This window comes from Pistacia vera, unplaced genomic scaffold (genome assembly GCF_008641045.1).
Source record: "Pistacia vera cultivar Batoury unplaced genomic scaffold, PisVer_v2 Contig1004, whole genome shotgun sequence".
NCBI classification, from domain to species: Eukaryota; Viridiplantae; Streptophyta; class Magnoliopsida; order Sapindales; family Anacardiaceae; genus Pistacia; species Pistacia vera.
The window spans coordinates 49,556-121,644 of NW_022195033.1; the positions used below are offsets into that span (position 1 = coordinate 49,556).

A 72,089-nucleotide genomic window follows, 5' to 3' on the forward strand; every position below is an offset into this window, starting at 1 on the left:
CAAATTAAACACATTGAAGGGCTCATGCCAGGATTCTCGAGCATACTTTTCTTGTTCATTTCGAGAATTCCCTACTATATGAGGTCCCCCAAAGATGGTTCCTACCAGGTAGAGACCTTTGCGACATCTGCACCTTTCCCTACCGTCTTCTTGATCTTTCTCCCTCATAGGAGATGGACCATTAACATACTCCTTGAAGTGACCTTTTTGGATAAGGTATTCAATTGCTTGCCTAAGAGTTTGACACTCATCGGTGTGATGCCCATTGTTTTGGTGGTAACAACAATATTTCTTCCCATTCCTTTTAAATGTGGGCTTTTTCATGGGTTCTAGTTCTCCAAGCAGATTAGCTTAGATTGATTTATCCAGAATAGCTGAAACCGATACATTGAGTGGAGTGAAGTTATCACGATCGCGGTCACGACGAGGATCTAGTGCATAAGATTTCTTGGGCTCAAATCTTTGTTTCTTTCCCTTTCTCTAATTGTCATTAGTCCAATTACAATTAGTTTCTCTACTACTCTCTCCCCGGAACTCATCCCTTTGACTGGGAGCACTGGTCGAAGGCCCGGGGTCATGGTGATTTAAGACTGCCATTGAGTTTTCTATCTTTTAATATTTCTCTGTTAGATTGTAGAAACGAGTAAGGGAAATATCATCCTCTGACTGCAGTTTCTTCCACAGGTCGGTTTGCGGGCGAACTTTGGCAATTATCAAAGTTTGAACTAAATCTTCACGTGTATTAGCCACCTTGTTTTGTTCCCTGTGGAACCTGTCAATACAGGACTGGAGAGACTCATTCTTCTCTTGCTATATGTTGCTGAGATAGCTTAACGACATTGAGAACTTCTGAGTGGCCTGGAAGTGTCTCAAGAACAACGAGCTCATTTGCTGCCACGAGTTGATAGACCTTGGTGGAAGTGATTTGAACCAATGCGTGGGCAGTCAAAGTCACTGCTAAGCAGCGACGCTTCACCAAGTTTAAAACTTGGTGAAGCTCCATGAGGTTGTTAAACTCATAGAGATGATCTTAAGGATCAGAATTCGCATCGAATGCCTTCATGTCAGACATTCTCAATCTCAATGGGAGAGGAGCAGTCAGAATTGTTGGAGAAAAGGGAGACGCCTCAATTATAAGGAATCGATCTACCCAATGCAACGGAAAAATAGAAATTGAAGGATAGATCAATTGCTTATTTGTCAAGATCTGAGTATCGATTATATTGTTTACATGTTAAAAAGAAAAAAAATTTGTACAAAAATAAAATTAATCCATTCAAGGATTAGAAATCTTACGCACTTTTGGAGGCTTCTTAAAGTGTCTCTGATTTTATTTCACTATCGATTCAATATAGAATTGCAAGAACGTTAATCCACACGAAGACAATATGAAGAACCAACCGTTGTTTTGCTAGAACAACAAGATGGTTTCCAGAATCAATTTTTTTTTTTTTTAAAGAATCAAGAAGAGAAAAAATTGTATTCTCTTCAATCAATGAGAAAAACGTGAGAGAGAGTGTGGGGTAGGTGGCTATGTTTTTTTTCTTTTTATTGAATAATGTTATATTTGTTTTAATTTTATGTTGCACTTATATAGTGCTACAATTAAAACCATATTTCACTTACGAATAGCCATGGGTTCCACCCCTAATCCACCCTTGCAACCAAACACCCCATTAATGGTATTTTAAATTTAATTAATTATTATTATAATTAAAATCAATTAATATATAAAAATATATTAACATTTAATTAATAATAATAATCCATTTAAATATATGTGCACATATATTTAAATATAATCTCACTAATTTTAATTTTAATATTAAAATTAATTATAGGCAACAACCTTAGCAAATTTATTTACATTGTGAGATTACCAAAATACCCTTTCGTTCTAAAAGAGAAAAATACCCCTTTCATAAACTGATTCTTAAATTATCTTCTAAGTGTGTGACTTGTAGGCTCCTTATCATATCAACAGTGAGTAGTATCACAATTAACACCAATTAGTCATCTCACTATACATATACCAAGATTGGCCCCTAGCAATGCATCATGGCCACCCGATAGATTCGGATCTAGCGAAATAGCTGCATATCAACGATATGGTTACCGTGTAATCAAATCATTTCATCATATGTTATCTCATAGAGGTTGAAGTACAGAAATAGTGTCAACCACAGTTATTCTCAATATCTTTGTATTTAATACTAGACCAATGACTGAATTAATAAATTGGATTCAGCAACAACTCGATCCCACCGTGGCCACAGATTTAGTGTTATTGCCATTTACTGAATTGCGTAGTGAGATAACTTCTTCCGTACCTAGGAGTGATGAATCCTTTGTGGATCCACTATAGTCTTAATACATTCCTCGATGCAACCAATCACTACTATATTGATAGATCTAAATAGAACTACGTTGGGCTAGTATCAAACTACAACAATCGATGCACAAGGCACTTTGATGATCTCAAGTCTAAGGATCACATGCACCACCATTCGTTAGAGGATTTATTCCATAGACACTGGGGTTACCATCCATATGGAATCCTCTAGTGGGTCTTTCCAGTGAACTTGCCTCCAGCAAGCACCCATGCGTTGTTCCAGGTTATCGGCAAACAACCTTGACAAGTGAGATCAATTATTATCTTTCGACAGGGTTGTTCAACACTATGATAGTCTTACTGTATTATCTTTGGTTAGAATAATACTAGGGCTACAGACATTTCTAGAATAGCCATCATATGTGATCATAGGGTTCTCACTATCAAGATTTGAAACACTTGATACCCTTGTCACGATTCTACTGTCCTAAGGATATATATCAATACACACAATAATGATTTACATAATATAGAAGAATATGCATTTTATTGATATATAAACATTATTACAAAGAGTCCATTCTACAATAATTGATTGGCTCTAGGGCACCTACTCTAACATCAGTAACTGGCCTCTGCTTATTTTGCTGAGCTCTAAGTTGATCCAGAGCTCATTATAACTTCTCTTTTTGAGGAAGCGAAGCCTTTTGAGGATCACTTTCTGTAATGTACATATGCTCCCTACGATTGCGATTGATGAAAGACCGTTAGTCAGTATTTTCTTTACCTTGGCCGGAGCCTTAAGCCTTGACATTTGCTGGCCTAAGCCTTGTGAAGGCGTTGAGTGGTTCCGGGAGTTTTCCCTACCTCTATGATGGTCAGAACTGACTCACTGATGGTGGTACGTCCCTTGCTGTGATGGTCAGAACCATCATATGGGCGATAGTAGGAATCTCCTTGTCGAGCACTCTTGTGGGCGTGCCCTTACGACATGACATGGATCTGCTCTTGGTGTGACATAATGCCAAGTCATTAAGCCACAGGTTTTCTCCCTTGCTCGCGACCAGTATTCGCTTGCCCCTTTGAGCCTTTCTACCCATGCTCAACCACTTGCTTACCCTTGTTCTTTTGCATTGTAGTGCGCGTGGTATCAGCTTTTGCTCGTTGCCATGCTTTAGAGCAACCCATAGGTGTTTTCGGGGGCAATACCACCTTATCAGAGTTTGGTGGCACGACCTAGTCCAAACGATCCAACCTCTGGCTCGTTGTTTGGAAAGTGTTATTGAACTTCTCCAAGTAGTCGATCAAAGCAGGATCTGCCTGGGAAGTCAAGGGGATGTCCCCCATAGTACTTTGGGGAGGTGGAACTATTTCAGGACGAGCAGTTTCCTGACCATTGGGAATCTTCTTGTTATTGGTGGTAGTACGCTTAGTTTCAAGACCACAAGCCATGAGTTTTGTGGTTAGTTTTGAAGGTGAAATTGACTAATCAGTTGAGGATACCAGATAGAGAGCTGATGTGAATTTAGGCCCTCTTGTTTATGTTTGGTTTTGACACCAACGACATTGCACGTGCAAAGTGCTAAGAAGGTCTTAGAAGTTATATGTGATTAATTATGAGAGTTGATTAAGGGTCATTGTTTTCACAATAGCATACAAAGACTTAAAAGTAAATAAGACGATGGGAATTTTATCATGGTTCGGATGCTTAAAGTGATTCCTACATCCACTGTTTTCTTTTATAAGAGTGTTCTTGGTGATTAGCCAAGTTACAAGAGGTTGCGAACAACAAACTGAATTACAAATGCTTGGTATTCAGAGAGAATATTAAGCCAGTCTCTTTCTCGTGGTGTGTCTTTGATATTTGCTTTGTTGAATTCAGAGAGTATGATCCCGATTTTGTGAGGGGGAGTTGCCTATTTATCCCTGCTGAGTTCAAAGTAATGATTACAAGTCTGCAGGTGGGTAGGTGTCGTGTAAATCCTTCCTTGCGTCCTATTGGTTGATAACTTAGGAAATATCCTTAAATTAAATGGGATTTGGACAGGTGTGCGAACCAAATTCATTCACAGACAAAACTTTGAGTCGGTTGGGTTAATGACAACTATATTCTTTCTGTCTTGGAGCGAAGTGGTAGATTCTAGAAGGCGTAAAGCCTTCCTGAACTCTGATTGGTGCTCGCTGACATCAACTTACGTCAGCCCTGATTTTTTAGGCATAACAGATTATATACAAGAGAGAGATCTAGAGATATGCTCTATAGAGGCTAAGTTTCCTATTTTGTCTTATATTACAAAAAGAAAGAATCAATTATATACACAAAGTTAAGGATCAATTACTCCTAGGATCCCATTTTTTCCTTAACAAAATAGGTGTTGAGATTAAGCTAAAATGAACTCCTATCTTTTGGGTAAAAACAAAGTTCATTTTGTTTTCTTTTTCTTTGCCCTTATTTTCTTTCTTGTAATAATATATTCATCACTCTAGGTTCTTTCAATTTCAAGATATCTTCATTTCTCCTGTATAGCTCTTCTTCCTCATCTTCATTATGCTTAATTAATTTTGATTTGTTAGGGTTAAAGGGTGAAGCTCTTGATATGAGAATAAGGTTAGTCTAAAACTCATAAAGGGACTCTTAACATTCATATTCTTCATCTGTTATAAATATAAGTGCTGTATTTATTTTTCTTAATCTATTTAGAAACCCTCCTTGTAAAGTGGGAGTCTTGATTCATTGTGGACTATCATTAGCACAACAAATACCTAGTCCCATTTAGACGTTTCCATAGAGAACCAGCTATTCTATAATGGGAATCTTGATTTGTTGTAGACAAAGATTGGCACATTGAATATTTGAAGCTATTTGCAAGTGTTTTCATTAAAAGATAATTAAAGAGAATTTATACAATTATTTATATAACTTAAAATAAATTTTTGTTAGTAAATTCTCCATTCGGAACCAACTCCGTGAGTGGATTCCAACTGAGTTATTAAAGAATTAAACTTGTCCTTATTTGATATACCAAGAGTGGTTTCCTTAACCTTAGCTACCTTTCTAACTTGAAAACTGTAAAATAATGGCAAAGTGCAAGTTTTTCTATTTCACCATATGTCTTCATATACACTATACATTGATGAAATTTAGGAGAGAAATCAGCAGAAAAATAAGCTAATCTAGCTTAGAAAGAAATACAGCTAATGTTTATCAAATAAAAGATTCAACAGCTAATGTTTATCTCCAATACAGATAATGTATATCTCCAATATCCCCCCTCAAGTTGGAGCATGAAGATTACAAATGCCTAACTTGTGTAGTAGGAGTAGAAATCAATCACGTTCGAGGGCCTTGGTGAAAATGTCTGCGAGTTGAAGTTGTGTAGGAACATATCGGGTGCGAATGTCATGAGACTGCAAGCGTTCATGAACAAAATGACAATCAATTTAATGTGTTTCATCCGCTCATGAAAAATAGGGTTAGCTGCGATATGAAGGGCAGCTTGATTGTCACAATGTAAGTCTATAGGTTGCAGATGAGAGAGAGTGAGATCAGCAAGTAACTGTCGTAACCAGACAAGTTCACTAGTGGTAGATACCATGGAGAGATATTCAACTTCAGCAGAGGATCTAGAAATAGTTTGTTGCTTTTTAGATTTCCAAGTGATAGAGGAGGAACCAAAGAAGATAAAATAACCAGTAATTGATCTTCTAGACATTGGGCAGTTGGCCCAATCAGCATCACAATAGCCTTTAAGACAAAAATTAGAACTGGAGCTAAAGAAAATTCCTTGACCAGGGGAGGCTTTGAGATATCGAAGAACATATGTAGCTGCATCATGATCAGATTGACAAGGTTTTTGCATGAATTGAGCCAGAATCTGAACAACATAAGCGATGTCGGGATGAGTAATCGTAAGATAAATTAGACGACCAACCAAGCAATGGTATTGTCCTAGATCCTTCAAAGGTACCCCACAATTGGAAGATAAATGATGTTGTTGTGGAAGAGGAAAAAATGCAGGTTTACAATCGATCATGCTCGTTTCTGTCAAGATATCAAGGGTATATTTTCGTTGGCAAAGAAGAATCCCTTCAAGAGAGCGTGCAACCTCTAAGCCAAGAAAGTATTTAAGATGACCAAGATCCTTAATAAAAAAAAAAATCATTGAGATAGCGCTTGAATTCTTGAATATGTGAAGCATCATTCCCAGCGATAACCATATCATCCACGTAAACTAAGAGGGCAAGGAAGGATTTTCCCTTAGTCAAGGTAAACAATGAGGAATCATTCTTAGACTGTATGAAACCAAATTTCTACAATGAGGAAGAAAATTTATCAAACTATTAGCAAGAAGCTTGCTTCAAACCATATAGAGACTTATGGAGCCGACACACATGAGTATCCCCTGGTGTTGTAAAACTAGGAGATGGAGACATGTAAACCTCTTCATGTAAATCACCATGAAGAAATGCATTGTTGACATCTAATTAGTGAAGTTCATATTAGTGTATGCTCTAGGAACCAATCGTGTTGTCGGTTTCAGGACATTATATCTTGTAAATGTATTATGAATAAAAGAAAGTGTTCTTATTTCACATGTTGATTTTCTGCTTCATTTATATTATATTTATTTAATATTGCATGTGAAATGTCCGGATGACATGGATCTTCAAAAGATCAAATCATCAAAGAATTCCTTACGCAAGTAATGTTAATTGGGCAATAACATTGCATAGTAGGGATGTTGAATGTCTCCATTGAATATTATGTGATGTTATTAGTGTGGGTGATTATAAGAGGTATGTTACTAAGGCATTAACATTGAATATTATGTGATGTTATTAGTGTGGGTGATTATAAGAGGTATGTCACTAAGGCATTAACATGGATAAACGGTTAGTGAATTGTTTATCGAATACGACCGATTACGATGAATCACATGGATGTGGTCAATGATGCATCGTAGGATCGTGCTAGTATACCACTGATCCTTAGACCTGAGACATCATGGTTGGATTCAACATAGGATGCATATGGTTCATATGGTGTATAAGCACGAGACTAGTCATGTCTTATGTAATAAGCCGGTTTGATCATATGTTATTCATGTGCGAGGACAAGTGATGGTCAAGATGGGATCTGTTAACTCAAAATAGTCCAATCTCGAGTTCCTAGACGAATGTCAATAAACATTGGAAAAGGGAAATCTCTGGCCAGAGTGTAATGAATGTCAGATGAAAAGTAGTTTCATGTTGACGAGTTCTATTGTATCGATTGACAATTTGATTAAAGATTAAGTTAAAGGTTTTGACATACCATGAACCATTCTTAATCGGGATTAGATAATAGAGAGATTTGACTACACGGTACGTACGATTAGAATAGGTTCATTGGAGTTTACACTTCATTGTGGTTTAGAGGTTATGGAACATTGCTAGACGTCTACCATAATCAGTGGGAGTTTCGATTATAAAGAGTTATAACGAAACATATCAAATCTGATATTGGGCCCACGGCTAGATCACAGTGAACCAAAATGGTCACACATAAAACCAAGCTCAAGGAGAGAGAGTAATACATATCATTAATCAGATTAATGATGTTTGGACGTAAACGGTTGCATTCGAATTAATGTATTAGTGAGAAATGTTATCCATGGATAGATAGCACTAACCAAGGGTAATATGATTTATTAAGTATTATTATTGAATTGGATTCAATGATGGGGGCAAAAGTGCATTGGTTTTATTTTAAAGGGTTAGAATATTTAATGGAATTAAAATTTGGTCTAATTATGAATTAACCATAAAACCAAGGACTTGACATAAATGTTTATTCTCAAGTTAATTTTAAATAGTTTGAGGCCTTCCCAAAACAATTTAAAATTACATTTTGTGCCCATGGTATATAAATTAAGTATTATACCATTTTAATGCAATTGCAACAATTGAAAACAAAAGGCATTCTCTCATTTTCTCTCTCACTCTCTTGGCTCTCTCTCATGTTTGGCTTGGGTGGATTTCATTTTGAGTTTCTTCATTCTCTTTTGAAGAATCTAGACTCCAAGTTTCAACATCAAACTTTTAATAGCAAAAGGAGTTGGTAATTTTCTATCATTTTCTTACATTAATAAGTTAATGTTTTAATTGTTTGTTTTCTACCTTATGTCTATCATATTGATCATCACTTTCTCTCCATTTTCATGTCCAAAATGCATGAATCCCAACAGTTCCCATTTCTTAGCAGCGGTGACAGCCAACAAGCATCTAAAAGTGGTCAACTTTACTATTGGCGTAAACGTTTATGTGTTGTCTAGACCTTCAATCTGTGCATACCCTTTTGCTAGCAGCCTGGCTTTGTACTGTTCCATAGAATCATCAGAGTTGTATTTAATTTTAAACACCCACCGAGAGCCAATTGGGTTCTTTCCTTGAGGGAGATGTTCTAAGCTCCAAGTATTATTTTTCTCTAAAGCATAGATTTATTGTGTCATGGCCTCATGCCATCTCGAATCCTTAACAGCCTGCGAATAAGATTTGGGCTCACTATGAACAGAAATGTTAACAAGGAAGGCTTGATGCGACAAAGCAAAATGAGAATAGGATAAATGACAAGAAATAGGATAAGGTTTACTTTAAGATACTGTATTGGACGTAGGTGGTGATGATTTTTTGCTTCAGGGAGCTGACATACATAATCCTTAAAATGAGTAGGTGGACGTCTTACTTGTTGTGGCCGCATAGGAATAGAAGGAGGAGATTGCTCCTCAGTCAGTGGTGGGGGAGACTTGTTTGACTCGAGTGGAACAAGATCAATATGAGATGTCAAGTTGTCTATTTCACGTGGTACATGAGTAGCACTTGATTGATCAGAAAATTCCTTTGTGGGACACATCGAGTGGAGGTGATCTGATTGTGAATATGAATCATGTATTGGTAAAGGGATGACTAGATTTGGAGGATTAGTATTGTTACAAAATGCAAAAGGAAATTTATCTTCATAAAAAAGTACATCTCGTGCAACAAAAACCTTGTGTGACTCCATATCGTGAACCCGATAACCTTTTTGATCTATAGGATAACCTATTAAAACACATGACCTTGAACGAGATGAAAAATTATCTTTTGACATATTTTAATCATGAACATAACAAATACACCCAAAAACTCGTAAATGTGAGTAGGATGGAAGTTTAGAAAACAACATTTCATAAGGACTCTTGCCTGACAATTGTGGTGTAGGAGTATAATTAATAAGATAAGTGGCTGTTAACACACATTCACCCCAAAATTTAATGGGTAGATTAGCTTGAAATTGTAAGGCAGGAGCTACTTCTAAAAGGTGATGATGCTTACGCTCTATGACCCCATTTTGTTGGGGTGTATTAACACATGATGTCTCATGAAAAATTCCATCAAGTTGAAAAAATGTTGACATGGGACCAGCTGTGAATTCTAAAGCATTATCACTTTTAACTTTTCTGATTTTGCGGTCAAATTGAGTTGAAATCATGGCATAAAATTGAATGAAATATTTAGATGCATCTGATTTATTTTTCAACAGGAAAACCCATGTACATCTAGTGTAGTCATCAACAATTGTAAGAAAATAATATGCACCAGAAAAAGATTGAGTTCTATAAGATCCCCAAACATCACAATGCACTAAATCAAAAGGCGATTGACTGTTACTAAAACTTAAAAGGAAAAACATTTTGAGTTTGTTTAACACAATGACAAACATCACAACATTTATTTGAATCCTTAAAAGATAAATCAGAAAATTGAGTGATTTAAAGGCAAACGATTAAAGGAAGGGTAGCCTAAACGTTTGTGCCATAGATCTGGTGAGGAAGAACAGGAAGTACAGGCAACAAAAGGTATGCGAAGCCCACTGACATAGTATAAGCCATCACACAATTCACCCATTCCAATTAGCTTCTTCGAGGTGAGGTCCTACAGTATGCAAAATGTAGGAAAAAAGTCACAGAGCAATTAAGATCTCTTGTCAGTTTACTTATGGAAATAAGATTACACTTGAAAGAGGATACATAGAGAACATTGTTTAAATTGATGTTGGATAACATCGTTTTACCATGAGAATGTACAAGCAAGGTTGACCCATTGGGTAATCTAACAGGTAAGGAATAATATGAAGATGTTATATAAAAAAGAGAGGATTTATTGGAAGTGAAATGTTCCGAAGCACCAGAATCTAGAATCCAATCAAAAAGTTTTGTAAGGGGTTGAGATGTCTTACCAACATAATTTGCTATGTTAGGATTTCTATCAGAAGACAATAAAGACATGAGTTGACCATACTGTTCTTTCTTAAGAGTAAAGCTCCCATTCGAAGACTGTTCAGGACCCGAAATGATGTTGTTGGCAGAGGCTGAATCTATTCCCCCTTTGGTGAATTTCTTTTTGCTTTTCCATCTTGGTGGGTATCCAACAATTTTAAAACATGTCTCCTTTGTGTGACCCATGAAACCACAGTGCTCACACCTATTCTTGATAGCCCCTCGTGATTGCTCTTTCTAAATATCAGCCTTGGGATGACTTGTGTGTTTAGCGGCAAAGGCGGTTGCCTCCACTGTTTGTGTTCGAGTTGCAACAAGACTTTTCTACTTCTCCTCTTTTGTCACAAGTGCATAGGCTTTGTTGAGTGTAAGGAAAGGCTCCATGTTTAATATTTGGGAACAAATGAGTCCATATTGGTCATTTAGACCCATAAGGAATTGATGAGTCTTCTCTTTTTCCTTCTTTGCTAAAATCCCCTTTCTAGCCCCACAAGTGCAAGACGAAACCTCAGAATAAGTAGCCAACTCATCCCAAAATCCCTTTAATTTCATGTAGTAAAGTGCCACAGAGAGGTTCTTTTGTTGTGCAAGACATATTTGTCGCTTCAGTTCGTGAATACGTGGACATTTCCTTGATAGAAACGTTCTTCTAAATAGATCCACATCTCATAAGCCGTATCTACATATGCAACACTATTATTTAATTCTGGAATTAAAACATTAAAGATCCAAGAGATTACCATAGAATTGCACTTTTCCCATGTTTGTATCTCATGTTCTTCTACTTCTGACTTTGGTAGAGATCCATCAACAAAGCAGAGCTTGTTCTTGGGGTAATTGTCACCATTGAAAAGGCATGAGACCAAGACATTCCCAGGATTATCTGAGGAATTAAGGAAGAAAGGAGAGGAGAGGTCATGTCCGGGTATCAACTTTGATGACAAACTTTTTGTGGTTGCTAAACTTTCTAGTGAATGTTCTGATGTCTTTACACCATCCATGTCTCCAGGCTTTGGATCCGTGACTGAAGGTTTTTGGGAAATCAACATTGATTTCTTGTTTGCATTGATACCATGTAAAATAATGGCAAAGTGCAAGTTTTTCTATTTCACCATGTGTCTTCATAGACACAATACATTGATGAAATTTATGAGAGAAATCAGCAGAAAAATAAGCTAATTTAGCTAAGAAGGAAATACAGCTAATGTTTATCTCCAATACAACTAATGTGTATCTCCAATATAATGTGTATCTCCGATAAAAACTTCCCACAATAAATTGTGAACATTGTTTAGTTCTTTCCTTGTATTGTTTGTGGATTTGTACCCTTTAATTCGAGATTTTTAAGTGGGTTTTATGATATTTTGTAGGGGACTTTTGATAATTTTAGTGGATTATCTAATACTTTCTGAAAATATGGTGGCAAACGAAATCAACCACTTGATAATATAATCCGCTACTCATTTGATGTGCTTGTTGCAATGACATACTTCTGCCATTTGCCTCTATAAATTTGAAAATTTCAATCTCCGTAATGATCAGTTTTGACTTCTATAAAGTAATCTCGCATGAGTTTGTAAAAGTTAATATGAATAGTTTGTAGGGACAATATTATTCTTCTCAAAAATTAAAACATTGCAAAAGGTTTAGAGATGAGTGGCAGACCATATTTTTCCTCACTTTTGAGGTTTGAGTCTTTGGTTTGAAAGGAATTGGGGGTAAAAGCACAGAGAAAGTAGATTGAAATAAGGAGGAAAGACGAGACCTTAAATAAAGCATCTTTCCACTAATGAGAAATATCCACTTTTTCTTTCTTCTCAATTTATAAATCTCGTAATGTTTATTTTATTCACTTTAAGATATTCCAATTGTTATTATATTAGACCATCTCCAACCCATTACACCAAAATAGTGTGATTTTTTTATGTAAAACACTATTGCATCTCCAACCCATTACACCAAATATTACACTAAGGGGGCGTTTGGATCATATAATTTTTTTTATCTTAGTAATAAGATTACCGGAAAGAAAGATTACCTTGTAGATTACTAGGTTTAAATTATTATTATGCTTGGTTCAATTGGGATGTATTAATAATTAATGTGTTTGGTTGATAGTAATAACAGGTGTCCTGAAATACCTTTTACTAAAATGCCCTTTAGATGTTATTAGATATAAATAATTAAGGGCTTGTTTGTTTTATTATTTGAAACCTTATTCTTTATCCTATTCCCAGGATACTTATTTGTTTAATTATTTCGGGAAATACTATTCTATTTTTTTAATTACTTTTAAACCCCTTAAGTTTATTAACTTAATTAAACACCCCTAGAAAAGAAAAGTTTAAAAATTAACAAAAACAACCCTACCCACCCATAGTTGCCAGATTCTGACAACCACCGTCAGTGGTGGTCGGAATCTGTCACAACGGCCTAAAAAAAACCGAAAATAGTAGTTTATTCACCGATCTGGCCTTTTCCGGCCAGGGCGTCAGCGACGGCCAAAGAAATGGCCGTCATTGACGGTTAACGACGGCCAACTCTTGGCCATCGTTGACAGTCAACGACGGCCAACTCTTTGGTTGTATTTGACGGCCAAATCTGGCCTTTTTCTGCCGTCGATAGCCAGATCTAGCCTTAGATCTGACTTTTTTCAGCCAGATCCATGGTGGATCTGGCCGGAAAAGGCCAGATCGGTGAATAAACTGCCAGATTTGACCACTCTGAATGGTAATGGCAGATTCCGACCAGATTCCTGCGGTGGTGGCCGGAATCTGACACTGTAGTGGTAGGGGTGTTTTTGTCATTTTACAAATTGGGTGTTTTGTAATTATTAACCAAGCCAAGGATATTTTCGTCTGCATAATATACTGTTTAGGGGCAAGATTGGACATAAATTATGATTACCTGGTAATGTTTTAATAACAGCCCCCCATGAGGTACAAATATTTCCGACAATTTACCCCCCTTTGACCACTGTTTGTCATTTTTTTTTCCCGTAGAATTTTTTTACAAAAATGCCAAACACGGTAATTTATTAAATTAAACAAATATACCCTTGTTAAAAAATTTAAACCCGATCCAAACGGGCCCTAAAAGGAACATTTTTTAGAATATTCTCTTTCTTTTTCTTTTATTGTAATAACCAACAATTAATCTATTTCTCTCATTATATATATATATATTAATTAATTAAATATTAGGAATGATATTTTTATTAAATAATAATTACTTTGAAAATTATACTAATTTAATAAAATTAGCATTTATTTAATCAAATAAACATTACAATTAATATAGAAAAATACTACATCTAATATAAAATGATAAAAAAAAAAAAAAAAAAGACAATAACAACACAAAAGTAAAATTCCATATTGATAGTAATTTAATTTTCTGAATTAGTATATTCTTCCCACAAATGATCAATTAATGCATTTCGAAAAGCATGGTGAGCCTCTGTATCCTTGATTTGTCTATGTTGAGCAAGAAAATTTTGAAATCGGACATTTTCATCTACGACAATTTCAACTTGGGGAGTTGGCGCTTCTATCTGTTCTTTTAATTTTAGTGTTTTTAAATTAGTGTTAATTTTTATTATGAGTTATTGTAGTTTAATATTTGCATTGAAATAAAGTTTTGTTTTTAATTTTTCATCATTGTTATGAATTTATTATTATGAATATTAATATAAATAATAATCAAATTAACTTAAATATATAAATAATCAAATTTAATGTGATTTTTGATGTAAAATTTAATAATCAAATTAACTTAACAAAATTTAAAAAAAAAATTTAATGTGCTACAGTGCCATGCCAATTTGGTGTGGAGCTACCGTGCTGCACCAAATTTGGCGTGGTACTGTAGCTCTACACCAATTTGGCCCAGCAAATAGCGCTAGGTTAGACTTCAAATTTGCATCATTTTGGTGTTTTTACACCAAAATGACGCAGGGTTTGAGATGCCCTCATATGTCATTTTATATAAAGTTTAGAGTTTATGAACTGTTTATACGATCGTTTAATTCAAAGCGCGCTCAAACTTTCAAAACCTGTAAAAAAGCCTTCATGTAATTATTAAAAAAAGCTTGGACAAAAGGCTTTTTTTTTTTAAATGAGTTTAGGGGATTTTAATAATTATATGGGATTTTGATGGTTTTGAATAATTTGGGTACGCCTCAAATAACAAAATTTCATTTGTATATAAAATTAGGAGTAATGTTACATATATAAACTTTATATAGAGATTATTTCTTATAAATTGATGTGACAACTTTATTAATTTGACATGTAATCTTTTATAATTATTTAATTTATTTTTAATTTAAAATCATCTAATCATCTTAAGACATAACAGTTTATATAAAAGTTTGTAATAGAGAATTATCCTAAAATTAATACAAAAAATTTATGTGTCCATCTCAATAAATTTTCAATTTTTTTAGATTTTAGTTTGCTTAAAAGCTTATACTACTAAAATGGAATTACTTTCTTTAGTTAGTTCCACAGTATAGACTAGGACTAAGAACTAAAGTAAGATATAAAATGGGTGTTAGCCAGATTAGTATAAGTTGTAAAGTTGTTATCTAAAAACGAAAATAAATAAATAAAAATAAAAATAAATAAAAAAAAAAAAAAAACTCAAATTTAACTTGTCTCTAAAGCAGACAGACTTTTAAACCTTCTAGATTCTTGTCGTTTCACACGTTTTCCACAGGCCACAGTATAGTGCCCCATTCCTTGTATTCTAGAATAGTATTTTATTTTTTTTAATCATTTTTGCGAATTACTGTTAATATGTTTTAGTTATCGGGAGATTGTCACTAATCACCTGTTTAATAATAAATCAATGAGTAAACGACATTTTCCCACCCAAGGTTTGACAAATTTTTAAGTTCCCACCCTTGGTTTCGTAAATTGTAAATTCTCACCCTTAAATTAATGTCGTTACTTTTTTCTCAAGATAATCCTTATATCTCAAATTTCTCTCAAATAACCCCTAGAGGATCCCGGCCAGGCCAAGAATTCGGCCTGATTCTGACACCATTGGACCTCCCCGACATCACCATCAACATCCCCTTATCCTCCTCACCAAAACCCCTAACTTTTCCACCCGATTGCACCTCGGCGAGGTGTCGGAATTTAATGCCAAAGTCTAAGGGAGAGGTGACGGCAATTGGTGGGCAATTGCAGTCGGAAATGTTGGGGGTTTTGGTGAGGGGAAGTCGACGATGTTATTGGCGGTCTTGGGGGTGGTTTTCGGTGAGGGACTTGTCGGAATTTAGATGAAATACCGATTGACACTAAAAGCGACGACCGATGATTGGGGTGTTTAATGTAACACCCACATCAAGGTACGTAATTTTATTTATGTCATAATATCTTTAGTTGAATTTCTTTGAAGTTACCTTAGACAATTGTGAAGGAAAATTCCTTAAAACTTCATTAGAGGTAAAATGGTCTTTTCACTCATAATTAGTTGAAAAAGTGGAAAGTGAAAGGAAGCAAAATAATGTGAAGAAGATAATAAAAATGAGGGTATTTTGGTAATTGACTAAAGGATATAAATGAAATTTCATAGAAAGTGTAAGGGCAAAATGGGAATATAAATATATTTATTTAGATATAAGGTTTCATTGAAGAAACCCTAGACATATATATGCAGCCCTTGTTCACGCCACCTTCACCATATTTTCTCTCAATTTTCTTCACTAAATTTTAAAGGGAAATTATAGAATTTTGCTTGGATTTTTATAGATTTTCAATCCTAAAACATCCAAAGGTAAGATTCTAGCATAAGGAGTATGATTAAACTTTAAAGTTCTAGATTATTATGGTTTTTATATGATCTAGGTCCAAGAGGAAGAGACTTTTAGAAAGAGAAAGTTATATCACACATTCAAGATAAGTAAACCTAATTTTATGATTTTATCTTGATTTGAGCAAGACTCGTGTTGAATGAATTTTTACATGTTTGTATATGATGGTATGAGAGAATTATTTGCTGTTTTTTATGTTTAATGGTGCGTAATTTCTAGTCATGAGAGGTAGTGTATGAGTATATGATGAATTAGTGGAATTATGGAAGAATTAGTGATGAAATTTTGAAGTGTAGAAAATTGTTGAAATCGGCCAAGTTTGACACTAAAGTTAGTGAGTTTTTGGCTCACATTTTGGTGAAATTAGAGAGATGTGGAAGTGTAGCTAACATGGTAGTTGCATGTGCACATGAAGTGTTTGATGAAAATCCAAAGATAAAATACATGCATGAGTTGGCTAAATCCTATTGAAGAAAGGGTTAGAGAAAGGCAAGAATTGAAGTAGAAAGATTATATTGGGCTTAACCAAGTGTAAATGTTAGTATTCAAGGGTGTATATTGTTATGCCAAAATTTAGAATATCACTTGGTCATGTTAGTTTTATGAGAGAAATGGCCCTTAGTGTTTGGTTTTAGTTACTTGAACTTTTCCTACTTTTTGAATAGCACATGAAAGTGTTAGAAAGGAATTGCAAGTTAAAGTGATACTTTGATATCGAAATTGTGATAGTAGAGAATGATAGAATATGTCATAACATACCATTATGCCATAATGAATTTTCAAGTTTGTATATGTGAACTTGTAAAGCATATTAAAGAATGGGCTTGAACATGCATATATTGTGCACATGATTTATATATAGCCTTGATTTAGTAAATGAGAATATGAAATAATATGTTAGCAAAGAATGAGAAAAAGAAAGAAAAGCAAGTGGCTTATAGATTTCTTTTTAAGCTAACATACAAGTATGTATATTTTCTCATTTACTAAAGAATGCAAGTATGAAATTTTCATAGCTTGGAAATTTATTTAGAAATGTGTATATTATCTCTTTCTATTCTCTTTTTACAGCATGTTATGTTATAAGGTTATTGCAATGGGGAACACGTGAGTGTCAGAGATGCCCACATGCACACCGCCATCAGTGAGTGGCATCAGCAGAGAGATATAGTATTTGTACAGTCCGTCAGTAGTGTATATGGATGAGGATTGTATCCAGCAAAGCATACCTACATGCACGCCGCCATCAGTGAGCGACCTCAGCAGAGAGATACTACATTGGTACGGTCCGTCAGTAGTGCATGTAGATGAGGACTATACCTAGTATACACTCACACGGTCAAGGTTCCAAATCCATGCATCAACCTAGTCCGATCGGCAAACCAGAATATAAGAAAGAAAAGAAAGAGAAATAGAGAAGAAAAGAAAGAGATATAACATAAGAGACAGATAACAGAAAAGAAAAGAAAGTTCTTTTCTCAGAAAAGTTTATTATTCTGCATATGTATTATGCTACTGATATGATTTAGTATTTCTTATGTGCTCGACGATGTACAGTTTTATTCATTGTCTTTGCACGGTGATAAGTAGCAAATCAGAGTATCAGAGAAGAATGCAGAATATCAGAAAAGAATGAAGAATATTATCAAAGATTAAAGTGAGAAAAGGAAAATCAGAAAATGAGTAATGGAGGAAAAACAATAGTGTAGCTTGGTTTACTTACTGAGCAATTAGTGCTCACTCTATTATTGTACTATTTTGTAGGAACTTGATGATTTACGATCGGATGGAACGTCAAGAAGTGAAGGAGTTTGGCGGTACTATCCAAGACTACCTTGTACTATCAGTTATTTTGTGTATATGTTTATATGAATTAAAATTAAAATTTTCGGATTTTACATTATATACCTCTATGTATATATAATAAAACCTCTTTATAGTGATATTCTATATAAGAATAAACTCTACATAGTTATAACAAAATTCTATTCCCAACTTGGGATAGTTACAAATAAGAATAAACTCTACATTGTAGTAAGTTATAATTTTTATAATTCCCATCTTAAGAAAAGTTGCCTCCACATAGTAATAATTATGTGTATATTGCAAAAAAAATATATTATTTGTTACATTAAATGCTTAAGATGAAATAAAATATTTCTCTAAAGTTGTTTGGGAGAATGATTTATATTTTAGAGTTGTTACCACATCTTTTAACTTGCAGGTGTATTACTCACTAGCATGAAAATTTTCTTATTGAAGCCAAAATATTTATAACTTCTCAAGCATGTTTGGAGCTTATTACCACAAAACTTTTTGTATTTCCATACTATCATCCTCATGATCATTTCTTTTATCTTCTTGTGTAATTGTAACAATGATTTATTATTTAGCTAAAACATACATGATTTGTTGCTCATTTGAATGATTGAGGAAGACGTTAATATCCATTCGATTAGTATAGCGAAGTTGTCAAATCTGATCACTCAATTCTACAATGACTATTTGATTCTTCTCATTCACTTTATTTATAACTTGCAATTCATCGACATCGGGGATCTTAATTTTGTAATGCTTAAAACAAATGACAATTGTCTGTGACTTCACATCAATTTAACCATGTAGCAACTGTATTTACAATTCCATCAAGCACATTTATCTTTGCTAGTTCCAAGACACGATTTTCTATTCATTTAAAAAGTAGGTAATTGAAACGCTGAATTGAAATCTTATATTATTAAAATATGAATTGAAATTCTAATGCTGTACTACTAAAACATGACTTATAAAATAAGAAATTTTTGTAATTACACCTCTATTAAATTATAACCTCCTTATAGTAATAAAATCAATTAATCCCATCATTATAACTATAGGGAGGTTTTACTGTATATGTTTATAAAGTTATTTAGTGAATTTTATCATATATTTCTTAAAGAATTACTAGCTAGAGAGTATATTATATTTAATCAAGCAGGGAAGTTAGGGGTTTTGATGTGGAGGTTAAGGGGATTGTAATGGTGGTGTCAAGAGGGGTCGATTGTGTCGGAAACAGGTCGGAATTGCTTGAAATCGTCGGTGGGGTGAATTAGAGAAGGGAAGGGTTATTTTGGAATTTTTTGGTGGGGTGAATTTGAGAAATGAAGGGTTATTTTGAAAATTTTATCTTTGAAATGACCATTTTACCATTTTAACTGTTAGATTAAATAGTTATCCGTTAATTTAAGGGTGCGAATCTGTAATTTATGAAACTAGGGGTGGGAACTTTAGATTCGCCAAACCTTGGGAAGGAAAATGTCGTTTACTCTAAATCAATATATTTTACCGTGTATTAGAGATTAATTCTTTCGTTCTATGCAACCCCATGACGTCTGTAATGTAAGAAGGATTTAAAAAATAATTAATTAGGTTTTAAATTATATTAATACAAATATTTAGTAAACAGTTTTAAAATTAATTAAATTCGAAACCGATGATAAAATATTTAAATTTATAAAAGCATTATAAAAACAGCCTAAAATAACTTTTTATATTCAAAGGTGATTTTATATATTTAAATGAGAAATACTGTATATTCATATGTATTACAGTATTACTTTAAATTACAAGTTTACAACATAACATTTTATATTAAAAATTAGCTGATTAAATAAATAAATTTAATTAAATATTTTTCAAAAAGAAAAACCATTAGACAGCCTGCAGTCATTGAAATTGTCGCCGCCATCTGCAACTTTCGGCGACTTTTTCGGTAGCGCGTACGGAAACACCATTGGTGTCTCCGGACTCGGCATGATCCGCTCTATTAGGTAAAGTTGGAATGGAATCGCCAAAAAAAAAAAACTTGACGTTCAGCCGCAGAATTCCACCAATTTATTTCTAAGTTCTGCGGCTAAACCGGAGGTGGTTCCCAACAACCACCGCCTGCGGAGGTTTGTCGACGTTGCAGGCAGGCTGTTTTTTCTTTTATTTTCCTTTAGGAGAAATTGTTAATTTATTTTATGAGTTATATGCTTTTAAATATTTGTTAATATAATTTTGGGATAAATTTAATATTCATATTAAAAAGATTAAATTAAGTCCTCTATGGTAATTATACATACCACAAGGCCCACAACACTTTAAAAATCTCTTTCACCAAACGTAACTGTGAAAGTCAAAATAATTCCAAAATAATGTTTTTAGAAAACACATTTTCAAAACTGATTATTTTTAAAGTTAAGTAAAAAGTAATTAAATTTAAAGCTACAGAAATTCTAAACTAGCTCTTAGTTTTAGTATATTTAATCAAACAATATTCCTAGTCCTAGGTTTTATAAAAATTCATCACTAACATCCCTTCAAGCTAACTCTGTTTAACTTCATATTATCAACTAAGGTTAAACTGCCTTTTTCTCTTAAATATAAAACCATAAACTAAAAAAATTATAAATTAGTATAATCACAATATATAAGAAAATTTACTTAAAAATATAAATTTTAGCTAGATATTATTTATTAATCTATCAAATATAACATATACAATATCTGCTAATTAATGAAACTCTATTTAATTATTTATAAGAAAATTAAAATTCTAAATCAAAAGATTCCATCCTTCATAAATATATTTAAATAACTGAAAATATGCTAAATTAAACAAAATTTATAGCGGAAATGAATATATATTAAATTCTATAAATATTTTTTCCTCTTTCTTTCAATTTTTATTTTAGATATGAAAAATATTTTCCAAAATACATATTAAATAAAAAATTATTTCATTTTCATTGTGAAATTTTGAACTTGAGATAATAATAATAATTATTATTATAAATCTAGGACTTGACTTTTAATTTCCAATAGACAACTATTGGACCCCAGATAACCCCTCATTTTCTCTAAAACTTTCCCGGAAAAAAGAAACAAAGAAAAAAAATGAGACACGAGTCCGAGGAAGCACTCTTGCTTTCTCCCTAACCAAACACCCTCTCTCTTCCTCTTACTTCAGTCTCGCTTCAGCAGCACAATCATGACTTGACAAAACCAACGACACGACACACAACACACAAAGACAACCATAACAACCCCAACTTAAAGCTCCAATAACAACAACAAACAGAGACATCATGGGCGCGTCGCTATCGAACCTTACTGATAACGGTGCGACCATGGGTCCGGGACTGGGGGACATACCGGAGAGCTGCGTGGCGTGCGTGTTTTTGTACTTGACTCCACCAGAGATTTGTAATCTCGCCAGATTAAACCGCGCTTTTCGAGGTGCGGCGTCTTCCGACTCTGTTTGGGAAAAGAAGCTTCCGCCTAATTATCAAGATCTGCTCTGTTTTATGCCTCCTGAACGCTATCAAAATTTGTCTAAAAAAGACATTTTTGCCCTCCTCTCTCGTCCCGTTCCCTTTGAGGATGGAAATAAGGTTAGGAATTTTTCTTTTGGAACAGTTTCAGGGAAAATTTGGGGTTTTGAGTTTCTGGGTTTGTTAGTTCTGGCACTGTGATGAGCGGTTTTGTGAAAATGTTGTTCTTTTTGGTTTTCTTTTAATGGGTGAAGATTAGGGTTTTGTGAATTTAATTTGGTTCTATTTTTGCAGGAAGTGTGGATAGATAGAGTTACGGGAAGAGTTTGCATGTCAATATCGGCAAAAGCGATGGCCATAACGGGAATTGAAGATCGCAGATATTGGAATTGGATTGCTACTGAAGAATCTAGGTTATCCGTTTAAGCTTACAATTACAAGCTTTAGTTTATTGAATGTGTCCTAAGCTTAATGTGTCCTAAGCTTGATGTGGCAATGAAAACATTGTACAGCTGAAACCATGTTTACTAAATTATGAAGTGATTTAGTATCTAAACTACAAAAAAGCAAAAATGGCGTTAGTTTATATTGGTAAAGCTACAATCGAATTATGGAGTCAACTTTTAGATTTTATGTTGTTGACGGCTCTGAATTTGGTATAGATATAGTGCTCATTAAATATTCCTCTTCGGGTTTATTTACTTCTCTTCAAATTTTTGGAAAGTGGAAAAATCTGGAGGAGCTGTATTTCGTTGGTGTTTGAACTTGGGGAACTATTTCCATTCTTTTAGGTGAACCTGTTTAGTGCATTTTCTGTGCTTCTTAATGGAATTGACTTCTGAAAGATAGCGACGGTGGCTGCGAATTCTTAAGCTCTCTCTTTTTGTCCTCATTTTTTATCTTTTGGTGTCATTCATCATTTAAGTTATCTTCAACTTCTCCTTTTCTGACGAGTTTCATGAAATAGACTGTCTTTCTGTTGCTACAAAATTTTAGTGTAATATACGTTAAACTTTATTCTCAGCTATTTGCTTGGTTTCCCTTATTTACTCACAACTGCATTGACTCATCTACCCTTAGATTGTGTATATGCATGCTATAGAAATTTGAATATGAGAAAGCTGACTGAACGAGTGAGAATAATATCGGAGAGTATCCTATATGAAAGTTACCATATTGAAGGCCTGAAGCATATATTAGGCTTGAAACTGATTGAGAATCTTTTATTGTACTTATTTCTTCTCAAATTAGTGAGTTTATCTTATGCATTCTGGAGTAGAAAAGTGAACTATGTATTGTCAAATTCAGAATGTGACTTCAAGTGGTGTTTCCAAAATTTATTCATTTAGTCTGCTAAGTGGAACCCATTCCTTCTCCAGCTGGATTGGGTGTATNCTTAATGTGTCCTAAGCTTGATGTGGCAATGAAAACATTGTACAGCTGAAACCATGTTTACTAAATTATGAAGTGATTTGGCATCTAAACTACAAAAAAGCAAAAATGGCGTTAGTTTATATTGGTAAAGCTACAATCGAATTATGGAGTCAACTTTTAGATTTTATGTTGTTGACGGCTCTGAATTTGGTATAGATATAGTGCTCATTAAATATTCCTCTTCGGGTTTATTTACTTCTCTTCAAATTTTTGGAAAGTGGAAAAATCTGGAGGAGCTGTATTTCGTTGGTGTTTGAACTTGGGGAACTATTTCCATTCTTTTAGGTGAACCTGTTTAGTGCATTTTCTGTGCTTCTTAATGGAATTGACTTCTGAAAGATAGCGACGGTGGCTGCGAATTCTTAAGCTCTCTCTTTTTGTCCTCATTTTTTATCTTTTGGTGTCATTCATCATTTAAGTTATCTTCAACTTCTCCTTTTCTGACGAGTTTCATGAAATAGACTGTCTTTCTGTTGCTACAAAATTTTAGTGTAATATACGTTAAACTTTATTCTCAGCTATTTGCTTGGTTTCCCTTATTTACTCACAACTGCATTGACTCATCTACCCTTAGATTGTATATATGCATGCTATAGAAATTTGAATATGAGAAAGCTGACTGAATGAGTGAGAATAATATCGGAGAGTATCCTATTTGAAAGTTACCATATTGAAGGCCTGAAGCATATAGTAGGCTTGAAACTGATTGAGAATCTTTTATTGTACTTATTTCTTCTCAAATTAGTGAGTTTATCTTATGATTCTGGAGTAGAAAAGTGAACTATGTATGGTCAAATTCAGAATGTGACTTCAAGTGGTGTTTCCAAAATTTATTCATTTAGTCTGCTAAGTGGAACCCATTCCTTCTCCAGCTGGATTGGGTGTATAATACAAGGTAGTGACCCCTTTAGATACAGTATGACCTAGTTGAATCTTGCTCAACTCTTTCTAACCAGACCAAATGGCGTGTTAGCTGGTAATGACCTCAGGTCCCATTAAATTATGCTGACATGAACCTTTTAACATAGCCGAGTTTGGCCTAATCGTATGTAAACCCTTTGTTGTCCTTAATTCTGATTTTCTTCATTCTCTATGAAACTTTCTCTTAAGCAGTGTGGACTATGTGAGTGTCTAGTTTCATACCATTGTTCTTATTGTTCTTATTGTGATTTATCTATTTTTAGTTCCACTCCATCAACAGAATACTTAGCTTTTAGATTTCTTCTATTAGTGAATAAATTTTTTTGTATTACCAAGGAAGATATGTTGTCTTAGAAGACTTTCTGTCTTTAATTTGAGCTAAAAAGAAATAGATTTTATTTTATATCTTGATTTTCCAATACATATGAACTAAAGTGTTTTCATCATGTAAAAGTTGAATGCCTTTTCTTCGCTGGGAAAGTTTCTCAAATCTTACCTGAATTCATTTGTTTTCCTGTGCTGAGACTTTGTTAAGTCTTTAGTAGTGTATGATGTAGAAGAGAGCTATGACTTTGGAGCTTATTGCATAATGATTAAAATTTAATTGGTCATCCTCAGATCAAGAAACCTTGTTAATCGTTTTATCATTCAGGTCATGTTTATGGTGGATTCTAGGGTCCATTTTTGAGTCCCTTATGTGGGCTGAAATTGTGAAAATCTTATTTTTCTTGTTTTTTGGAATGTAGAGAATTGGAATTTAAGATTGAATTGTCTTTTGTGGTATTTTNTATGATACAGTATGACCTAGTTGAATCTTGCTCAACTCTTTCTAACCAGACCAAATGGCGCGTTAGTTGGTAATGACCTCAGGTCCCATTAAATTATGCTGACATGAACCTTTTAACATAGCCGAGTTTGGCCTAATCGTATGTAAACCCTTTGTTGTCCTTAATTCTGATTTTCTTCATTCTCTATGAAACTTTCTCTTAAGCAGTGTGGACTATGTGAGTGTCTAGTTTCATACCATTGTTCTTATTGTTCTTATTGTGATTTATCTATTTTTAGTTCCACTCCATCAACAGAATACTTAGCTTTTAGATTTCTTCTATTAGTGAATAAATTTTTTTGTATTACCAAGGAAGATATGTTGTCTTAGAAGACTTTCTGTCTTTAATTTGAGCTAAAAAGAAATAGATTTTATTTTATATCTTGATTTTCCAATACATATGAACTAAAGTGTTTTCATCATGTAAAAGTTGAATGCCTTTTCTTCGCTGGGAAAGTTTCTCAAATCTTACCTGAATTCATTTGTTTTCCTGTGCTGAGACTTTGTTAAGTCTTTAGTAGTGTATGATGTAGAAGAGAGCTATGACTTTGGAGCTTATTGCATAATGATTAAAATTTAATTGGTCATCCTCAGATCAAGAAACCTTGTTAATCGTTTTATCATTCAGGTCATGTTTATGGTGGATTCTAGGGTCCATTTTTGAGTCCCTTATGTGGGCTGAAATTGTGAAAATCTTATTTTTCTTGTTTTTTGGAATGTAGAGAATTGGAATTTAAGATTGAATTGTCTTTTGTGGTATTTTTATGCCATGTTATGTATATAGGCTAATGTTGTAGGGAAGAGCAGGACTAATTTGTGTGGAGGCGATTCCATTTCTAAATTTATTAACTAAGTCTTATATATTGTGCCTCTGTTTGCAGTGCAATAGCTGTGGCTACCCAAAACCATTGTGTTTGCTGATGACTCGTGTTCTTAGTTCACTTTACTCTTGGTTATTGGTGATGCTTTTGTTTTCTTCTTTCTCTTTATTGGATTTCATTGGATGCTTTAAAAATTTAAGGCTGTATAGTAGCTGCCTTTTGTGTCTATGTTCTACTTATAACTGTGAAAGATTGCATCCTTTTGTTTCTTTTACCTTGTAATTCTCTTTTTCATATTCTACAAATTCTCTACCTAGGTAATTGTTGCTTAAATTAAGATCGTCAACCAAAATCAACAGTTAAGCTATTCTTTTATGTCGATATCATATTAGGATATTCAATTCTTTAAAGTAGGAATATATCTGATTTTAACATGATTTTTTTTTTCCTTTTTCTTTGAGCAAGTGGGGGAGGGTTGGTGGTAGCATATAATTCTTGAAGGATGTTCCATGTTTCTTTCTAAGGGTATTAGTTATGTCAGCAACAGTGGCGATTGCACAATTGAAATGTCATTTTTTTTGGCTTGTCAAAATAAGTGCCAATAGTAATGTGCAATGATAGCACTTAAAAACTTTATGATCGTATTGTTAAATCCTTTTGGAAGGTCGTATTGTATTTATCTATTGTAAATTATAACCTCCCATCAATAGGCAACTTTGATTAATGAGGGGCATGGGAAGAAATTGTATATTTTTCTCATGTGTTGCCTACTTCCATTATAAATTTATTTATAAAGGTAGAAGCTATTAATCTCTTTCATTCAGTCTGTTTGACTTGACGGCTTTGAACTTCCTGATCTCAGTAGATATATCATGATAGGTGTCATGGTTTGTCTCCCAAGGATCCCTGCTAGTGTGGAATTCTTTTTATTTTTCGCACTCTGTAATTTGGGCCTCATGGTAGCATGTAAAATTAAGATTGTGGATATGTTCCATTTGCTTGGATTTTGACTGTCCTTTCTGGTTTATAATTACTCTTCTCAAAAGTAGAGAAGATATGGTCCAATTGCTCTTTTGCAATAATTTTATCACAAATTTTTAACTTAGTTTTGTACAAAACTTGCAAATACATTTGTCTGGATTCTTCTTGCTGTGGTGAAAGAAAAATAGGCTTGTATTCTCTCTCAGGCTATCTTCCATTAATCTGTCAATATTTGTGTTAACAAAGTTGTTCTACAGATTTTGATGGTGTGCCTGCAATTTGCTCTTTTTTTTTTTTTTTCAGATTTCATGTTGTGGCCTATTTGCAACAAATATGGTGGTTTGAGGTAGATGGTGTAGTGAAGTTCCATTTTCCTCCTGATGTCTATACTCTGTCGTTCAGGCTTCATCTTGGAAGATTTTCCAAAAGGTTGGGACGGCGAGTGTGTTATTTTGAGCACACCCACGGTTGGGATATAAAGCCTGTACGATTTGAGTTGTCTACTTCTGATGGTCAGCAAGCATCATGTGAGTGTTGTTTAGATGAGACTGAACAAGATGATGTAAATGGCAACCATAAGCGTGGATGCTGGATAGAGTATAAGGTTGGTGAATTTATCGTTACTGACTCAGAACCAGCAACTGAAGTTAGGTTTTCAATGAAACAGATTGATTGCACACACTCTAAAGGTGGGCTTTGTGTAGATTCCGTGTTTATCATACCCAGTCGTTTGAAAGAGCGGAAAAGGAAAGGTTTTTTAAAGTAGGTGACTCCTGTGTATTATGATTCAGTTTTGTTTCATTATACTTGTGCATTGGCTTTGGTTATATGCTCTTTTTTTTTCCCTTGGGGGGGTGGGGTAGGTGCTTCTGTTAAGCATTTTGTAACTTTGTTGTGATACAAATGAAACACTGTTCATTCTTAAATCTTTACTGGAAGCAGTATCATGTCACTTAATTTTCTTTTTGTTTAATGGTATACAGCAAGTTCTGTATTCTCTTTCTCTATCTCTCAAGTTTAAACTGCCGGGAGGTTAATCTTATGTATAATTTACTTGTGGCTGGTGTTGTAGATCAATTTCATGTATGACATTGAACCTGATCATAACTGATGGATGTTTATCTTACTTCATTGCTTTGAGGCTTTTGGGTTTGTACTTGATTTTTATGACATTTTACAGGTTATGCTATCAGCTGTTATCTTTTTGACAAAAATGTTATTATATTATTAACATATATGTTTGCAATATCACTTCTTTTAACCTCTGAAAATCAAGATAACACCGTAAGAGAGACTTGAGTGGTCAGTTTTACAAAATATGAAGAATGTTTTTTATAAGTTGAATATACATGTCATAGAATTTTTTAACTGGACTCATAAGGATGATTTGGGCTTGGATTCTCACATAATGTTGGTTCAGAAAAAGTTAAGAGGACTACTCTTGTCTCAATCTCAAACTTATTAAACATTTACCTTGAATTTTAATTCATCCTATTCATTCTTCTCTGGTTCAATCAACTTCCATCATTGAAATTATGATTCACAGAAGGACAGTTGTTAACTCATCTCTGCCTGCAATATTTGTAGTTTCTTTGCACACCACGTGTCCTCTTTAGTATTGTAGACTTATGCAATGTGTATCAGATGGGTATTGGATATATGGTGCAAGAACAAGCCAACAAGTTTTATAAAGAATGAATTATCTTCACATGAAAGAGGAAGAAAAATATTATATTAGCAGTTTCTACTTAAATAACTGAAGAAGTAATTAAATCACAAGGTTGTGATTTCTGTGTTGTGCGGGATAAAAATCCAGCTCGAGCACGGAGAAAGCACAGAAATTCCAGTTCGGGTACTGTGCAAAACAAGTCGAAAAAAACATACCGCTCAGGATAAGTGTCCACCTGGTAGGCCTATTTAGCTGTATGATCACCACGTGCAATACATGCAGCAACTTCCCCTAACCAAACGACTACTCACTGACAAACTCAAGTTAATTACAACTATGATCGTGATTAAGGGTAATGATGTTCCGATGCCCTCGATCACCCAAAATCTGTCAGACCAGACAACAATCATTTCGTTGATGTAACCCCCACTAACGACTGCCATCAGCTCCTATAAATACCTAGTTGAAACCCTGAAAAAAAGGGGGGAGAGAGAAAAACAAACGCAATATAGAAGAGGAAGAGGATAGAGAAAGCACTGTTTTTATTTTTAATTCTTTGTAATCACTCATCTCGAGAATACAACTAGTGGATGTAGAGGTTTGATTTCTTGCTCGGCCGAACTACATTAAAAAGTTCATCTCTTCATTGCCATTGTTAGCTAACGTTGCCATCAACTTCGACCTTGTCTTGATTACTCGTGCTCACCGTTGCTGATTCCCTGGAATCATGCTCTTGGAATCACGCACCTATCTTGCTCGATTCCTTACTAGGTCAAACAAGTATCTCTGGTTGATACGTGTTTATGATTTGACATTCTAGTCGATATAGAATTTATGATCAACATTTTGGTGCTAAAAGGAGGATAAGGCTTGGACACTCCGATCGAAGCCCACTCTAAACGCAACTAAAATCACGTTCACTAAACCAACCACCACATCTCGCTACAAATGGCGCGACGGACAAGGAAAACTAGGAGTCAGACCGGGTACCAATCAGGTTGACACTCTCAAAACCGAAGGCCTCGGGAACATTTAGGAAGTCGCTAACGGCCTTCCACTGGTCATTTCACTTCTTCAAGGAGAGAACCACCAGGATGCACATTCACTTGATTCAGAGAACCCATGGCTTGCTCAATGCTCTTTTAATTCCAGCCACCGCACCTCGAGTAGTTGTGCTCTCTCCTCTCTTGGCAAATCAGACAACCTTCCTTCTTTCCCCCTCAAGGCAAGACTTCGCTGAGCTTGGCGGGCCCTAAGATGACTTCCCTAATGACGGCTCACTAGAAGCCCTCGACCTTTGAGGTAAAAAGCCAGATGGTTTCTTCCCCTCTGGGTAATGGTTGGGCTTAGGAACGAAAATCTTTGAGGGGATGAACCCCTGTTAGAAAGTGAATGAGACTTTTGCTGAAAGACGAAAAAGAAGAATAGGAAAATACTCACTTGTTTTCTTCTTCAAAAAAAATGGTGGAAAACCGAGCATTTTGGGGGCAAAACCTAAACTCAATTAAATTCTTAAGAGTTATCAATTGCTTGATGTCCCAATCTGAATCCAATAGCTCGCAAAAATGCAAAACCCGTAGTTAGAGCTTCTCAAGTAGATAGGACTACTTGTGATCACCTGCACAATGGAAAAAAATGGAGGTAACAACTTGTTTGAAAGAACCTCTTTGGGAAAATTAACAAGAAAAAATTAACTGACACCTATGGGAGTCACCAAAATTGCTGCCCCTCTCACAAGCATACAAGAAGTAGTCGGAGTCCCAACCACCTTGTTTGTTAGAGATTTTGACCAACCCCTTAAGCTTAGAATGCTTTGCCTTAGAAAAATAATAAAGCCCCCCTTGACATTTCTTCAAGGGGTAAACATTTACGAGCTCATCAATAGTAGGCTTGTCGATACCACTCCTCTTATAGGCAATGTACATACCAATCATACATAGGTATGAATTCGCCGTTAATTGAAGAGGGACAATGCCAAAACGTTCCAACNCAGGCATACAAGAAGTAGTCGGAGTCCCAACCACCTTGTTTGTTAGAGATTTTGACCAACCCCTTAAGCTTAGAATGCTTTGCCTTAGAAAAATAATAAAGCCCCCCTTGACATTTCTTCAAGGGGTAAACATTTACGAGCTCATCAATAGTAGGCTTGTCGATACCACTCCTCTTATAGGCAATGTACATACCAATCATACATAGGTATGAATTCGCCGTTAATTGAAGAGGGACAATGCCAAAACGTTCCAACACAACCGAAATAAACCTATGCGGAGGTACCGATACCCTAAATAGAAGGATCTCCAAAGTCGCAACCCAACTGGCATGCAAGCTCTTGAGTGAACAATCCTTGGCATGACGGAGGGTACCGACCAAACCAAACTCTTCCTTTATACAACCAAGCTCATCACTAGGAAGAGGATGCGTTGAGTTATTGTGTGGTTTAACAACTGCCGCAAGAGCCACGCCATCATCCACCCGTAAAGGATCCACCTCCGCTCCGTTGGGCCAACTTCTAGCAAGCGTTTCAACCACTGAGGGAACAACGATGGTAACCCTTACAGCCTCGCCCCAGCTAATCGAGGCACCCCCAATTGGATGCATGTCAAACCCTTTACCACTAGTTACAACCATGCCATTTGGTTAAAAGCACTTGAAACGTAAAATCCAATGTTATTAGTAGTCTTTACTCCTAAAAAGATGACCTATTGACTCATTTGCCCCTAGTGTCCCTCACTCAAGATAAAGACAAGTCACTCAAATAAATAAAACGGCTAAAACTAGCCTTTAGTGGCACCTCTTAAGCGACCTTAGAATGGAATTTCTTAACCAAGCTTTAAGGTACTACTGGGTTAAGCCAACAGACGACAAAACATCATTAAATAAAAGGAAAAAGGGGCAGCTTACCAAAGAATTGTCCTAAAAGGCATTAGGAGTCCACTAAAAAGCCAGTGAAGACTATTGGAGAGTTAGGAGAATAGCCGAGAAGAAGCACACAAGAAATGGAAACTGCGAATAAGAAAGATCAGATCTAGGACATCCTTTATAAAGATCACCCGAAAGGGAAGACATCCGAATCGTCCATCCACTACATGTGGCGACATTTGGTGCTAGGGAAAGTAACTGTCTTTTAAGAAATTAAAGCAGTCATCTGTCAATGTGGGCCATCAATTAATTGGTGCACTATTCCACATGGCACCATGTTCAATGTGATTGACACGACTCTTCAGAAGTCCAAAACAGAATCTTATCTATTCCTCGACAAAATACCCTGAGCTTGTGAAAACAAAGTATGAACCTCGGGAAATCTCGAGCTCCCGAACAACGAAAGAAGGGATGCAAACCACGTTGCACGAACCTTCCTTCAAGCTCACAGCCAATGCTCCCCATCGATGACTTAGCAAAATGCGAACTTTTGGTAACTTGGGATTTGAGAGACAAGTAACGTCGAAAATAGGAAACTATTCTGACCAGACTAGTCAGCACGAGACAACGAACCTTTAAGAGGTAAGACAAGGTAAAGGTGTAGGAAACATATACGCATATTTGAATAAAGTTCATTCTTTTAATCCTCAAAATTGATACAAGACGTTTATTTACAAAAGGCCCAAAAAGTCGAGAGGCAGTAGTCAAAAAAATAAAAAAATAAAATAACAATTATTTACTCTTGCCACTACCTAATCTATAGTTGGGAACAACAAGTCCTAGGTCTCCGCCCTCTATAGTTGGGCGGCCTGCCACATGAGCTCCTCTTTTTCGCGGTGAAGGACATTATTCGCATCTTGCAACCACGACACCTCAAGGTGACTCATCGCCCTCTCATGAGAGGCGTCAGTGATCCTTTACTCCCTCGTATCAATCCCTCGGATCAATTCGTGGTGTTCTCTAGTGAACTCAACTTGGGATGTAGCAAGGCACTCCTTCAACTCCTGGTCTCCCTCTCGGCCGTTTGGAGCCGAATCTGAACTGCCCCTTATTCTGAAAAGATGGAATAAGCCTCTTGATGAAGCAATATCATCAAAGAGAAAAGAGAAACACGTCTAGCCCACTCATTATGGACTCCAGGGGGAGCTCTTGTATAATTAAGGCCCGAAGTGCGGCGACCCTATGCGCCATGCGAAGGGATAATGCCTTCCAAGAAACCCACTCTGGCTAGCATGCCACGCATTGAACCTGTTAGACGATGACAAGTTAGAAGATATCTACCAAAATAAAGAAAGACAAGCGGAAAGTTAAGATAAAGGAACAACAATTAAAAACATAATTAAAGAAGGAAGGAAAAAAAATTGATAAGAGCAAAAACGATAACGAAAAAGGTAAACCGACGAAAAAGGCAAGAAATTCCCTGAACAATGAAAAGAAAGCAAGTAACAATAAGCCATGAGATAAAGAAACCAGATGAAAAAAGAAGTAATTTATAGGTCCAAAGGAAGGCACCTCAACAGTCTCCTAAACAGCCATTTATAGTTCCCAAAGCATACATGGGGAAAAGAGACTAGCATTAAATGCACCATCGAAGTGTTTAGCGAAGATCGCTTGGAAACTAAAGAAGCAATTCACTCATGCAAACGTTAGAGGTGACAAGACCCTTGTGGGTCCCATTCAACTAGCTCGAATCAATGAAGCCTAAGTTTTCAAAGCCCGCAACGACCTTAAAAAATTAAGGGGTAGATGTTGTGCAAGATAAAAATCCAACTCAAGCCCAGAGAAAGCACAAGGATTCTAGTTTGGGTACTGTGCAAAAGAAGTGGGAGAAAAAAGACCGCTCAGGACAAATGTTAGCTCACGACGAACCGACCAGATGTCAACAAGTTTTGACGATTACTTCAACACCTGGTGGGCCTACTTAGCTGCATGATCACCACGTGCAATACATGCAGCAACTTCTCCTAACCAAATGACTACTCATCGACAAACTCAAGTTAATTACAACTATAATCGTGATTCAGGGTAATGATGTTCTAACGCCCTTGATCACCCAAAATCTGTTAGACCAGACAACAATCATTCCGTTGATGTAACCCCCACTAACGACTGCCATCACAACTCCTATAAATACATAGTTGAAACCCTGAAAAAAAGGGAAGAGAGAAAAACAAACGCAATATAGTAGAGGAAGAGGAGAGAGAAAGCACTCTGTCTTTATTTTTAATTCTTTGTAATCACTCATCTTGAGAGTACAACTGGTGGTTGTAGACTTGATTTCTTGCTCGACTGAACCACTTTAAAAAGCTTGCCTCTTTATTGTCATTGTTAGCTAACGTTGCCATCAACTCCGATCTTATCTTGATTACTTGCACTCACCTTTGCTAATTCCCCGGAATCACTTTCCCATCTTGCTTGGTTCCTTCATAGGTCAAAAGAGTACCTCTGGTTGACACGTGTTCATAGCTCGACATTCTAGTCGATATGGAATTCCGCATTAACATTCTGAAAACTGGCTAATAATTAGTGAAGTTTAATGAGACTGCTTCTAAATTGGTTATGGTAGAATGTCGATATGGAATTCCGCATCAACATTCTGAAAACTGGTTAATAATTAGTGAAGCTTAATGAGACTGCTTCTAAATTGGTTATGGTATTACCCAAAAGTAGCTTAAGGATATGGATGAATGGTACGTTTCTCTGTAGGTTCAAGTCCTAAACCTGGACTGAATTAATTAATTTAATGGCGTAATTAATATTACTAATAAATATGTAAATTAAAAAAAAAAAAAATCATGTTTCTATGATTATTATTAACAAGTTTTGGCAGGTGCATCCACTTTTAGTGGTAGCATGTAATTTGTGAAGTGGCATCTTCTCGATCATTGATTTGAATTGAAGTGTTTGTTGTATGTTTAGGAAATAACTAAAGAGGCTACCCGAGTACTCATTAATTCTTTCTCTTCTCACTTTCTTTTGACTGCTTTAATTACATCTACTCTTTCTTAAATTTTAACTATTGCACTACACTCCAAATCTTTGTAACTCACCTTTCATATTAATAATTTGATTCATACAAATTAAACGCTTGTAACAATTAGATTATCTCCATTCTCTAAACTATTTGATATTAACTTGTATTTTCTCCACATGATTATTGATCAATTAGTCTTCATCTTATTTACGATTGTGATATTTTAAGTTAATTACAAAACAAAACACGTCCTGAGAACATTACGGGATTGAAATACATTTATAGATTGAAACTGCCATTAAAGAACTTAGCTGGCTGATTTTAAAAGAGAAATAGAGAGAGTATGGTCCACAAATCGGCGCCGCCTGTAGAGAAAATGAAGGTGTCTGTTGAGCAGGAATCTTTGATGAAGATTGAAGTAGTAGTTTTCTCAGGCTTAAAAAATGAAACTAGTACTGTCTGTGTTTGGGACTCATTATATTAATTTACACCTGGAAGCCTTTCAATTTTAGCTAGGTGGTCAATATTTAAAGTTTTCGTTTGCCTAACCAGCTAATCAACCAGGACCACTCCATTCTCATACCTCAAAAAAAAAATAACTTCGTTAATAAGCTAAAGCTAGATGCTCATTTCAATTACTACACTAAGAGAAAGAACTAATCGACCCTCAGCTTCTGGTCCAGTATGTTAAGGTCCTGACTTTTCAAATACTAGAAACAGCCCCCCTTAAATAATGGTTGTCAATCAAATCCTAACTGTGAAACAATATTTTTTATGTAGAAACGAGTGAATAAAGAGTAAATTATCCATTTTTTTCCTTACATGTACGAGTGAATTATCTATTTTACCTTTACACATGTTAATATCTATTAGAATAAGGGGGTTTATATATCCTAGTAGTTTAAGTTCCAAGAAGTGGAGATACTATACCCAAACCACGGGGGGATAAATCTCTTACTACAATCTATCTATACTATGTTAGAAGTTGAAGTTTGTTTGCCAAGTTAATTTATCTCAGGACCACCACTTCTAGCTAGCTGATACTGCACCATGTTCTTCATCTTCTTCTTCAACCTTGAGTTTAATTTTATCTTCTTGCTTTAGCTTTTTGCCGCCCTGGATTTGTACCCATATCAAGATTCCTTTTAATCTCAGCTTTAATTCACTTGGATAAATTATGTCATGGGGAAAACAACAGTGTTTTCTGACAGTAATGTTACTGATCCAATACTAGAGACGGTCCAAGTTATATAAGATTATATATGATTGTTAATTAGTAAAGATAAGTAATAAATTTTAGCTACAATCATTGATTGGTTTTCAAATATTAATTAGAGTTTGTTTTGCAAAAAACATTGAGAACATCATAACCGTGTGTTTTGGTTAAGTATATTTCATACTTGCATACATATCCTGATGTGTTTCCGTAATTTAAAGTAAGAAATTTTGATGCCTGTCTTTTGTAGGGTTAATTTCTTCACTTTGCAAGACCGTTATGTTTCAAGCATTCTAAAGACTTTTGAAAACTATTAAATGATTTTATTCAATTATTATCACTGGAAATGGATTCTACAATGACACAAGAAACTGGCTTCAGAATTAATATATATCGTCGGTACTAGTTCACGCCAGTTTTTGAATTGAAGTATCCTGATGCCAATATAACAAAAAGTCAAAATCCCTTTAAAAATGACTGCAAATATAATAAAAACCCTAATAAATGTAAAAACAAAAAAAACAAAAAAATCATTACAAATATAAAAGAAAACCCAAAAGCCAATATAATTTATTTTGGGTTTTCTAATTTAGTAATTTCTAAAAATTAATAAGACATCTGAGACTAAAAAGATTTCTCTTAGGGCATACGAAGTTATCAGCGCGTTATAACAAAAATAAACATCGAAAAGATTTAGCAAAAAGATTATGTCCTCAGTGCTGCTCCATGTCTCATAATAAAAGCAGGTTTCTCAATTAAGTGGTTTTGAAGCAGTTCATCAAGTCCAATTTAATTTCTGGAAACCCAAAATTAAATATGGGAGAATTGAAGTTGTGGTATTATAGTATTAGATGCTCCATATCTTAATTGGATCCATGTGATGGTCCAACCTATATTTTTGGAGTTGCATTTATTAATGGGAGTAGTGTATATATATATAAGTTAAGATATTACAATTTTAACATACTAGTCATTTAATTAATTAATTAATTTAGTGAGTTAATACGTTAATCCCCTTGAGTTATGATATAACAACAAAATCCTTTGAGGTTTTTGAAATAACTGAAATCCTCCTACAGTTAATAAACTATTAGTAAGCCATTTAAATTTACATTGTTATAAGTTAGTAAATATTATCAAGTTATTATCCTACCGTTTATTTTAACACTTAAAACATAACAATAAATAGATTTTTGTTATTTTCGAAACCTTAAATGGATTTTTTTACTATATCATACTTAAAGGGGATTAATGTTATTAACTCTTGATTTGAATGTTGTTTATATTACTTTTGAGTTTAGGTTAATTGCTAACAGAAACTGGCTCAATTAATTGCATCACAAAACAAGAATACAATTCCAATTTCCACCCATGTACTAAACAAAAACATTTATGGGTATGGCGATAGGAACATGGGTAATATGACCCAAAATTTAACTTATCACAAAAGTCAGAAATTGTCCAAATTTATACTCTATCTTATAAAATTTAAAGTTATACAACATAGAAATAGGATTTTTCAATTTAAAATATCGACTTAAATTGAAACATTAATTTCTGATCGGGGAAATTTAGCAATCTAATGGATGTGTGAACGAGTTTGATAGTAGTTTAGTTTATTTATTATTATTATTATTTTCACCTTGACAACTCTTACAACATTGAATTGTATTGAATTCAATTCATGACTGAAAATTTGTGTAAAAAATCTAAGTTAAAAGATCCCATCTCATATGGTATTAATCCATTACTATTATATCATTAATCATCTTATTTCAGGCATTAATTTCATGAATCATATAATTTTATCAGAAAAAACGACACCTGCATATATAAGTTAATTATCTAACTGTAAAGTCATAAATGGAAAGGATAATTAACTTAAAGATCTGACCAATTGAGAGGTATTAAAGAGCATGGTTATTGAGGTTTGACGAACTATAAGAAAATATTTAAAGTCAAATTTAAAGCTAAAAAAATTCAAAACCATCTTCTTCTTTCTTGTACATGTAGGCATGTACTATGGCAGCATTTATGATCACTGTGTAAGCCTTTATAACGGACACTGTGTAAAGCTAGCTACTGTTTTAATTAGTTTATATTTAGTTTAAATATTAATAATAATGGCTCCAAGAATTTAAAGTTTTGTGCCATTGATAATCATCATCCCTTCTGTCATCGAAATATACATATATATATATATAAAAAAAAAATTAATGCATGCGAGATATTAATTTCTTGTCTTCAGAAACAAGAAAACCTTTAAAGAAAAATATAATACTTCATTAATGGTGCAAATTCATGAATAACAAAACACTAAGCTTCACTCCAAAAAAATAAAAAATAAAAATGTCTACAACTTACCCTAATTAGGAACTTTTAAATTAATATTTCATAGCATTCTGGCTTTTAATATAAGGTGTTACTATCAGTATCAGTATCATCAACAATTCAGAAATTAATATAAAGTTTAATGAATGCATGCAGTACAAGGAAGAACTAGTTAATTACAGGCAAAAACACAAAGCAAGAACTTTTGTTTCATTTTTTGTCATAAATATTTTGGGCTCAATGTTTGAATATTCATTCATTCATGCATGCCATGCCATGCTATTAATTAATTAATTAATTTTTTTAATACACAACAAGATAATCTCTTCCTCTCTACACTGAGTGGACACACTTTCTGAGTTAGAGTTGGCCCAATCTAGGAAGCTATCTCCATCACGTACCATTGAATTACAACTCAGCCAGCCTCAGCCTCTAAAGCACGTACAGACAGACACAAAGAGAGAGAGAGAGAGAGAAATATTCAGCTTTCTTCTTCTGCAATTCTGAAAATTAATTAATTACAAGACGGAGTGAGGAGGGTGAAAAAACAGGAACGGGAACAGAAACAGAAAGAGGATGAGGATCGAGTAGTGAGCCCAACTAGCTTCTCTACTTTTTCATGTCCTTTATTGGTGCAGTAAGTAAGAGAGGTTGCAGCTTTTATGTGCTCATCGTTTCTCTAGCTCTTTAACTATCCCTCGTCGCTTCCTATGTATTGATCTAACTCAACTCTACTTTATTACTAATTAAATTTTATTTATTTAAACTATATATTACTAATTAACTCTAACATATTACTTAAACCAATCTAAAGTTAAGAAAAAATGTAATCCAACTTTTTTTTACATTGATAACTACAAAATTATCTTTTAATTAAAATTGGTGTTAGTTAAGACTTCTTTGTAACTAAACCAAATACAGGTTGTATATAAATAATGTGATAAATCCTGCGTAAGATATTTATAAGATTAGAGATAAATAATTTAGATTAACTAGAATCAGAAAATCTGTCCGAGGTACTTGAAGACAATACTTTTTGATTCTAAAACAAGAGTTTTTAGTTACTTGCTGATTTTAATGAATCAAAAAATTTAGAGTAAAACTGAGGGATTCAAAATTCATTAACCCGTTGTTACAAAAAAGACAAAAAAATGTTGCATGAAATTGTCTCCTTTGATGGAGAAAGAGAGAGAGAGTAGTTGGCGTGAGAAGATGAAGGCATACAGTGTCAGTGAAGTAAGGTGGGACCAGACTCTTTTTTCCTTTCTCTTTCTCACTTCATTTTCTAACCGACAACTCTCCCATCTTCTCTTCCTTCTCCTTCTTAAATTTACAGTGACACTGTTGCCTTGCACCCTAAAAGTGAAGTATAAAGAACCTTCAAGTTTCACTTCACTTTGCTGCATTGCACCCCGAAACACAACTTTACTAACAACATCCTTACTCATCAATCTCTTCCCACGCCTCTTCCGTTGCCCTTTCTCTTTCTCTTTCTCCTTGTGGTCCTTTCCATTTCCCTCTCCCAGTCCCAACATTTTTACTACTCTATGCAAATCTTTGCTCATACTTTGATTTCGTTTTGATTTGAGAGAAGCTCATCACACACAAAGAGAAGCTAAAATATGGATTGGAATAGCAACTTAAGAACCTTTCTTCCTCGACCAGAAACTTCTTTTGACTTCCTCTACAACTATAACTACGACCAATATCCAGGTAATTTAACTTCAGTTTCACCAAAGGGTCAATCGCAATTTTTCTTTCATTTTAACTTCTATGATTGAACTTTTAGCAACTTCAAGCGAAAACTGCAGTGGCCTTTATTACTACTTCTATGTAGTACATCTCTCATGCATGTTATATTCTGGTTTTAGTACATCTTCAAGCATGCACTTTTACACTTGCTTTCTGGGAGATGCCCCAGTAGAGTTATTTGAGGTCAAAAAGAAGTTACCCATTTGACGCTATACTCTTACTCTCTAAATTTGGAACCGTTCTTTATTAAGGCCACGAGTCATTGGCATATGGGTATATTTTATTTTTCAGGTATGGAGATGAAGCATACAGGAATGGCAGAGAAATCGCTGGGGTTGATTCCAGGAATGGACAAGAACAACTATGGGAGTCAGGAGAAGAAGAAGCGATTGACAACCGATCAGCTAGATTCATTGGAGAGGAGTTTCCAGGAGGAGATTAAGCTTGACCCTGATCGGAAAATGAAGCTCTCCAGGGATCTTGGACTTCAGCCGAGACAAATCGCTGTCTGGTTCCAAAATAGGCGTGCAAGGTGGAAGGCTAAGCAACTTGAGATGCTTTATGATGCTCTTAAACAGGAGTTTGATGCCGTCTCCAAAGAGAAACAGAAGCTCCAAGAAGAGGTTTGCACTGTTTCAAAACCTAACTCTCCATGCAATTTCATGCACTACACTCTGCATACACAATCATTAATTTCTCCATCATTTTTTGTAATTTTTTAGGCCATTTACAGTATAATATAATATTTATGCACATTTGGAAGAATCCTTGTATTGTATATATATATATACTCTGTGGTGTTCAGTCCCCAAAAAATAACCTTTAGATGTATAAAGAACAAACAAAAGAAGACTTTCACACCATCTAGAGACAGATCTTGTCAAAACAACATAAGATTGAAATGATCACAACTCTTTAGGAGATGTGACCGTACGGAGTACTTTTTACATTGTCGAAGAGACAGTCTCTTTTATGATCTGCATTTGGTCGAGAATTGAAGACAATATTTGAAAAAAAAAGCCTTTAAAATGTAGTGTTATAATATTTGATGTTATAGTCTGAACTTAACTATTGTTGTTAATGTAGGTGATTAAATTAAAATGTATGCTAACAGAGCAAGCCACGAGGAAGCAAGTATCCACAGCTGGTTACACTGAAATGTCGGGAGAAGAAACAGTCGAAAGCACATCACTCGCAATGCGAAACACGAACAAGCCAATTGGAGGAGTAAATCAACAACAAAATCTTAATAATGCAGAACAATGCAACTACGTTTTCAATGTTGTTGAGGAGTATAATAGTCCGGCGGTATCATCTCCTTTCTGGGGTGTTTTGCCTTCTTATCCATAAGCGTTGGCCGCTTGTTAAATTTAATTTACATCGTATCTTTAATCATTTTAAGTACCTACTCTTTAATCAACTTAATTAGAATATTAATTTAGAGATGATGATGAGTAGTTTATATCTCCTGAGTGTGTTGAGTTGAAAAATGGTGACTCCTCAGCTGATTCATATACAGTACTTGTATGAATAATGATCTTATTATTGTTTGTTTTAATTACTATTATGTTATGGTTAACTCATATTTCTGAATTGGTATAAGCTGTGGCGGAGCCAAAAAGAGGGGAGGCACGGGGGTGGCGAAATTACGAAAATAATATAATATACTTTAATATTTTTTTTTTCCTATTAATACATATAGAAACTTTAATATTTATTGATAATAATTTTTGTTTCACACAAATATAATTTTCCTAATATATGTTAAAATTAATAAAGAAATCAAATTAACATAAGGAAATTCATTAAAAAAAAAAAATTCCTTTCTAAGGTAAACAAAATTAAAGAAACTAAGTAGAATACAATTCATAAGCTCATAAACTACAAGAAAAATGGTATACGATAACATACAAAAAATATTACCGTAGGTAAAAGGTAATCATGCTTAACCTGTTACAGTTTAGTTTTTTGTAACATTCTCAAAATGTTATAGATAACAAATCTATAATATTTTTACATTGTTATAGATTAGTTTTTCTTAACATTGTTAAAATGCTACAGAAGAGTTTTTAATAACATGTTAAAAGTGTTACCAAAGTATCATTCACTGAATTTTATAAATGGTACAAAATTTTTTTCCATAATATTTTGAAATTGTTATCAATATATCTGTTATAACATATATAAAAACTATTACAATTGCTACTTTAATAATACAAATTATAAACAATAGTACTAATTTTTCAAAGAACATTTAATTGATGGTGAACCTCCTTATATAAAAAGTTTGCATATATGTCTAATAAATAGACACCCAACATCCTTTACATCCATAAGATCTAATACCTAGATGATTGAAAAATTAACTATGAACAATAATTAATACTTTCTAATCATTTAAAAATTTCTAACAACAAAAACCACCATGCATATCATCTTCCATTCCCAATTGTGTTTTACAAAAAAAATACTCTTTGCATTTTCATAACCTACAAAACCATTAATACAAAAGACATCATCAATTCCCATGTATATTTTCAAAGATGACAACGCATATATTACAAATTCAAGAAAAGACGAAGATAAAAGCACCACAAATATTTAATGCAAAACAAAGAGGAAAAGAATATGTTTAAGTCTCCAACTTCACAAATATTTCTTTCCTAATTCTGTCAATGTCTTTTAAGATCAACATATAAAATTACTGTTGAAGAAATATTTAGTTGAAATTTAAGTTGAATTTTATTTGGATTTTGCATTGCCTCTAGGACATATATCATTAAGAATATGTAATCTGTAGTTTCCATCGATAAAAGCTACTTGTTATACATATATAGTTTACTATTTTACATATCTAACACTTCATGCCTTCTGTGTTTCCTATGAAATGTGCTTGTGTCACTAAGAACCTACATGGAATAACAAGATTAAGGAGATAATATTAGTTCACCTTGCTTCGTTGATGCAATCGTTTAATTCTTCTAGCCTCTTGAACCTCCTCTACCAATACCTCCACATCCTGCCACACGAAACACAAGTATGGGAGTGAGTATTTATTGAATTCAATGTCAAAAGATATACTCATGGCAGATGAATCCCCATTACTCAAGGACGTCTTTATGTTTTAATCTACACAATGAACTTGATGATAACGTTACATGTAAGTGAAATGTTGTTATACAACAAGAGGCATCACATATGAAATTCAAAGAAGGGGTTTTGACTACCATGAGAAGAGAAGAAAAAATGATGAGAATTTTTCTTTAAAGTTTTTTGTGAAACTAAATTAGCATGAGTAGAAGCACTATTGTAGCTCTAATGTCAGGGATTCAAGGTGTGTGACACCTAATGGTCTTGAATATATCAAGGTCAATTCAAATAACCTGCTGAAATTCTTCAAAATTATAGAAATGAGGTAACTATAACCTATAAAACACCATTTCCCTTACTAAATCCACATGATTAAATGAACAGATCCCTAGTCCAAGCAAGTTTCCCTTACATAATTATAATTTAGAAAATGTGAATATTATCTAAAAATTCACGCCTGCCATGAATTTAATTAATCAACTAGGAAAAAAAAAAAAAAAAATTAAGGTAAGAGAACTTGTTGGAACCTGAGTTTTAGGTTTAGGGGAATTTCTTTCTTCCTCCTCAAGAGCCTCTCCAAATCTCTGTATCACAGCCCTAGCACTTTCAATTTCAACACAAGCAAAAGATTTTTCTTGATTAACCAACTTTTTAGCATCTTTAGACTGCAAACTGCAGTTTGCAGTCTGCACTTTTGCAAACTGCACTTTGCAAAAATGCAGTCTGCATTTTTCCAAACAAGGGATTAAAGATTAGTGATTCAATGTCTACATTTGGACAATTTGACCAAAAGGTCAAATTCAATTTGTCCATGCCCTTCCTGCCGTGTTACTATTTTTTTTTTTTTTTCAAAGAAAATTATTTTTTATGATTAATGACTATTTGAATCTAATTAATTAATAATGAAATCAACCAAGCACCAGTAAACTGAAGGTTATATAAAAATAATAAAAAATAAAAAAATAAAAACATGTCTAAAGTGACAAGTAGTCACACTAACAAGCTGACATTCCAATTAGTCATCTCATAAGACATGTGAAAAACAGGCATTCATTTTCTATGTGCCAACTGATCACAATACTAATACATGCATTCTCACAGATTTTATGGACCGGATTGAACTGTCACACATCAAACACACAACCTCCTGTTAAACTAGCTTCCTATGACCTGGACCTGGGTAAGGACCGGTCCCAACTGGGCTCGGGTCTAGGCCCGATTGGAACCAGTCGCTCATTGGCCTGGGACCTATGAGAAATTTCAGGACCCGGACTAGTCCTAAGCCCATAGGACCGGCCCTCTGGGCCTGGAAAATTATTTTTCACCCCCCAATTTTTTTATATTTAGGCAAAAAAAATTATGTAAGGGGATTTATGTAATTTTTAGGGGCATGGAAAATTTATTTGCATTCCAGAGATTAGTAAATTTTTAATTAATTTTAAAAAATAATAAAATAACAAATAAATTAATGGTTAATTATAATTAATAATAGTTTATAAATATAAGAATTTAAATTTAAACTTTAAAGAGATAATTTAATTAATTAATTTTAACATAAATGTAATATTCACACAATCATACATTCACACTTCACAAATAAACAATTAAATAAATTAAAACTATTCATCGTCAATCGTTCAAATCTGTGTTCTTGAAGAGTTCGAGTAGTTCAGGGTGCTGTTGTAGTCTTCTCTCTGCATGAGTCCAATCCCGTAAACATGTTATCACTTCAATCATCTCATTGGTTAAAGAGCATCTTCTGTCTTCAACAATCTAGCCACTCGTTGAGAATGCCTACTCGGATGCAATTGTAGAAACCAGCACAGATAAAATGTCACGTGCCATTTGGGCTACAATAGAGAATCGATTTTGATGTCGTTTCCACCATTGAAGCACATCCATCTCACATTTATCCTTCTTCGTCATGTAGGATATATCCATTTGTAGGTAGCGATTTAGCTCATTTGGTCCATGTATGTACGCACTGGAGCTGCTACTTCTGCCACCATGTTCCATGTACGTCCACATGCTCGATTCTTGATAGTTGTCTTCATCAGGGTCATGTTGGTTGTCTTTGCTGGACGTTCTAGTTCCATTGTACCTACTCTGATATAAAGAAAAAATGCTTTCCAATTTTTGCTTAAAGTTAATCAAATAATACGTATAATCATGTTCTAAATGCTGACCTATCTCAATAACTATACAATTAACTATGTGTAATTTAAACCTAGGATCTACAACAAAGCCTAATCCATATAAGAATGGAATATCTAACCAATATTTCTCGTATTTTTTTTTTCATCTTTGAAATAATTTCCATTAAGACGTCATTATATCTATATTTAGCAAAAGTTTTAGAAATTTGAAGTAAAATATCTAACGCTAAATTAATAGTAGGATAATAAATACCACTTAATGTATTGATGGATTCATAAAAAACTTTAAGAAATGAATAAAAAAGTTTGCAAACCATCCGATCATCATAGTTGACAACTTCTTGCGGATTCTTCCGGTTGACGAAATCTGTAATTTGTCTTGCGTTTGACAAAGTTTTTTCCAACATCAAGTAGTGGAGTTCCAATGGATAGGCATGTCCGTACATAACTTCAAAGGTCAAACCAGTGGATCCTTTTGGTTACAATATTTGACGTACTCTTGCCATCTTTTGTTGTTACCGCCGACGATGAATCTGATAGCCGCACACACCCTTTCAATCTTCGAATTTATAGCTTCTAAACCTGCTTTAATAATCAAATTGATGATGTGGCAAGCACATCTCTGGTGAAAAAATTTACCTTCACCACGCGGATCCAATCTCTTTTCAAATAAAGAGATAGTCACGGTATTAGCAGCTGCATTATCTAGTGTTAGCGATACAACTCTATCAATTAATACATATTCTTGCAAAACTTCTAGTATTGTAAAATAAATAGTGTCAACATTATGTGCAGTATATAATGGTCTAAAACCTATCAATTTTTGTTGTAAACCCCAACCATGATCTAAGTAATGCATTGTGACAGTTAAAAAAATCAGTTTTTGATCTACAAGCCCATATATCTGAAGTAAGTTTAATAGATATATTCCTAAAATTTTGAAATTCATTTTTAATTTGAATATTTATTTGGTTATAAAGTTTTAGTATGTCTATTCTACTTGTACTTCTATTAATAGAGGTATATGCTGGACAAAATGCAGTTTTAATCAAGTAAATAAAAAAAAAAAGGATTTTTAGATAAAGAAAGGTGAGAGTTCGTAGCAACTATGTATTTTGCTATTTCCTCTCGTGCTTGGAGTGCATTGTATTGCCATATTGACAAAGTTGAGGATTGTGGATTAAAATTAAGTTGAGTTTGAATTTGCTTACTTAGTCCAATTGAAGATGAACTTGATAGCTGTATTATTTAGGGGTGTTTTTTCTCCAAATATCGTCGCATCGTTGAAGTCCTTTCTCAGTGTCGATAACGGTTCCACAAAAATTACATACCTCGCACGATTCTTCCCCCTCCCCATTCACCTTTGCCCGTTTTGATTTGGTGAAGTGTTGCCATACATCAGACACTACCTTCCTTAACGGTCAGGGGGGGGGGGGGGTTGGGCTATGGAGTCGTAGCTCGCTTGTATTTGGTTGCACCCCATCCCGGCTAAATGTGGTTGTTGTCATTGAATTGCTGGTGCTACCTTTGGAAAGGGTGAAAATGGATCGAACCCTTCAATTTCTTCGGTTGATGGAATGTAAAACTCATTTGCCCTTCCTTTATGAATTTATGATAAAATAATAAATAATTAAAATTAAAAAAATTAAATAATAATATGAATAAGAGATGATATTGAAAAATAGAAAAAAAAATTGAATAATATAAATAAATTATAGCTATAAATATAAATTGAATTGAAGAAAATATGAATAAGAATTGGATTGGAGTAGAGAGATTTAGAGAATGAGAGATTGAGAGTTGGTGTGAAAAAAAAAGGAACTGTGAGGGATTATTTATAGTGTAGGATTGGGGGGGAACCACCCCCCCACCAAAGAAAATACGAATACGAATTGGATTGGAGTAGAGAGCTTTAGAGAATGAGAGATTAAGAGTTGGTGTGAAAAAAAAATAAGAACTATGAGGGATTATTTATAGTGTAGGATTTGCGGGGAGGGGGGAGGGATGTTGTATAATTGTGTTTTTTTTTTTTTTTTGTAAAATATCAATTTAACCCTTAATATTTTTGTTAAGTTCAAAATTATCAAGGAGTTTTTGGATATTTTACAAGAGACTGTTTTGAAATTATATAAATGGGTTTGGGCCCAGGCCCGAGCTTTAGAGGAGGGCCCAATCAAGGGACCGGTCCCTCCTCCCATAGGCCTGGTCTAGTTTGGGACCAGGCCCTACAAGGGACCAGCCCTTTGGGCCGGGTTTTTGGGACCAGTCCCAAATGCCCAAGTCTGTTATGACCAGTTTAAGCCATCCTTCTCTAGTAGTAAAAAGATAAAAAGATATCCCACATTGTTAAAGATATCCCACATTGTTTTTGTACAACTGCTCATAGCATTTATCAGTATTATTTGATAAATTTCTTAGAAAGTTTAAGAACTGGCAAAAGAAAGTACTATAAAGATGGTTATTTATATTTTCATTTATTACAAATTTAATGAATATGACAGAAACTTCCATATTTTTTTATCCACTCAACCTGACTTGGCTTTAGATACTTTACCCAAGACAAACCATACATGTTATTTACCAGTAAACAAAAGATTTCTGAAATTTCTCAACCCCTTTTAGAATTGTACACATTGGTTGACCGCAATGAATGACATAATTTTAGATCCCAAAAACACACAAAAAGAAGCTAAAAATTCTTTTACCTTTAGATGGAACAAGTTGTGTGGACCAACACAAAAACTAACCAGCATTTCATCGTTTGATGTGGTTCACATAAAATAATTAAAAGATAACTCAATCCACTCAAGGTTTCTTAAATTACCAATTGTGCTGGGAATGATGTTTGAGAATGAGTTCATCCCCAAAACTAGAACAGAGAGCTTGGAAGCATTGGTAATGAAATTGGGAAATGACCCACTGAAATTATTATTTCCCAAGTAAAGTTGCTCAAGATTTGGAAGCTCTACAATTGAAGGAAGAAGTCTCGAGAGTGTATTTAAACAAAAACAAGTAGAAGAACAGATCTTAAATCTACTAATCAAATAACCAAAAAACATAAGCAAACAACTGACAAGATTAAAAAAGCGGAGAAAATGATTCACCTGAACCATAGCTTCACTGATTTATCTCTCAAAAGCAGGGGGCTTCGATTTAGGTTTCAATAGGTTATGGGTATTGGAGATTTTAAGCTAAAAATTGGATGAAGCCAACGATTTTCACTAGAATTTTCCGAATGAAGATGATTAAGTGTAGAGTATTTTGTTTGAGAGAGTAGGCTGGAAGAGTTGAAAATGTTCTAAGTGTAGGGTGGCTTCATTGAGATAACAAACAACTGCTATAGGAAGTTTGCAGCTGAAATTTGAGTGAAGAAGTGAAATCGCGAAAATGGAGTGAGGATTCGGAGAAGATAAGTGAATGAGGTATTAGGTGTTTTTTTGGGGGAAATTTTGTGTTGGTGGGTATTTGTGTTTTTTCTCAGTTAAAGATTAGGATTATGGTAACACTTTTAAGTGTTGTTATATTTTGATTATAGGGTAACATTGTGAAAAAGTTATTGTATTATTGGGTCTATGGTAACATCGTATCGTCTCCCAAATATGTGACTTGGTGAAACAATCTAGAGTAATATGAAATCAAGACAGTAAACACACACAAACCACAAATAGCAAAGAGAAAGAAGAAGTACGCGCGATTTACCCTAGTTCACCTAATTAATAGGCTACGTCCAGTAGAGTCAATATTATTTCAATACACTCAAATCGTTTACGGGCCTGGAGGTGCTGCCCCTTGCACCCACGCCCGCTCACTAAATGCGTTTGCGTGGCCCCGTATTGTTGAAATGGTCGACAACTCCAACACTTGGGAGACGAAATGACACCAAAAAGTGAGCGAAATCATGCCAAGAAGGTGAAGAGTCATGACGATGAAATGGCTTTTTCTAGTGAGATTTCGAGTCAACCAAGCTTGGGGAAGGTGGATTTGACCTTAGGCAGTATGGACAGGCCCCTAGGATGTCTAAAAGTCGTCGAAAAACAGAGAAAAGTCAGTGGGAAGATGAATAGTCAGTGGGAAGATGAATGGTCGTGGATGAAGGAAGCTTAACGGTCACCAAAATCCAAGAAGGTCTTGGCTGATGATGGCCGGCCGTTGGAGAAGGAAAATGGTTGCTGGAGGTGGAAGTTGGACGGTTACCGGAAAATGGATGAAGATGGGTGGACCTTTTTTTGGCTTTGCACAATCTTCCATCTTCCTTTTATACTATTTGTAAAAAAATTTAGTTTGGTCACTAAATGAATGAAAAGTGACAAAGTAAACCCCAAATAATATGATTTGACCCCTAAACAGTAAAAATGAGACAAAATCAACCTCATTACATGATGGCAGGAATAATATTCTCTTTCCCGCTCAATAATTGGGTTTATAGTAACACTTTAAAAATGTTACTGTATTTTGATTATATGGTAACATTTTAAAAAAGCTACTATATTATTAGGTCTATTGTAACACTTTAAAAATGCTACTGTAGATATATATTAGTAGCATTTTCAAAAAAAGAGTTACCATTGATATAAAATGTGTTACAAAAAGTTAAAGTATTACGTATAAAAATTGTTGTCATAACATTTTAACATCAAGTGTTAGCATAGATAGTCTACAGTAACACTTTAAGGAAAAGTGCTACTGTATAGTGTTACCGTAGGCCTTTTTTGTTGCAGTGATAAATAATTTGTCCAAATCAAAACAATAGTTCATTAAGTTTATATAAAATGTGTTTTATTTATAATCTAAAATTTTATTTAGATTCTTTTGGGCTTCCTTATTTGATTGTGTAATTAAGTTTGTGAATGATAGACCTTATTATTTTTGGGCTTAACTATTGGATTTGGTGAAATTGCATTTAATATTTTTGCTAAGTTTGATTACTTTAGGGGTGCATTTGATTCGAGGTCATATAAGATTACTCTGGTAATCTTCGTTTAATTTTTAAGATTCTCTTGTTTGATTTACAAGTAATAAAATATTAAGGTAATCTTTTGTTGCAAATAGGGGCCGTTTGGATGGGGTTAATATTAGATAACTAGGGTAATATATTTTAAATTGAGCAGATGACGATGTTTGGTTGGTTTGTAAAAAATTATTCCTGAAATATTTTATGACAAACAGTAGCATTTGGAGGGTATATTGCGAGGAATCTTAATACCTTGGGGGGCTGTTTAAAACTTTCCTCTAGTAATACAATTTTGTTTCCCATGTTGCCCTTAAATAGTTGATCATTTGATCCAAATTAATCATATATTTGTTAACATTTATAAAACACCCAATTCACTTATGTAGACACTTTTGCCCTCATTTTTTAAATTTTTTGGACGATATTGCCCTTGTTATTGTCATTATTTACAAAAATGTCATTATACCCAGAACTAGCCACCACCGCCAGCCACCGTCGACTGCTACTAGAGGCTGCCAAAAGTCACCATAATGGCGTACGACCGAAGGTATATGGTCAGTAGTGCGCCGGTGAGGCTTTTTCCGACCATGGATCACATATCCATGGTTGGAAAAGCTCAGATCTGGTTGTTTCACAGGCAGATTTATGGCTGTTTCACAGCCAAAGAGGTGGTCGTTCATGGCCAAAGACCTGGCCATAGGTCTGGCCATGAAACAGTTAGATCTTTAGCACTGCCGGTGTCACGGCCAGATCTATAGCACTGCCAGCGGCCACCAACGACTTCCATCAGTGGTGGCTAGTTGTTGACAATGGCATGGGGTGTTTAGGGTTGTTTTTGTTAAGTTTAAAACGTTTTTGGTTGCTAGGGTGTTTTTGCTAAATCTGAAAAGTAGGGGGTTAAAAACAATAATACTCAATACTATTATATCAATATTTAAAAACGAGGGCAATTTAGTAATCTATATAACATACCCACCCATTTATCCTCCCAACCAAACATATTATTCACCAATTTATTCTAACCAACCAAACACATTTTTTAAACATTCTCAGTAATCTTCAAGGTGATCTTTTATTCCGTTAATATAATATCTCTTGTAATGAAACATTATATGATCTAAACGCTCCCATAGTGTTAACTGTTGGTAATATAGAGAGGATAGTCAGATTACTTTACCAGGGGGTGTTATTAAAAAATTACTGATGTAATATGATTTTTATATCTATTTTGCCCTTAATTAAATACCATTTCGGATACAATTGCCCTCAAATGTCTCTACCAAATAACCATTAACCCAAACCCCCTACATTTAAGAACTTAGCTAAAACACCTCGGCCACAAAAAAGTTTAAAAGTTAACAAAATACCCCCAGCCACCCAAGATCACCGTCGGCCGTTGGCGGCAGTCACCATATCGGTGCACGACCAACAGAATGTAACTGGTTGTGCGTCGATCTATCTATTTTCAGCCAGATCGTTGTGGATCTGGCCGGAAGTGGCCAGAATAGATCTGGCTATTTCTGGCCAGATCCACGACAATTTGGTTGTTTTCGGCCTTCGATTTAGCCACAAACAGTCAGATCACGGCCAGATCTGATCGTTTCTGGTCCGGAAACAGCCTTACTGGCACATGATCGGTCAAATCTGGCTGGTCATGCGCCATTCTGGCAACTGTTGGCAGCGTCAGTGGTAGTGGCTTAGGGTAGGTGGGGGTGATTTTGCTACAAATTAACGTTTTATATGGCTGGGGTGTTTTAGCAAAATTTCAAATGTAGGAGTTTAAAAAATGATTAAAAAAATAATATTCTATTAATATTTTAAAAGAAGGGCAATTTAGTAATTTATATAACATACCCACCCACTTACCTCCCAACCAAACATATCAATATAACATACCCACCAATTTATTCTAACCTAACCAAACACATTTCTCTAAATATTCCCAGTAATCTTCAATGTAATCTATCTTTCCATGAATATAACATTCCTATTAATACAACATTTCCTAAACCAAATGCACCTTAGGGTGTAATATAAGTATATAAAGTAATAAGGGGATAACTTAATCAATTTTAATTTTTTCTCAAAATCCTAGCGAGGGCGTTGTCTAGACTTGGCAAAATGTGTGGGCTGGGCCCAAAAGGATTGATTCTAAACAGGCCCAAAATATTGGACTCGTATCCTACACTATCTACCCACGAGTACCTATTACTATTCACCATAGTTTTCATTTGTTACAATCACACCCCCAAAATCACCTTATTATAACATAAATAGAAAGATGAACGTAAAGAAGCAATTCACAAAAAAGGGGAAAAATCGTCCACAATTTATAAGAAGTAGTTTAGTTGGAACATAATCAGAACCAAAACAACATGAATGAAAAAAGTTAACGAAGCAAAGATTACGGTTATGTTTGGTAGAGTATTTAGAATAATATTTTTGAAAAAGTTGAGTTAGATTGTTATTAAGAGAATACTATTTGAATTTGAAAATGTGTTTGGTAAATCTTTGGAAAACATTTTCTAAAAATATTTAGATTATTTTTAATCCCCTACATTTGTTAATTTAGCTAAACACCCCCTACAATAAAAGTTTTAAAATTAACAAAAACAACTCCACCCACCCATTAAATGCTGGCAGTCGGCCACCACCGCCAGAAGGTGGCCAAAAGTTATCGGAATGACTAAATCTATCATGGATTTGGCCGTTGACGATAGTCATATCTTTGGCCAAAGATTTGGCCGTTGATGGCCAGATCTGGTCGTCAACGACGACCAAGATATGACTATCGTCAACGGCCAAATCCATGGTGGATCTAGATGTAAAAGGCCAGATTGGCGCACAACCGGCCACATCCAACCAGTCATGTGTCATTCCGACAAATTCTGGCCACCTTCCGGTGGTGGCGAGTAGCTGTCGAGAATATGTGGGTGGATGGGGGTGTTTTTATCAATTTATAAATTTTTTTTCTTGGGGGTATTTAGTTAAATTAACAAAACCTAAGGGGTTAAAAAAATCTAAATATTTTGAGTTGAATAGAATATGATTAGATTTTCATATTATTGAAACAAATATGTATTTTGAATAGGGAAACAAACATAGTCTACAACTTTAGAAGGAAAAGAAGAATCTTTTGGGAGCTTCATGGACTCAAAACAATTGATTTCAAGACTCCGAAATGAATCAAAACAAGTAGAAACACATAAGATCCAAAATACAAATTTCAAACTAGATCCAACTCTCTAACTACTTAATTCAAGCCCAAAGACAACAAAAAAGCTTCAGATCCAAGAAGCCAAACTCAAAGCAAGAAGATAAAAGAGAAACCGAAATTGAGCTACAAACTTGAGCCATTACAGAGATGGTGAGCGAGTGAGTAAACTTTACCTTAACAGAGAAAGAACAAAATTAGTGAGTCAAATCAGAGAGCAAGGTAGAAAGAGATTGATGAGAGAAGATAGAGGGAGATCAAGAATAGATTATTAGGGATTTAGGGTAACTCATTTTTTTTTTTTTAATTTTAATTTTTACGAGTACCTGTGTGTATACCCGACCCACCCGCAAAAAAAGGGCTGGGCCAGATACAGGTATAAAAAAAAGGGATCTAAAATCATAGACCCATACTCTATATTATTTTGACGAGTACGAGTCCATCCATGGATACATTTTCAAATTTCAGGTCTAGCGTTCGCCCACCATGTGCTCACATTGGCTCCGCCAGTGGGTATAAGCGTTTTTAGATCTTTCTCTAGTATATGTATACGTTTAATTAATTTTTTTGTTGTGAATGTTAAATAATAAGGTGAGCTAGGAAAGATAAATGATAAAGCTTTGTATAGGCATGATTGAATTCGGTCAACCGTATATTAATATTTATAGAAAGTGGTAGATAGATTAGTAAAATTGAATGCATAAAATGAAGAGGAAGTAGTAGTTCTTGATTACACATTCTCTACTACAAGTGTCCATTAATATCTTTTACACATCTCATTTATTCAAATAAATAAGGGATATATAATGTGAGAAAAACAAGAAAAGTAGAAAGTACTAAAGAGCGTGAGTAATCAAGTTTTGCTTGCATATTTAGATTGAAATAAATTGTCAATTGTTTCATGTTATCGGTCTAATTACTATATTAATTAAACATGTTATCAATTTCATATTTTACCATTTTAATAAGGTTAAACATTAAATCTCTCGGGATTTATTTTTGTTAGTACACCACCAAATTACTAAAAGAGTGGTCTAAAAAGCAAAACTTCAAAACATAAAATAATGGATGATGAAATGCAAGCTAATAACCATACAAAAAAAAAAAAAAAAAGTCAGATTATAGCTAAACCCCAGAACTCGAAGCGACAACGTTGGATGATCTCAAGATCATGAGAATAAAAAGTGCTAGATAATTTTCAATGAAATCTCACCCTCAATTAATCTTGTTTAACTTCTCTCGTACATACATAATTTTTATATAAATTAGATTGTAATATTATCTATTATTTATTGATTCACCCGTTAGTATTATGAGCTTTATTTTCATTTTTTAGTCATCTTTTAAAAGATTAAGAATGATGCTCAATCAAGATTAGGGTTACGAGGTGTAAGCTTTATCTGCATACTTCTTATAGCTTTTGGCTTCTTCCCAGAGGAAGCAAAACACCTTTAGAACACGGTCACTCCCAAAATTGGTGAAGCACATTTAGGCTTAATAAAATTGAAGCTTACTATCAAATACCTCCCCTGAGGTTTCATCTTTTCAAAATTAGCACCACAGGTTTTATAAATTCTCAAAAACCTCTCCTCAAGTTTCCACTTTTCTCAACTACCTCCAGTGACAGACCCAACCAATTTTGTGAGGGGGGGAATTATATTTTATAAAAAAAAAAAAATATATATATATATTAATTATTATATAATATTTTTCTCCAATATAATATATTATAAAGCACTTTAATCCATTGATTTCATCTTGTGATAGTTGATTCTTTAAAATATTTATTTTATATATTATGGTATTTAATAATATATAGGATTGATACTAATGATATAAATCATTAATGTTTATATGATGATTTTATTTTTTTAAATCTTTCTTTCAATGTTAAAGATATAAATATATAAAAAAGAAAATAGAAAGAAGATATAATATTGAATTATATTAACTAATATTTTATATTAATTTTTATTGAATTAATTTTTTTTATATAAAATACCTTTAAATTATAATGTCTTATGGTTCAAAAGACAATATTCTTATTTAAAAGCCTATCCATATAAAAACCAATTACAATGATCTTCAAACATCACGGTGGTACGTATCAACACTGGTTCGTCCTTGAGTACCTAAGGGGGACCCTTTTCTAACAATCAAATGACATTGACCAAGGGTACATGCGTAATTTTATGTTTCATTTTAATTGTCCTTTTCAGATTTTTTTTTTTTTTTTCAAACTATTTGTCACTTTGTAAAATGGAGGAGACATTAATTACTTTTTTTTTTACCAGTTTTACCCTTATTCTATAGTCAATAGTTATGCACATGATCCAATAGTCAACCAATGTATTTTTTCAAGGTTTAGTGAGTTCAAGGTGGTGTTTAATATTCGTTTCCTTCCAAAATTTATTAATGACAATAGTCCATGTATACACTATAAATTCAGTTTCAGAAAAGCTTATGTATATCTCGAACAATAAAAAAATGCCAAAGGTGAAAGAGTCCATATATTTGGATTCTAAACCTTTATTTGATCCTACAATGATGTTTATAGATAAGAAAAAAGTCGCACAAGGTTTCGACTTGAATGTACCTGCAAATCGTGAGTTTGATTTGAACAAGTTTCCTGATTGTTATGCCTAAAGATATAAGGGCTGACGTCAGGACCCTTTAGCCCATAAAAGTCAGATCATTGGAACAGCGACCGTCTGCATTTGTCAGGATAGTAGGCGCGCGTCACGCTAGTCAGGAGGCTGTGGTGCTCCCACGTGTCCAATCCCTGCTCTAAATCGCGCAAATCACTCTGGAAAATGGGCAATGTGACATAAAGAAAAATTTACACGGATAATCCCACCAACTCGCAGATTTAGTGATGATTGCCTCAAGGCATCTGACTATAAATTAGGAATTCATCTCTTATTAAGGGGATTCGCACATTTTTTCACTTAATTAATTACTCTTTCTTTTCTCAGCAATTGATACCTTGTAATATCATTATAAAGTCAGTCAGCTAATAGCGACCTGACCCCTATCATCAATATAAGCATCAGTGGACGTAGGACTTGCTACCTTAGCATCCGAACCACTTTAAAAACTGTCTCTATTGCATTTACTATCTCTCATCCATTACTTTCACGTGTGATTTCGGGGTCCCCTGCAACATTTCGCACGTGCGTTTCGTTGGTGCAAAATCCGCATCAACAATTTGGCGCTAGTAAAAGGGCCTGATTTAGTATTCATCCTTCATCAGGAGAGTCTCCAACCTACCGGTTCTACAGCAACGAATGGCACGCCAACCAGAACATGAGCAAACCAACCAGGGCACTTAGGGGTCCCCCCAAGTTCAGGGGGATACCTCTTCCAAAAAACCTTCAGCCCCGCAGAATATTGTGGGAGATATCCCGTCAAGCTCACAACTTGACCCCGCTATAAGAAGCTACCTCTTCAGACGGTCAACCAAAGGTTGGACCGTTTGGACCAAGGTGCATCATCCAAGTTAGCTGCGACGGTACAACCGCCAAAAACGCCTGCAGGTCGCGTGAAAGTGCGACAAAGGGAAATAGCCCGTGCCGCGAGCACTACAGCGCGAAGGCGAAAGGGTAAGCAAGTGGCAAAAAGCAAGCCCACGGGCTCCAAAAGGCCAGCAAACACTGACCGCGTCCTTAGTAGAATACCAGTCTTGCTAAGACTCGGTGAAAAGACGCAACCTGAGCTGTCCCACGCCGCGTCGCAAGTACGTACCCATAAAAGTGCTAGACGGGTCTATTCTTATCACCGTCAGCAAGCCAATCCTGGTCGCCACCGTGCGAAAGGGTCCCACACTTCGCTGGGCAGTTCTTACCATCGCGAAACTCGTGAGAATACCCCGCACCTCTCATCGTCATCGCACACCTCTAGTAAGCGTGTGTCAAGAGTGGCTGGAACCGCCAGCCGAGGCGAAGAAGAGCCCGACCTCCGGACATTCCTCAATCGTAACTGCGAGAATCGAACTCGCGTGGGTGAAAGCAACCCCCAAGCGGCTCCGCTACTGCAAATTGAAGAGCTGCAGCGAGCTCTAGACAGGCTAAGGGCCCAGCAAAATGAGCAGGGACTGGTCACATCTGCGTCCCCCTTCTCTCCCGAGGTGTTAGCCGCTCCACTGCCGCCAGGATTCAGGATGCCCGACATGCGGGCGTTTGATGGAAACTCCGATCTACAGGATCATCTGTATGAATTTAACGACTTGATGGAGCTTTACCAAGTCTCAGACTTGGCAAAATGCCGCTGTCTAGCAGTAACATTGACTTCCTATGCCAAATGATGGTTCAGGTCACTCCCAGTAGGGTCGGTCAGTTCGTGGCCTCAGATGAGCACGACGTTCCTCAGGCATTTTCAAGCGAATCGGAAGTTTTCAATGCCTTTGAGCTACTTTAGCAACATAAGGCAAGAAAAGGATGAATCCCTCCAGTCTTACATAGACCCTTTCCACAGGGAACTCAACCAGGTGGCTCATACTCCCGAAGAGTCTGTTCGGACTCTCATTATAGCTGAGGTTCGCCTGTAAATCGACTTGTGGAAGGAATTACAAGCTGAGGACGATGTCTCCCTCACAGGATTCTACAACCTTGCGGAGAAATACCTCCGAATAGAAAATTCGTTGGCGGCACTATGCCGTCTTGACCCCGACGCATCAAGCAGTATGTCTGGTTGGGGGGAAAGTAGAAGAGCTGATCGTAGAAGGGACGTTGACGATCAGCGAAAAGGGAAGAAACCCCGCTACGAGCACAAGAAATCCTATGCTCCTGTTCCTCGTCGCGACCGCGACAGGGCTCATTATACTCCACTGAATTTGTCTATATCGGCCATTCTTGATAAATCCGAGGAGGCCAGTCTGCTCGGTGAGCCAGAGCCCATGAAAACTCCTGCGACAGCCAGAAATAATAAAAAATACTGTCGCATCCATCGGGACAACGGGCATCACACAGATGAATGCCGAGCTCTAAAGCAAGCGATCGAAGAGCTCATCAAGAAAGGGCACTTCAAGGAGTATATTGATGACTCCGCTCCTGCAAAAGAGAAGAACCAAGAGGAACAAGGAAGAAAACGTCGTGATCGCAGTGGGTATGGCAGCGTTAACATAATCTTTGGAGGACCGCACCTCACAGGAAACACGTGAGGCGCACAGGAAAGGTACGCTCACGAAGCCCATCGCGACCCGATCAGGGTGATGAGCACATCGCAGCGACCACAAAAGGCTCGAAAGGAGGAGCCGATTGCCTTCTACGAGAAGGAGGCAACTCGTTTGCATCATCCTCACGACGATGCCCTTGTGATCACGCCCCTAATAGGGTGCCATAATGTCCGCAGAATGCTCGTGGACAACGGAAGCGCTATGAACATCCTGTTCCAGATCGCTTTCGAAAGAATGAACTTGGACGAGGCCGACCTGAAACCCGCTTCGATCCCTCTTTATGGCTTTACAGGGGACCACCTGATCCCCAAAGGAACGATCCAGCACCCAATCACGCTCGGTGACTACGACGAGGTGACTAGGGTTACTAAATTCTTGGTCGTGGATTGCCCATCGGCCTTCAATGGAATCTTGGACGACCTCTATTGAGAAGCTTCAAGGCAGTCACTTCCATATACTATCTCAAGATGAAGTTCCCAACTCCAACGGGGATAGGGGAAGTGAGCGGATCGCAAAGCGTATCTCGCGACTGCTACATAAAAGCAGTGCAGATGGCGTGTAATGGAAAGGGCATTTCGCGATGTGTGCCCGGCCAAGCTATGACGATCAGCCGGATCGAACCACAGCCTGGCACAGTAGAGGATAATATAGATCCTCGAATCCAGGAGATCCCTCCCAGTGGCCCGGTTGAGGATCTGTCCGAGGTTTCAATTGATCCAAAAGAGCCAAGCCGAGTGTTAAGAATTGGAAGCTGTCTCAACCCCCAGGTCGCGTCCGAGTTGATAAGCTTCCTGATCGAAAACATCGATGTGTTTCCCTGGTCGCATGCAGATATGGTTGGGATCAGTCTGGACATCATTTGCCATGCGTTAAACATCGACGGTGAAGCCAAGCCAGTCCGCTAGAAAAGAAGAGCAATGGATCCAGAGCGGTATGCCGCCTTGAAATTAGAAGTGGACAATCTCCTCCGAAATGGGTCCATCCGAGAGGCACTCTACCCGACTTGGGTTGCCAACCCGGTCTTGGTAAAGAAGCCAAATGGCAAGTGGCGAACCTACGTCGACTTCAGCGACCTCAATAAGGCTTGCCCTAAAGACAGCTTCCCTCTGCCAAGAATTGACTAGCTCGTGGATGCCACCTCAGGGCACGAGCTACTTAGTTTTATGGATGCATACTCGGGATACAATCAAATTCCGATGTATGGGCCGGACAAGGAGCATACGTCCTTCATTATAGACCGGGGGCTGTATTATTACAAAGTTATGCCTTTCGGCCTCAAGAACGTTGGCGCGACCTACCAGCGATTGGTTAACCGAATGTTCTCTGACCAGATTGGAAGAACAATGGAGGTTTATGTGGACGACATGCTAATCAAATCCCAGGTCGCCTTAGAGCACATTGCGCATCTCGCTGAGATGTTTGACATCCTCCAGCTGTATAAGATGAAACTGAATCCTCTCAAGTGTTCATTCGGAGTATCATCAGGAAAGTTCCTGGGGTACATGATTAACCATCGGGGGATATAAATAAACCCCGAGAAGATTCAAGCTCTGCTCGACATGGAGAGCCCAACCAGCAAAAAGCAAGTCATGTGCCTTAACGAGCGAATAGCAGCACTTAGTCGCTTCATATCAAGATTAACAGATCACTGCTTGTCCTTGTTCAATGTCCTAAAGGCCAACAAGAAGTTCGAGTGGACACCCGAGTGCGAACAGGCATTCCAAAGCATAAAAGAACACCTCGGGAAACCACCTCTCCTGCCCAAGCCTTTTCCACAAGAAATCCTACTTCTGTACCTGTCCGTTTCTCAGTTCGCGGTCAGTGCAGCTTTGATTCGGGAAGAGGAAAAGGCGCAGTGGCCAGTGTACTATGCAAACAACGCCTGACGGATGCCGAGATGCGGTATCCAGAAATAGAGCGATTAGCCTATGCCCAACTGATCGCCTCCAGAAAGCTGCGACCTTACTTCCACGCCCATACTATCCATGTGATGACTAATTACCCACTCGGACAAGTCCTTCAAAAGCCAGAAGCATCGGGTAAATTACTTAAATGGGCCATGGAATTAAGTCAGTTCGATCTTAAGTATAAGCCGAGATCGACTATAAAAGGGCAGGCAGTTGCTGACTTCATCTCAGAATTTTCCTATCTTCCGAGCGAGCAACAACCTGGCGAAGCCATTAAGGAAGATATTCATAACCTGTCGACCTGGAGCCTCTACGTCGATGGGTCATCGAACAGAAAAAGGGCCGGTGTCGGTCTCCTTCTTTTAAGCCCCGAAGGGGCTCGCATTCATGGCTCACCCTTCCTGGAAAGGTGAAAGTTTGACTTCATCTAATCGTATCGCTCACCCTTCCTCGCTAATGAGTGACACGTGGCCAAGATCAACGGTAAGAAACCTTTACTGCTCAAACATCGTTTCAATTCCGGGAAATCTAAACGCCGATCCACGCGCTATAAAAAGCACAAATCATTCTCAGGCAATGTTACCAAAGCCTTTTTCATAGAGAACAAAAGATTTTCGTAGGCCAAGAACCTTTGTCTTCCAGACTTGCATTTTTCTGACATCTGAAGCAGACACCGTCGTCGTACTCCGAGAGGTAAGAGTTTTCTTGCCATCATCTCATTTTTTGCATAAGTTAATGGCATCGTTCTTCCGATAACCCATCGGAGACTAGTCGTCTGCGTTGGGTTCAAGCCGCAAATGGCGACTCAAACCATATTGCTAGGGTTTTTATTTAGGATTTAAGGGAGTTTATTTCCTCCCATGTCATCGTACAATGTAGCGTACGGAGACCAAATAATCCCTCTGCTTGTCGCTTCTGCAAACTGGCAATATGGACCCCTCAGATACCAGACCTGAGCAGGGAACCAGCACGTCCCCGCATGGTGCTCCTAGCATCCCTCTTGAGGTTTTCTCGGTACTCACCGAGGAAGAACTTGAGAGGGTAATAAGCCAATTCGGTATCAAAGTGGAAGTATTCCACGACTTGACGCACTCGTCGAGATACCCATCAAAAGGCTTGGTCGCGATCTCCGAGGAGATTATCAATGGTGGAGGACTTATTCCCCTGCACCCTTTCATCAGGTCGTTTTTGGACCACTTTGGGGTCACACCGATGCAGTTGACCCTGAACGCGTACGTCATTGCTGTTGCAATGTACATCGGGAGCCGGGAAAATGAACAGGGTGAACTGCCAATCTTGGAGCTCGACTGCTCGTATTATCTGAAGAAAAGCAAGGACAAGGATTCGTATTACTTGTCTAGGCGCCCTACCATTGCCGACGGGATACACAGTTATCCCAGCAACGCGGGGGCCTACGAAACGAAGTTTTTCTTCTTTCGTTACGATGGCCATTGCCGCTTCCAGGATCCGAATAGGCTTCTTTCTCTTTGTTTGTATTTCTGTTTTGTTTTTAACGAACTTATTGCGCTCGAAGCGTGTTCGCTCTAACGACCTGATTTTTCTTTCTGGACAGTTAACAAGACAATTGAACTAGCGCTGCTCCACGACAAAAGAAGAATCTTACAGTTCGGCTCCCTTCCTGAGGACAAACGCGATGCGAGGACACTTGTGACAACCGCGAATTTGCGGAAGTACGGTTTCTTTAACGCCAGCGTGTCGTTAGAGCCTCCACAATGTAAGTTTCCTTAACTGATTCTTTTCTTGGTCGTGGAAGAGAATACCTTCACTAACCTTGCCTTGCATGCAACAACCATGCCACCGAAGGAACCAGAGCAACCTCGTCGAAGGCCCATCAACTTTCCTCGGATGAAGAAAGCTAAGGCGGCCGAAGCTGCACGAACAGTCCCCCAGGCTGAGGGCGCGACCCCGAGCCAGCCTGCACGACCTTCCGGGATGCCCCATCCACAGCCAGCACAGGACGCACCAACGCGAACCACGAAGGTCGCCCAATCATCGCCTGCTCGGCCAAGGATGAAAACCATGGCTTAGCGGAAAAAGAGAAAGCAAATTCAGGCTGAGGAATCGGAGACTGAATCTGAAGGCTAGCAGCCAAAGAGGTCACAACCGAATGCGAGCAAGTCGGGCAAGGCACCTATGGACGACACGACGGCTGTTGAGGCCGCGAAGAAGGGTCTATCAGTATTGGACTCGTTGGGGAACCTGCCGGAGTACCTGCAGCCGGTAATGTATGCCATGCTGGAATGCGGACTTTCGAAATCTTTCGAGCAGTTCGCAAGTTCCAGCGACGTGGACCTAATGTCCACATCGATCCAGCATATAAGCAAGGTGAGCGAACTGTCCTCGGCGAGGACTTAACTTCTTTTGATTATCTAACTCTTTCTTCTTTTGTTCGCAGGCTCTTCTTTCCATGAGAATGTCCATGGAAAAGACACAACTGGGAGCTGCGAAGGGAGGTGCTACCTTGAAGGAAGAGAATGCAGTGCTTAAGCGAAACTTGGAAGCTGCCGAAGCAGAGAGAAACCTGTCTCTCGAATCGACGAACAGTTATTTGAATGAAAGAAACGCAGCTCTTCGCACGGTGGATTTCCAGAAAGTGCAGCTCGAGAAGCAGGGAGAGGAGATAAAGGAGCTGCAAAGGACCATAGCCAGACTCTCCAGACAGGCCGGGGAGAAAGACCAGGAGCTGAAGTGACCTCCTTGCAAGTCGCGCGAGCAGAAAAGGAGAGAGAGGCCTCTGAGAAGCTAAGGCAGGCTCTTGAAGTTGAACTTCAAGAGAGTCAAGGGAAAGTTGCTTCCCTGATAGAGGAGGTCGAGGAGAAGGCTGCCGAATGGGCAATCGACTTTATTTATGCCTTGCGACCAAAGAATCATCTTCTAGACATGTCCGACCTCCCGGAAGACTGGCAGGAAACACTCATGTCCATGGCACGGGAGGATGATGAAGCGGCGACCTTCCGACCAGGAGGTTCGAGACACGCAACGGACAAACCCTCAGCTAACCAACCCTAAGACGAGGAGGTCGGCCCCGTAGGGGTTGGATTAGGTCTTGTAATTATGTCTTCTTTCCTGCGGTACTCCATAGCAATGAAATACATTTTTGCCTTTACAATTTTCTGTCCGCTTTATCATACATGAGTTCTTTCCGATCGTTTACATTCATTGAGTCAAAGATAACATAACTTATTCGCATGAAATGGATTATACATAGAGATCGTTTACAGACGCTCAAGATAAAAACTTTACAAAGAAATGACTTACAAAAATCAGAAATTAATTTACAAGGAAAGTTGAGTTCAGAATTACTGATAGTATGGCCGAAGATGTTCAGCATTCCAGGCCAGAGGTACCTTGGAACCGTTTGGCCTTTTGAGATGATAAGTCCCCGGTCTGATTACTTTATCAATGCGGTACGGACCTTCCTAGTTCGACCCTAAAACTTTCGCACTTGGTTCTCTGGTTCCGAGGAGAACTTCTTTTAACACCAGGTCGCCGACCTGGAAGTCTCTTCGCTTGACCTTTGAATCGAAGAACTTCTTCGTGCGTTGCTGATAAGTTGCTATCCTTAGCGAAGCCTTGCTGCGATGTTCTTCAATAAGGTCTAGGCTCGCCCTTATGAGTGATTCGTTATCGGTCTCCTTGTACAAGTCTCTCCAAAGCGAACCAGTTCCTACCTCGACGGGAATCATTGCTTCACACCCGTATGCCAGTAAAAAGGGTGTTTTCAAGGTGGAGGTCCTTGGAGTTGTTCGGTATGCCCATAGGACTTCGGGGAGGTCGTCGGCCCAATTCCCCTTAGCAGCGCCAAGCTTTGCCTTCAGAGTGTGCTTGATGGTTTTGTTGACAGCTTCAACTTGGCCATTTGCTTGCGGTCTTGCCACCGAATTTTTTATGGATGCCCAGCTTGTCACAAAACTGTTTGAATTCCTCATTGTCGAATTGTTTTCCATTATCTGAAATGAGGGTATGAGGAATTCTAAAACGGCACACAATATTCCTGAAAACGAAGTCCTTCAACTTTCTAGTCGTGATCGCGGCTAGCGGTTCGGCTTCTACCCACTTGGTGAAGTAATCTACCGCGACCACGACATATTTGACTCCCCCTTTTCCAATTGGCAAAGGGCCAATGAGATCGATCATTCACATGAAAAAAGGCCAGGGGCTAGTTATAATTATCAGTTCGTGGGAGGGAGCTCGCAGTATGCTTGCGAACCGCTGACACTTATCGCATCTCTTGACAAAGTCGTAAGCATCGTCTTGAATTCGGGGCCAATAGTACCCTTGACGAACAACCTTGTTTGCAAGAGATCGCGCGGCGGTGTGATTATCGCAGATCCCTTCATGAATTTCCCTCATAATGTAGTCCGCTTCTTCGCTGGCTACACATCGAAGGAGAGGGGCACTAAATCCTCTCCTATACAGCTGGTCCCCGATGAGGGTATAGCGAGCAGATCTTGTTTGCAGGACCCTTGCCTCGACCTTGTCGTCCGGCAAGATCCCATTCTTGAGGTACAGAAAAATGGGAGTCATCCAGGAATCAGAATGAGTCACATTCACAGCCTGTTCATTCGGGATGATACTTGGGGTTTCGACGAGCCGAACAGGAATGCTATCTGGTGCCTCTGAGTCCAACGATGAGGCTATCCTTGCTAGGGCGTCTGCCACAGAGTTGTTGTCCCTGGGAATCTGAGTGATTTCAAAATGTTTGAACGGCTCGAGTGTGGCCTTGGCTTCTTTCAAATAATAGACCATGTTCTCTTCCTTGGCTTGATATTACCCCAAAATTTGGTTGACGACCAACATGGAATCGCTATACACACTGATCGCAGTTGCGCCCATTTCTTTGGCCAACCGCAACCTGACGAGCAGAGCTTCATACTCAGCCTCATTGTTGGTCGCTTTAAATCCGAACCGAAGAATGCCATGAATGCAAGCCCCTCCGAGGCTCAAAAGAAGGAGACCGGCACCGACCCTTTTTCTGTTCGATGACCCGTCGACGTAGAGGCTTCAGGTCGACAGGTTCTGAATATCTTCCTAAATGGCTTCGCCAGGTTGTTGCTCGCTCGGAAGATAGGAAAATTCTGAGATGAAGTCAGCAACTGCCTGCCCTTTTATAGTCGATCTCGGCTTATACTTAAGATCGAACTAACTTAATTCCATGGCCCATTTAAGTAATTTACCTAATGCTTATGGCTTTTGAAGGACTTGTCTGAGTAGATAATTAGTCATCACATGGATAGTATGGACATGGAAGTAAGGTCGCAGCTTTCTGGAGGCGTTCAGCAGGGCATAGGCTAATCGCTCCATTTCTGGATATCGCATCTCGACATCCGTCAAGCGCTTGCTCGCATAGTACACTGGTCACTGCGCCTTTTCCTCTTCCCGAATCAAAGCTGCAGTGGCTGCAAACTGAGAAACGGATAGGTATAGAAGTAGGATTTCTTGTGGAAAAGGCTTGGACAGGAGAGGTGGTTTCCCGAGGTGTTCTTTTATGCTTTGGAACGCCTGTTCGCACTCAGGTGTCCATTCGAACTTCTTGTTGGTCTTTAGGACATTGAAGAATGGCAAGCAGCGATCTGTTAATCTTGATATGAAGCGACTAAGTGCAGCTATTTGCCCGTTAAGGCACATGACCTGCTTTTTGCTGGTCGGGCTCTCCATGTCGAGTAGAGCTTGAATCTCCTCGGGGTTTATTTATATCCCCCGCTGGTTAACCATGTACCCCAGGAACTTTCCTGATGATACTCCGAATGAACACTTGAGAGGTATCAGTTTCATCTTATACAGCCGGAGGATGTCAAACATCTCAATGAGATGCGCAATGTGCTCTGAGGCGACCTGGGATTTGACTAGCATGTCGTCCACATAAACCTCCATTGTTCTTCCAATCTGGTCGGAGAACATTCGGTTAACCAATCTCTGGTAGGTCGCACCAGCGTTCTTGAGGCCGAAAGGTATAACTTTGTAACAATACAGCCCCCGGTCTGTAATGAAGGACGTATGCTCCTCGTCCGACCCATACATCGAAATCTGATTGTATCTCAAGTATGCATCAATAAAACTAAGCAGCTCATGCCCCAAGGCGGCATCCACGAGCTGGTCAATTCTTGATAGAGGGAAGCTATCTTTAGGGCAAGCCTTATTGAGGTCACTGAAGTCGACGCAGGTTCGCCACTTGCCATTTGGCTTCTTTACCAGGATCGGGTTAGCAACCCAGGTCGGGTAGAGTGCCTCTCGGATGGACCCATTTCGGAAGAGGTTGTCCACTTCTAATTTCAAGGCGGCATACCGCTCCAGATCCATTGCTCTTCTTTTCTAACGGACTGGCTTGGCTTCACCGTCGATGTTTAACGCATGGCAAATGATGTCTAGGCTAATCCCGACCATATCTGCATGCGACCAGGCAAACACATCAATGTTTTCGATCAGGAAGCTTATCAGCTCGGACACGACTTGGGGGTTGAGACAGCTTCCAATTCTTAACACTCGGATCGGCTCTTTTGGATCAACCGAAACCTCGGACAAATCCTCAACCGGGTCGCTCGGAGGGATCTCCTGGATTCGAGGATCTATATTATCCTCTATTGGGCCAGGCTGTGGTTCGATTCGGTTGATCGTCATAACTTGGCGGGGCACACATCGCGAAATGCCCTTTCCATTACACGCCATCTGCACTGCTTTTATGTAGAAGTCACGAGATCCGTTTTGTGATCCGCTCACTTCCCCTATCCCCGTTGGAGTTGGGAATTTCATCTTGAGATAGTTAATGGAAGTGACTGCCTTGAAGCTTCTCAACATAGGTCGCCCCAAGATTCCATTGAAGGTCGATGGGCAATCCACGACCAAGAATTCAGTAACCCTAATCACCTCGTCGTAGTCACCGAGCGTGATTGGGAGCTGGATCGTTCCTTTGGGGATCAGGTCGTCCCCTGTAAAGCCATAAAGAAGGATCGAAGCGGGCTTTAGGTCGGCCTCGTCCAAGTTCATTCTTTCGAAAGTGGTCTGGAACAGGATGTTCACAGCGCTTCCGTTGTCCACGAGCATTCTGCGGACATTATGACACCCTATTAGGGGCGTGATCACAAGGGCATCGTCGTGAGGATGATGCAAACGAGCTGCCTCCTTCTCGTAGAAGGCAATCGGCTCCTCCTTTCGAACCTTTTGTGGTCGTTGCGATGTGCTCATCACCCTGATCGGGTCGAGATGGGCTTCGCTAGCGTACCTTTCTTGTGCGCCTCACGTGTTTCCTGCGAGGTGCGGTCCTCCAAAGATTATGTTAACGCTGCCATACCCACTACGATCACGATGCTTTCTTCCTTGTTCCTCTTGGTTCTTCTCTTTTGCAGGAGTAGAGTCATCAATATACTCCTTAAAGTGCCCTTTCTTGATGAGCTCTTCGATCGCTTGCTTTAGAGCTCAGCATTCATCTGTGTGATGCCCGTTATCCCGATGGAAGCGACAGTATTTTTTATTATTTCTGGTTGTCGCGGGAGTTTTCATGGGCTCTGGCTCACCAAGCAGACTGGCCTCCTCGGATTTATCAAGAATGGTCGATATACACATTCAGTGGAGTATAATGAACCCTGTCGCGGTCGCGACGAGGAACAGGAGCATAGGATTTCTTGTGCTCGTAGTGGGGTTTTTTCCCTTTTCACTGATCGTCAGCGTCCCCTCTGCGATCAACTCTTCTACTTTCCCCCCGACCAGACATAGTGCTTGATGAGCCCGGGTCACGACGGCGTAGTGCCACCAACGAATTTTCTATTTGGAGGTATTTCTCCGCAAGGTTGTAGAATCCTGTGAGGGAGCCATCGTCCTCAGCTTGTAATTCCTTCCACAGGTCGGTATGCGGGCAAACCCTAGCTATAATGAGAGTCCGAACAGACTCTTCGGGAGTATGAGCCACCTTGTTGAGTTCCTTGTGGAAACGGTCAATGTAAGACTTGAGGGATTCATCCCTTTCTTGCCTTATGTTGCTAAGGTAACTCAAAGGCATTGAAAACTTCCGATTCGCTTAAAAATGTCTAAGGAACGTCGTGCTCATTTGAGGCCACGAACTGACCGACCTTGTTGGGAGCGACCTGAACCATTATTTGGCATGGGAGGTCAATGTTACTGCTAGACAGCGGCATTTTGCCAAGTCTGAGACCTGATGAAGCTCCATCAGGTCATTAAATTCATACAGATGATCCTGCAGATCAGAGTTTCCATCAAACGCCCGCATGTCGGGCATCTTGAATCCTGGCGGGAGTGGAGCGGCTAACACCTCGGGAGAGAAGGGGGACGCAGATGCAACCAGTCCCTGCTCATTTTGCTGGGCCCTTAGCCTGTCTAAAGCTCGCTGCAGCTCTTCAATTTGCGGCAGCGGAGCTGCTTAGGGGTTGCTTTCACCCACGCGAGTTCAATTCTTGCGGTTACGATTGAGGAATGTCCGAAGGTCGGGCTCTTCTTTGCCTCGGCTAGCGGTTCCAACCACTCTCGACACACGTTGACTAGAGGCGTGCGATGACGATGAGAGGTGCGAGGTATTCTCATAACCTTCGCGGTGGTAAGAACCGCCTTGCGAAGTGTGGGACCCTCTCGCACGATAGCGACCAGGATTGGCTTGCTGACGGTGATAAGAATCGACCCGTCCATCACTTTTATGGGTACGTACCTGTGACGTGGCGTGGGACAGCTCAAGCTGTGTCTTTTCACCGAGTCTCAGCGAGACTGGTATTCTGCTTAAGACGCGGTCGATGTTTGCTGGCCCTTTGGAGCCCGTGGGCTTGCTTTTTTCCACTTGCTTACCTTTTCGCCTTCGCACTGCAGTGCTCGCGGCACGGGCTATTTCCCTTTGCCGCGCTTTCACGCGACCTGCAAGCTCTTTTGGCGGTTGTACCGCCGCAGCTGACTTGGATGGCGCGCTTTGGTCCAAACGGTCCAACCTTTGGTTGACCGTCTGGAGAGTATTGTCAAACCTCTCCAGGTAGCTTCTTATAGCGGGTTCAAGCTGTGAGCTTGACGGGATATCTCCCACAACATTCTGCGGGGCTGAAGGTTTTTTAGAAGAGGTATCTCCCTGAACTTGAGGGGACCCCTGAGTGCCCTGATTGGTTTGCTCATGTTCTGGTTGGCGGGCCATTCATTGTTGTAGAACCGGTAGGTTGGAGACTCTCCTGATGAAAGATAAACACTAAATCAAGCCCTCCTTTTAGTGCCAAACTGTTGATGCGGGATTTTGCACCAACGAAACGTACGTGCGAAATGTTGCAGGGGGCCCCGAAATCACACGTGAAAGTAATGGATGAGAGATAGTAAATGCAATGGAGACAGTTTTTAAAGTGGTTCAGATGCTAAGGTAGCAAGTCCTACGTCCACTGATGCTTATATTGATGATAGGGGTCAGGTCGCTATTAGCTGACTGACTTTATAATGATATTACAAGGTATCAATTGCTGAGAAAAGAGAGTAATTAATTAAGTGAAAAAATGTGTGAATCCCCTTAATGAGAGATGAATTCCTAATTTATAGTCAGATGCCTTGAGGCAATCATTACTAAATATGCGAGTTAGTGGGATTATCTGTGCAAATCCTTCTTTATGTCACATTGCCCACCTTCCAGAGTGATTTGCGCGATTTAGAACAGGGATTGGACACGTGGGAGCACCACAGCCTCCTGACTAGCCTGACGCGCGCCCACTATCCTGACACACGCAGACGGTGGCTATTCCAATGATCTGACTTTTGCGGGCTAAAAGGTCCTTACGTCAGCCCTTATATCTTTAGGCATAACAATATTGTAAGGGTTGAATAGCACTAAAGAACCCAAGATCTAAAACATTCAAATCTGAAGAATTTGTAGGTTGACACATTTAACGAATATCAGATCCGTCTTGTGTAGCTAATCGACAAAATTCATCATCGTTATGATTAATGTGTGTTCTTGTTTGTCTTGTTGAATAAATATTGGATATTTGAAGTCTTCTCTTGGTCATTTTCCCTTGATAGCAGGTAGAACTCTTTCAAGTAAGAATGATCTTATAACTTCTCTTTTGACTAAAGTTATTGGTTTTGTTTCTAATGTTCTTGCAACTCTATTAACATTAGTCCTTTTAGCTGGCTCTTGTGTGACAAAAGGAAACACGCCAATTTTTCCAAAGCATTTCCGTGTGCATCAAACCATGGACGAGCTAAAGCAACTAAAAAGTAAAAACATAACTTTCCCGATAAAATTTTTGCTTTTACATGTGCTTAATGGATCTTCTTCATCTGGTAGCAAGTAGTAATTCTCATATTTTTTTGTCATGTAGAACCACTTCTTGTAACAACTACTTTCTTTCTACCAAATTCGTAATATCGATTAATAAAAAGATAACATATTTATCAAAACAGGTTGGGCCCAAAAATTTTCTTTACTTAATAATCACATTCTTTACAAAACAAAAACATCATATGTACAAGGACTTTCAAAACAAAATGAAACAAGGGACAGTGAAGCCAAGTCTCCCCGCTTGCCGACGTCCATCCGACCAAGTCTTCACCTATTTCTTGTACAACAAAGAAAACAACGGAGTGAGCACAAAGATGCCCAGTAAGTAAAACAGTCTCTTACGCTATCATCCTCGTGCATTACTCATCAATTCTCTTTGTATTCTTATCAAATTTCTAATTCAAAATTCTCATTTTTCTTTCTTTTCTTTTCTTTCTATTCTTTTCTTTTTCTCAATCTCATTCCGCCTTTCTCATGGCGGAAACCGCTCTCTCTCTCATAGCGGTTTACATGTATTCCGCTCTCTCATGGCAGAGTCCGTCTTTCTCATAACGGATCACATGCATTCCGCTCTCTCATGGCGGAGATCGCTCATTCTCATAGCGATTTACACGCATTCTGCTCTCTCATGGCGGAGACCATTCTTTCTCATAACGGTTTACATGAGGGTAACTCTATACTCACGAGTTCCCCATCGCACAACCTAGTTTCTTTTCTTTTCTATAGCACTTAAGAATCATTTTATCTTCTAGTGCTAGTTCTTTCTTTCTCTTTACTCTAAGATAATTTGTTCTTTTCTTTATCTCTATTCATAGAGTGTTTCTTTCTCATTTCTCATGTTTCTTTCTCATGTGATTACTCAATTAAACATATGCATATGGATGACTCATGCCTAAAATCCTTCTTATATGCATTCATGAAATGCAAATATACTATGTTGCATAAAGTAAGGTTCTCTAGTTCTACTTATGCTTCTTTTAGGCATTTCATCAAACAATATGTGTGCATACATAAACTATATTCTAACTTTAATCATATTTCTTTCTTAACCATCCAAAATTGGAGTTCAACTCCTTTAAATCATCACACATCCTACAAAGAAAAACACACTTCAAAAATTTCTCTCAATTTCTTCTAATTCTACCCATACTTCTACCAAAATTTAACAACACAGTCCACCCTTCTCATGGTGGAAATTCCTTCATATAACAACATTGAACTCATTCATGAATTCATCAACTCATTTCAACATAAAAAAATTCAAGCATTAATCATAAATCTAAAACTCTCTACACATCATTCAATCAAGTAAATCACAACTTAGGTGAATTTACTTACCTTGGACACAAGTAGAACCCACTTAAACTCTCCACTCTTGATGGCTTGACACTTTCTCTTAACCTTCAATACAAGACTTAATAAGGATCCCATTCTTTCAACAAATAAAAAATTTGCTTCTAGAGTAAGGAATCTCACCTTTTAGTGCTTAGGATCAATTTGTAACAAAATCTAGTCAAAAGCTCTTCAAGGATCCTTGGAATCTTGGATGAAAAATTGAGAGAAATAGGGGATGAAAGAGGCGGTGGTGAGAAAACAAAATGAAGGGGTTTCTAAAGCTAACCCTTAAAATCACATATTTTTCTCCACTCTTTCCCAAAATACCCTTACTCTCTCTTTGAAATTCCATTTAAGACCTTTCATTCTTTGCAAACACAAACCCAATCAAACTATTCTCCATGA

At 37.2% G+C, this 72,089-nt stretch overlaps 2 protein-coding genes across 2 annotated transcripts; both read left to right on the forward strand.

Annotated features, from left to right (window-relative positions):
- Positions 1 to 21,302: 21,302 nt before the first annotated feature.
- LOC116140156 (F-box protein PP2-A15) lies at positions 21,303 to 27,700 on the forward strand. Its single transcript, XM_031425815.1, has 3 exons — positions 21,303 to 21,864; positions 22,039 to 22,157; positions 27,031 to 27,700. Exons 1-3 carry the CDS (start codon positions 21,559 to 21,561, stop codon positions 27,491 to 27,493), a joined length of 888 nt encoding a protein of 295 aa, XP_031281675.1. The 5' UTR covers positions 21,303 to 21,558; the 3' UTR covers positions 27,494 to 27,700.
- Positions 27,701 to 39,369: 11,669 nt separating this feature from the next.
- On the forward strand, positions 39,370 to 40,938 carry LOC116139431 (putative homeobox-leucine zipper protein ATHB-51). Its single transcript, XM_031425131.1, has 3 exons — positions 39,370 to 39,549; positions 39,880 to 40,211; positions 40,675 to 40,938. Exons 1-3 carry the CDS (start codon positions 39,459 to 39,461, stop codon positions 40,936 to 40,938), a joined length of 687 nt encoding a protein of 228 aa, XP_031280991.1. The 5' UTR covers positions 39,370 to 39,458.
- Positions 40,939 to 72,089: the final 31,151 nt, after the last annotated feature.

What these genes read in the sequence shown, in the direction of transcription:
- LOC116140156 (XM_031425815.1), top strand. Translation starts at nt 21,559, where the DNA reads ATGGGCGCGTCGCTATCGAACCTTACTGATAACGGTGCGACCATGGGT. An exon ending in CCTTTGAGGATGGAAATAAG is followed by an intron (nt 21,865 to 22,038) that starts GTTAGGAATTTT and finishes CTATTTTTGCAG; the next exon opens with GAAGTGTGGATAGATAGAGT. An exon ending in ATTGCTACTGAAGAATCTAG is followed by an intron (nt 22,158 to 27,030) that starts GTTATCCGTTTA and finishes TTTTTTTTTCAG; the next exon opens with ATTTCATGTTGTGGCCTATT.
- LOC116139431 (XM_031425131.1), top strand. Translation starts at nt 39,459, where the DNA reads ATGGATTGGAATAGCAACTTAAGAACCTTTCTTCCTCGACCAGAAACT. An exon ending in TAACTACGACCAATATCCAG is followed by an intron (nt 39,550 to 39,879) that starts GTAATTTAACTT and finishes TTTATTTTTCAG; the next exon opens with GTATGGAGATGAAGCATACA. An exon ending in AACAGAAGCTCCAAGAAGAG is followed by an intron (nt 40,212 to 40,674) that starts GTTTGCACTGTT and finishes TTGTTAATGTAG; the next exon opens with GTGATTAAATTAAAATGTAT.